The sequence below is a fragment of the Pristis pectinata genome, chromosome 19 (assembly GCF_009764475.1).
Source record: "Pristis pectinata isolate sPriPec2 chromosome 19, sPriPec2.1.pri, whole genome shotgun sequence".
Lineage (NCBI taxonomy): Eukaryota > Metazoa > Chordata > Chondrichthyes > Rhinopristiformes > Pristidae > Pristis > Pristis pectinata.
In genome coordinates, this window is record NC_067423.1 from 21,882,511 (window position 1) to 21,954,599 (window position 72,089).

Here is a 72,089-nt window from a genome sequence, read left to right on the forward strand (position 1 = left end):
ATCATCTTGTACACCTCTATCAAGCCATCTCTCATCCTCCTTCTCTCCAAAAAGAAAAGTCCTAGCTCGCTCAACCTATCCTCATAAGACATGCTCTCCAATCCAGGCAACATCCTGGTAAATCTCCTCTGCACCCTCTCTAAAGCTTCCACATCCTTCCTGTAATGAGGTGTCCAGAACTGAACACAATACTCCAAGTATGGTCTGACCAGAATTCTATAGAGCTGCAACATCACCTCGCAGCTCTTGAACTCAATACCCTAATGAAGGCCAACGCTCCATATGCCTTCTTAACAACCCTATCGACCTGCGTGGCAACCTTGAGGGATCTATGGGTGTGGACCCCAAGATCCCTCTGTTCCTCCACACTGCTAAGAGTCCTGCCATTAACCTTGTACTCTGCCTTCAAATTCGATCTCCCGAAGTGTATCACTTCACACTTATCCAGATTGAACTCCATCTGCCACTTCTCAGCCCAGCTCTGCATTCTATCAATATCCTGTTGTAATCTACAGCAACCTTCTACACTATCACAACACCACCAACCTTTGCATCATCAGCAAACTTACTAATCCACCCTTCCACATCCTCATCTAAGTCATTTATAAAAATCACAAAGAGCGGGGTCCCAGAACAGATCGCTGCAGAACACCACTGGTCACCGACCTCGAGGCAGAATACGCTCCATCTACCACCACCCTCTGTCTTCTATGGGTGAGCCAATTCTGAATCCACACAGCCAAGTTTCCCTGGATCCCATGCCTCCTGACTTTCTGAATGAGCCTTCCATGAGGAACCTTATCAAACACCTTGCTAAAATCCATGTACACCACATCCACTGCTCTACCTTCATCAATTTGCTTTGTCACATTCTCAGAATTCAATCAGGCTTGTGAGGCACGACCTGACCCTCACAAAGCTAAGCTGACTGTCCCTAATCAGCCTATGCTTCTCTAAATGCCCATAAATCCTGTCTCTAAGAATCTTCTCCAGTAATTTGCCCACCACTGAAGTAAGACTCACTGGTCTGTAATTCCCAGAGTTATCCCTACTCTGTTTCTTGAACAAAGGAAGAACATTTGCCACCTTCCAATCATCTGGCACTACTCCTATGGCCAGTGAGGATGCAAAGATCGTTGCCGAAGGCGCAGCAATCTCTTCCCTCACTTCCCGTAATAACCTTGGATATATCCCGTCTGGCCCCGGTGACTTATCTATCCTATTGTTTTTTTCAATAGTTCCAGCACGTCCTCTTTCCTCACGTCGACATGCCCCAGCATATCAGCCTGTTGTACGCCATCCTCACAAACATCAAGGTCTCTGGTGAATACTGAAGCAAAATATTCATAAAGGGCCTCCCCTACCTCTTCTGACAAAATTACATAAATTATGTAATTTGTCTCTCTTATTTTATAGTAGCTAACATTATCCTGATCCATCTTATACCTTCATTTAATAGTATATGTTTGTGTTTATTCATTGATAGCTCTGTTCTTTCTCTTTTAAGCTTAGCTGCCCTTGATATGGTTCTTTCATAAAACTAATCTCACATTTTACTAAAAACACCCAGTGATAAGGCCTTTAATTCCCCTGTTTTTCTTCTAACTCTGAGTTCACTTGTTCTGCAGGTTTGATTAACATTCTGTCTCTGCATATTCTCTGCCCTTCAGTTTTCAAGTTGTAAACACATTCCTTTTTCAGTCCTTTTCTGCAGTTAGCCTTGTTTTTTGACTTAATTAACATCATGCTCTGCTTCCTCACCTTACTCCATGTTAATACTGAGTTACTCACTATTGTCATGGTTATATACTCAATTAATACATATTGCAATTATCTTAATGACATTGCTATTTTACTAATACAAGCAAAGTATTATCCTATTAGTTCAGGCTACCTCCTACAGCATCACATCTGTGACACTTTGTAACACTATGAATATAAGAGCTAAGAAGATTGGAATACTTCTTTCAATTAAGATGAGAATGGATATGGTATTGTTATTATAATGCTTCGTTAGTACACTTCCTTTTTTAAGAATTTTGTCTGTTTATTTCCCCCTTGAGGTTGTGTACAGTTCTGAGCGAGGATCTTGAGTGTAGTAAAAAAGAAAGCAACCGTTAATCCTACATTGTGCGGCAATGAGTTTGTCTAATTAATCAGAAATATTACAGGCTTACTGGTTACAGTGCACTGATACTCGTCTTAAATCTGAAACCTGTCAGAAATCTCAGCATTGATACCTAACAGCGCCACACTGACTCACAACCAGATGTGTGATGGAGCAACCATTTCTCAACGAGAGGCACTCCTCAGAATGCATTAGCCAGGGTCTGCGGAATAAATACGGGCTGCTGTGCTCTGTACAACATCAAGACTTGGACTTGCAGAATGAACAAGGATCTCCCTCAAACAGTTCAATTGGGAAGAGGATGATGAAGTTAGTGATATTATATATCCATCTTTGTACACCAGACGCATTCTATAAAAGGTCTATTTATCAGAACTTCACTGGATTTTTTAAAAATGAAGCTACTTTGTTTATTCTAACAATCAGCTAAGGTCATGAAGAGAGAATTTGGCACTCTTAACAGCTGACAGAGAAAGAGAGAGAGAGAAATTAGCTGGGGGGACTGTTGCCAGCAACAAAAGAAAGATGAACTACTTAATAACTGCCTGGGTAAGAGATAAACAAAAACTGAGCCCTTGAACAGTAAACTGGAGGAATGCCAATTGCAATAAAATGGCTTCTGGAGTTACGATTAGGTTAATCTGAGGATGTTGCAAACTGAAGTTAATTATTTTATTTATCTTAAGAGAGTAAAAAGATATTAATATCATTGAGTGAATACATAAAACATTAGATGAAAATATTTTTTACTTACTCCAGCCAATGATTTTTTTTCGTCTAAAATCAATTGATTACTTATTTATTCTGACTGGATAAATAATTAATTGGTAATTATTTAAATTGATTATTCAGTATAATCAGTGAATTAAATTTTACTAAGGTGACTATTTATTACTTGCTGACATTTAATTCATTATGTAATTGAGAGAAATGTTTATTTATTTATAGATTCAATGTATACAGTGACCAAATTATTTATTTATTCATTTAAAATTTGTCAGCCAATAAATTATATTTCTCTGAAATTTGTTGGTTTAGCTATTTATAATGTATTTGATCAATAACTGATTTATGTTTTCAGTCTATCAAGAAAGCTTAAATGAGGAGGGGAGATCTGGTGAGAAATATTGGACCAATCTTGATGGAAAAAGAATGGCATGTGTAGGATTTATGTATTATTGTGCAAATTGGCCAGCAGTTGTTGGGGACTAAAGGAAATATTGCGCAATCAAAATCTCCAGATCTTGCTAATCAATTAACATTTCTTCACTGCCAGTTTCACATAGAAAGCATCCTGCTCTTAGCCTTCCCATTATTTTTAAGAACACTGCTGTTAATGCAATGTTAATCCATCTCCCTGGTCTAGAGAAATTATAATTTAAATTCCAATGTCTTGTTCCTGCATGTAGTAAATTCTTTGCAGTTTTTAAAAACAAAATCAAATTTTTAGCTTTTCTATTTCCTTCTTACTTTTCCTTTCCATCACACTTTTCTTTCCCTTAACCTAATCTCTCTCTTCCTTTCTTTATTTCTTTTTCTGACTAATTTGACTCCAGGCTTTTTCCATTTCTATTGTTCTTCTGTTTCATTCTCAATTCTAAGACCCATCGATTAAGAGATACTTGGATGGTCTTGCAGGCCCGGAAGTCTAGGCTGTACTGAACCATTCTGTGTGGTGTGACTGACTAACAATCTGTACAATTTTTTTTCATCAAGACTAGGCTTTGCATTTAATTTCTCAATTTAGAAACCCAAGTACTTCAGACACTTTCTTGACCTCCTTGTCAATTTTTCTGCCAAGATCTTTGAATATATATCTGCTGGTCTCTCTGCTCTGTATCCATCTCAAAACAGTGCCATTGTCATTATATTGCTTTTTTTGTTTTCCTCTGAAAGTACATCACTTCACACTTAACTCCATTAAATTGTATTTGTCATCTGTCAGTCCATTTCCTCCTACTGATATCTTTCTGATCATTCGTTGCAAGCCAAAGATTTCTTCCATCCACAAGATATAAAATTATACTCAGGGTCCAGGTCACTTATGTTTAATGTGGTCCTAATGTTGATTCTCATGCATGTTTGTCTTCAATCAGAAAGATAACCAGTACATCCAGCTGTATACTTAATTCGGTATGTACAGCCAAATACAATGCTCAATGGTATGTTTTGGCTAAAGAATGTAACAGTTGGTAAACTAAAGTTTGCTGGCAACTTTTCCATATTGAGTTAGATTTGTCATGTAGCATGGGGATACAGAAAAGTCAAGAGACTGTAACTGTGGTGCTTAAAATGTGATCAATAAAGTAAGTGGAAATTTGAAATCTATTGTTGCACCAAGGCTGAAGAGTCCAACAAAATAGTTGAGAGGTGGAGTAGAACTTTCCTCTTAATAATAGAAAAGTTACTTCTTATTTTCATTCATGTTCAAGGATTCAAGATGGCCATATTGATTAAATAAATGGCGCCCTTAAGCAATTGCCTCAGGTTCAACACTTGTGACGGAATCTTCAATAACTCTAGAATCAGAAATTGCATCAATTTTCTCTTCTTTGTAATTGTTTCATTGCCAAATCACAGCTTTCCCTTCTATGGTGAGCTTCCTTCCTCTTAGAGCTACTGTGTTTCTATGCTGGTTGCATACTCAAAATGGGGCAGAACTGATGTCACAAAATAGCCCATGACGATCCCCACACAATAGATACAGATGAGCCACTACTTAGTAGTAGGACAAGCCACTTTCCTGGATAGTGAAAACATACCTTAAGCATCTTCCAAGGAATTCTATCCCCTTGTCCACATGGGTCACCACATGGATCATGGTGTACATCATGACCTCTTCCTCTTTGTTACACTGCTCCAAGCACTTAATTTACTTCTTTAGTTGTGTATTTTTGTTCTTATGAAACTCTGTAGTTAATTTACATCCTTGGTTCTATTTGGAGCTGTTCAGATGGGAAGACAACATTCTATTATCCATTCCTCTATTTGGTATCCCAACATTTAACAGTTCAGAAACAGGTTTTAAACTATAGTACATCATTGTTGGTGTAGGAATTATTATTCTGTTCACATGAAATTCTTTTGTCTGCTAGTGAAAAAAGAAATTAGCTTACTTGTTCACTGCCAATAAAATTCATTATTTAGCCATACAAGCCAGAATGTTTCCCAAATAGTTCATTAATATTTTTATAAATACCTGATGCATATTTGTTCCCTTCATAGAATCTTTTTCTCCATGCAGAAATTGTTCCCTGGGAAATCTGAACAAGGTCCTTGTTGCTCACCTTGCTTTAATATTTTATTTCATTTTACCTCTGTTTTCAGAATAAATATAACCCATATAATCTTGTTACAATGCAAGCTATTCACACAGACATGTGAATGTTTTGTACATTCAGTCCAAGTACAATTTACGGTGAAACATTTACAGAGAAAAAAATATCGAGCAGAGTTTCCACATGAGGCACAGTTGTCCAAATGGTTGTAAATTCTGCTTGAATTCATGCTGTCTTTCTTGAATGCCATGAGGGTTCAAGTTCCTCCCCAAACTTATTTGCAAAATCATAAGTGAGAAACTTGCCATGAAACCATACAGAGCTTAACAGAACATAATCCTTTATTCTTTTTCTTTGCATTAAAGATATTCATTAATGTTCTTAAAGAGTGGAAATCTGGTGCAGTTTCATTGTACAACTGAAAATGGATTTAGCATAAAAAAAGCATTTTTGCAAGAAAAAAGAAACAGAAAGGCTTGCATTTTGGTAGTGACTTTCATGAGAAAAGGCTTATGCCAGGAAGTTTGTTTGCATCGTTGAGCCTTTTTCAAAACTATGCATTTAAAAATTATGTTTCCTGGATGGAACATGGTTGACCTAGTTTCTGCATCAAATCTTGCCACTTCATAATTTCAAGGAAGCACTTCCTGTAGCAAATGTTGTTTCTGCATATCAGCTGTTTTCCACATCACACACATGATGACTTAATTCTTCTGTAGATCATGTTGGGAGAAATTATGCCATGTTATTCTGTCATGTGGCTCTCACAGTACAACTGCATTTTAATAGCACTGATGCTCTGCAACCTAATGCAGGGAACCCAACTCAGCAGGCCCCTTGTAAGTTATCTATTTATTGTCTCCCCTTTGGGTCCCTCCCCCTTTTAGGGTTCTGACCCTCAGCCTTCCAAGCTCAAATCCTTATCCAGTCCAAATACTCCAGCATCGATCACCTGACACATACACCCCAGCCAGCCAGCCACCCATGCACCCCAGTCCCTGGTTGCTGTGTCATGTTCTGTCTAAAGTTCTGATGAAAAAATATAGCCCACAACCTATTTGTACTAGTTCTATCAATACAATTAGATCAACGTCATTCAAACCACTGCAAAAGAGCATTATATTTAAAGACTCACTAATCACCAGCATCTGAGCCCTGAGCCCAGACCTCTCTTTCCCACAACCATAGGACCTGGATCCAGACCTGGCTGAGTACTTATCAATCTTCTTCTGTGTGCTTTGTCCTGGTGCAGGTTGCCAAATAAAACTTTTTCCATATGTGAACTCATTGAGCACTACTTAATTCTCAGCTACCTAACTTCCACAGCAAGCCGATGACCAAAATAAGTGCACCTTGCAGCAACCAATCAATTATTTAAGGCATTCATTTTTCTCTGAAAATATTTGACAATTGTGACAGAATTATTTTGATCTCAAGGCATCAGAAATTGAATGGATGTGGTTTGATTACAATAGTGGGAGGGAAATTGGAAATTATAGACATTACTAAGTCAGCTTCTGTTTCTGCCATAGATCTCTTAATTTTATTGTCAATAATGATTGAAATTGAGAGGCCTTGCCAGTTTGGCAGTCTGAAAGAGGAGTAGCCGTAACAATAAAAGCTGTCATATATGACTTCTTGAAGTATCACAAAATATGTCCTATTGCTGAGAATAAAGTGTGGTATTTAATCACATATCTTCCTAGCTTTCTGGTTATTTGCTTCTGAGTTGTAACCAAAGTTAAAGGCTGAGAGTTAAAGGGCTTACTTATTTAATACATGAAACCCTTGCTTTAATTTATAAGACTGTGTACCACAGAAACTGTAATTAAGCAGGCTATGATCAAACCAAGCTTTTTGATCCTTTTGCAAAGTGACCACTAGTTTAAATTGCTCGAATGTTAGACGACACCAACATGAATCCTATGCCATTATTTTAGATATTCTATGGGTGTAGACTTCCACTTTTTTAATGTTATTAAAGCTAAAGATGAGTTGACACTAATACATAGCAGCCTGACATGAATCTATTTAAAATGTTGTGGTTTTAGTATATTTTAATAATGCTTGTAATGGGTAAATCTGTTGAGTATTCATATTGATATAGTGCTGGGGTTGATCTTATGAAAAGGATAGGGAAAAGGTTCTGAAGGAAGACAGCTAGGTAAGTAATGTGGGATTTATTCCTTACTTGGTAGGTTGGATCATCTTCTTGCATTCTCGCTTTCTTTTAGGGAATTAGAGGGGGAGAAGAAATTCCACAAAAATTACAGAGACTAATAAGCTAGCACTGGAAGTTGCCATCTAACCAAATAATTGGGTCCATAGACCCTGCTAGAGTTAATTACAAAGGCTTTTCCAGTTATGTGCAATCAGGGACATGGCCTAAAAACCTCATCCTGTTGCTCTGTGTAAACCAGAATGCCCTTGTTTAGGTACCTCTGTGTAAATACCAGATGATTTTTTTGCTGTGTCATTGCAGCCCAAAGGGGTACATCAGTGGTATCTTCGGGGCATAATAAACAGATTCAACATTTAAAACAAGTATGTCTTTCAAAGGACATGGCATGTTTTTGTTGTTGTGTTGTATGCTCAATTTCCAAGGCAAAATGTCTGACTGAAAATTAGGGAAAGAAGGGAAAAACAGCAATGACAAGAACAAACTTGGACGTTTCACCATGGTCTTATTTAATTATATTTACTAATTCTGATCCAATGATTTGCAAGGTCAATTCGTTGAGCATACATATGTACACCTTTACATATGTCCTCAATGTGCTGAAAGATCTTGTCCGTTATGGTGAATTTCTCCATAGAATTATATTCCCTGCTTTGTCACCAGATATGATATCAAAAGTTTTCTTTTTAAAGAGTCCAGTACTTCCACCTGATTGAGTGCTTGCTCAGTCTATCATTGTGTGTCAGTAGTCACTCAGCAGATTGTACTGAGTTAGAAGTTGTGGTTTTACATTCAACCAAAGCTGACAAATCTGGGAAGGCATTAAACTGAGGTTCTGCCTGCTTGCTCAGGTGGATGTAGAAGCTCCCATGGCAGTATTTCCTCAGCAATATGAAGTTATCCCCAGTGTCCTAGCCAATATTTATCCATCAACTGACAGCTATAAAAAAGATTATTCCTTCATTATCACATTGTTTTTTGTGAGAGACTGAGCAAAATCGGATGCTGCATTTGCTACGACAGTAATTAAACTTCAAATATACCTCATTGGCTGTAATTCATTTTGAGATGTCCTGAAATCATTAAAAGCACGGTATATTAATGCAAGTTTTTCTTTTGTATTGCAGTGAGTAATTTCTGTATCAAACTTCAAATCACAAAAATATTTTCCTTGAACCTTTAAGATACAATGACAAATTTTCAGATTTGCTGTAAATTTGAATATTCTTCTTTGGTGGCACCACAGTGCACCGTGCTGAATAGTTATTTAAGTTAATGGACCTCACAATTCTCATGAAGTCTGCCACTTGCATTTTTAATGCAAAATGTGCAGGAGCACCTTCTCGAATTTAGTGATGCTGTTCAAAGTACAACAGGAAGATGGACGGTTTCTTCTGTCAATTTATTTCCTAGATTAAGAACATATAATTCTGATTTATTTATTTACTCATAACTCAACCAATTATGGTGGTGCATCTACATTTTTATCAAAGTTCCATGCAGCATTTTACTCAACAACTGCTCTCAAAAATCTTCCAACTGTGCCAAGGACTAATGGATGTGAATCTATCCAAAATTCATAGTGCTCTCTGGATATTTCCGTGTGAAAGACCAGGCAATTCTCACCAAGGAGAGTGAAAAACCAGCAGAACTGCTGATTATAACAAATGTGCGAATTAGTCTCAGCTAGATACGATATATGGGTTAGCGCATTAGCTACAGTGTCAGAGGAAAGGATGGCAATGCTGCAAGGTTACTTGAAATAATTACTAATACTAGGCTATGGTACTTACAAGTGGGGAGGACCAGGAAAGTTGTTGGACATCATCCGGACTGCAAGGTTTGTTCAGCTGAAATACTTTTGATGCTGTGGAAGAGCTCTGACTACAAGTAATTGTTAGCCCTGTGCCTTTCTTTCTTATCAGTGTCCTAACCCTCTTCAAGATGAAGACTGCCACCCATTGGTGGCTCCAACAGTTGGTCCTAATGCAGAGCAAAGCTTAACAGTAAACAGAAAAAAACATTCAATGCTTTCTGGGACTGGATTATGAAAGTTTCTGAATTAATCCAGATAGTGGAATAGTTGCTTCAGAATTCTAAAAATCTGCTTGTTGAGAATCCTAGATAAATCATGGAGATGTTTATGGTACAGTTCAGCTGCTGAGCAAGATTTCCTGAGAAGTGTCATGAAACAAATGTGTGGGGGAGAACCACTAGCCAGACCATTCCAAGGCAAAGAATTGGGGTCTGGAGGATTGGCGTGATTAAAAGAGGTAGCTTAAATAAATTGTAAAATATTTAAAATGTATAAGCTATTTTATAGCGTTCCCTATGTGTCTAAGTGTTTTAATGTTGTTGTTGGAAAGGAACAATATTTTAAAGATAGTCAAAGCAAATGCATCTTCTATTAACTCTGATTAAAATGGTGCAACGTCAAGAAGCAAAGTATGATGGTCAATTACGTCAAAAATAATGCAAATGGTGAAGAATGAGTTGAAACAGAATTATGTTTAACACTTGCAGGAAGTAAAAGCCAGAGCACTAATTTAAATTGTGGGACTGGAGTTGTGTTGGAAGCAGACCGATCACTTTGGACAGAACAACTGCATTAAATCTACCAGGAACTTGCTAATGAAGTATGGTACCTGAAACAAGTATGAGTTGACTAAGTGATAAAGAAAACAAAGGGAGACTGAAAAATCCAAAGGACCATGTGGCTGAATCAAGCAACATTTGTCACAAAATTCAAGGCAATTAGCATAAAGGTACCATTCAAAGAGTAAGTTACCCTACAAGAGAGAAAACAACGATGATAAAGAATAGCTCAATTAGCAGTAGAGGAGAAAAGGCAAGTAATAAATGAAATATAAAATGTATTTTTGAAAAGAATTGGGGTAAGATAACAAATGAAAATCAAAAGCAGATGCTGAAAATCTGAAATAAAAACAGAAAGTGTTTGAAAACACTTGGCATGTCAGACAGTAGGAGGAAACAAAAATTCAGGGAATTGGTAGTTAATTGATAAACTTAAAGAGTAAAATGGTATAAAGGATAGGGTGAGAGACAGCAAGGGAGAAAGCACAACCAGAAAGAAGTGAATCTGCAGTCAACAGGACATGCAGGAGGAACAGAGACCTGTGCCACGGTCACAGAAGGGGCAGGATCTGAGATTTTGAGGAACAGACTGTGACCATTATCTTTGTTATGTATTACTTATTGTACTGGATTTAGCTCAATAGGTCTATTGGTTCTACTTATAACCAATGTACCTGTACCCCATAGTATTTGTAGTCACAACAGAATACTACGGACCATCTCTAGCACTACGATGGACTTTGTCTCTGATTATGTTTTTTTCTGCACTAACGTCTTGTTTTGAAGAGTCTTTTCTTCTCTTCCCTGTCTTGTATAATTTATGTTTTGTGTGTTGTCTGAACCTATGTGTCTGTGACGCTGCTGCAAGCAAGTTTTCATTGTACCTGTACTTGTGCATGTGCCAATAAACTCGACTTGACTTGTAACAAGTCTCTTGAGTTAAGTTGGCAAATCTTACACAATATAGAAGGAGAAGAAGACATATTCATTACAATTTACACAAGCCCTAGGTGCCAATGATATTGTGTAAGGATGTCCATACAAAAACTGATGGAAATATTTGCTTTTGGAAAGATAGAATTAGTCTCTAGTTAATGCAAGGATTAAATTGTCCCCTCATCACCAAGGGAAAGTCAGGTAAAAGCCAACTCTATTGCAACAAATAACCCACAGTGTCATTACAGACATTTGCTATCTGTGAAGCCTCAGGCCAAATTTTGTGAGTTGGGTACAGTTATTTGCTTTTGATCAACTAACTAGATAGAAGGAAATTACATGGATTCAGACACAAGAGATAAGTTAAGTTCTTGATTGTATTACAATTGCTCCAGCACATCCCATAATTATGTAAATACAAATGCAATTTGGTAGCTTAGCGCAAAGGTTGGGAAATCCATCAGGGTTGCTAATAACCAAATTGCTTAAGACCAAACAATTTTGATGAGCATTTTGCTTGCCCTATCATTTCTGCAAAAAAATTAATCCAGCAATGATGACGGGAGTATGCCCTAGTAGTCAGTTCACTGATGAAACAATAAACTTTCTTGAGATTAATGCCATAAAAATATTTATGAGACTGTTAGCATGTAATAGAAATGAACAGAAGGTGACCCTGAATCTGGAAAAATCAGGACAGTGAATTGTTATGTTGGTGTCATTGGTAAGGCCAGCATTTATTGTTGTTTTCTAATTGCCCTAGAACTGAGGAGAGAGGTTTGAGAAGTGGAGAGGTTTTGGTTGAGAGGTTCAGAGCTTAGGTCCTTGGCAGCTGAGGCTAAGTGACCAATAGTGGGGCAATTAAATCTAACAATGTTCAAGAGTTCAGAATTGGAGAAGCTCAGATATTACAGAGATTCATAGAGCCAGATGATATTACAGGGGTAAAGTGGGACAAAGCCAAAGAAGGATTTGAAAACAATGATGAGAATGTTAAAATCATGGCATTGCTTAACCAAGATCCAGAGTAAGTTGGCAAGCTCAGGGATGATGGGTGCACATGAAAGTTTGGACATGGTGGCAGAGTTTTGAATGACCTCAAATTTATGAAGAAGGCCTGCTAGAAGTCTGTTGGAATAGTTCAGTTTAAAGGTAATAGAGGTAAGGCTGAGAGTTTTAGCAGCAGATGAACTAAAACAAGGTCAGATAGATGTAAGATGTTCAATGGGACCTGTGAACCATTAACCAATCTGAGTTTTCGGAATGGAATATCAAATAAATACTAAAATCATCCTTCTTATACATTTTTGAACAACTTCAGATGGCTTACTCCAAACCTATCAATTTTGAGCTTATTGTCACATGATCATTACATGTAGACAAAAGAGACTGCAGATGCTGGAATCTAGAACATAAACAGATTGCTGGAAGAATTCAGTGGGTCAAGCTGCATCTGTGGAGGCAAAAGGTGCAAGTTCATGTTTCCAATCAAGACCCTGCATCAGGACTGAGAGCGAACAGCAAAGGTAGCCAGTATATAGTAGTATGTAGGGGTGGGATAGAGGTTGGTAAGTGATAGGTGAAGCCTGATGGGAAGGGTATGATGGGTAGATGGAACCAGGTGGGGGAGGGTGTGTGTGTTATAGAGGCTGGTATCCCCTCCCCCATCTGTCCTTAATCCCCTACCCATTTAGCTTCACCTATCACCTACCAGCCTCTGTCACACCCTCGCCCCTTCCCCCCCCCCCCCACCCACTACCTAGTTCCATCTACCCATCATACCCTCCCCATCTGGCTCCACCTATCACTAACCAACCTCTGTCCCACCCCTGTACATACTGCTGTACACTGGCTATCTTTGCTGTAGCCTCTCAGTCCCAATGTAGGGTCTTGACCAGAAATGTCGACTTAACGCCTTTTGCCTCCACAGATGCTGCTTCACCTGCTGAGTTCTACAGGCATTCTGTTTTTGATTGCTGCATGTGCCATATTGCTACTCCTGTAGATGGCAATATTGCAGCATGTAAACTTACTCCTTACTAGAACATGTAACACATTATACCATCAAATTTTAATCAGCTGGTACCCATCTCGCTTGGTGACATAATGTTTTTGAGAGAATATACATTCACTGAGGAGATAATAGAATTTCCTGATTTTTTTTTAACCAGTATTTCCAATTTGATTAAAGTGGGAGGATTACAGTGAATACTTTCCTCTTGCAACAGCAGATTTCTTTCATGGCTCGGCAGGGGAGACAGGTTTGTGGAGGAATGCAAATTATTTGCAGTTTGTCCTCATTAACTGGTTCTCCAATCAGTGAGCAGAGGAAGAGGCCCCATTTTATTTGATGGATATGAAGGGTAAAATAGAACTTTTAATGGTATGTACTAACTGAATAGTGTAGTCCTAACATATACTGTATATATTTCCATGTCACCCAACTCCATTCACGCCTCAGCTTAAACTTCACCTCACCATCTCTTTCCTATTTATGGTGTTACTTCAATACTTTGACCAAGTTGCTCCTATTAACTCACCTTGTAACTCATGGTTAAATTTGTTTGATTGTACTCAGGTGACATTTTGCTGCACAAGATGCTCAAGTGCAAATTTCAGCTATTGTAACACTAGTGTGTTAATGAAATGAAGTGTCAATTTGGATTGTTTTAACATCTATTCCCCACAATTTGCGTTTTAACATTTGTCAAAGCAAGTAGGGAAAAAAGGGTAGAAGCTTGGATTTTGCCTAGTTGTCCTCCAATGTTATTTTCTGCTGCATTTTTTGCTAAGTGCAGCAAGTACTATCTGCTTGCAGGCATGTCCTTGTATGCAAGCAAGTTAGATATAAATAACATAATGAGGTAGTGCATTCCTTTTCAGCTTCACTTGTCCAGAACTGATGATTCAGAGTTGTGAGCTCAAATCCCACCACAGCAACAGAGCAATTTCAATTTAGTTATTAAATAAATCATGGAATAAAAACTATCATCAAGAATGGCAGCTAAGAAACCACTGGATTATTATAAAATCCCAACTGGTTCACTAATGTCCTTTAGGGAGAGAAATCTACCATCCTTATCTGATCTTGATTTTAGACTCCAGACCCACAGCATTTTTGTTAACTCTTAATTGCCCTCTGAAATAGATAGGCAAGCATTCAAGGCCAGTTAGGGATAATCATTAAAATATTGAGATTGTCAGCCTTGTCTACATGCTGTGAATGAATATAAATAAACAAGATGGTTTAATATTCACAAATATAAAAAATATGCATCCAGTTGGGTGTTCAGCTGAAGACAGAACTCTGTTTAAAATGCTTACGAGAAGAAAATGGTTACAAGAGATAAAATGTTCTTGTGCAGAGTTTCTCTGGACGGTGAATGATTTTAGCTTTAGGCTGTAGCAGAAAACAGATGGCAGAAATTTGGCTATTTATTAATCATTGCTTCATTTTCCTTCTTATTGAATCCATCCATAAGGTTTTGAACTGGAGTGGGATGGAGTATTCTTGAGGGGGGAATCTAAAATGTTAAAGAGGAGAAGACAAGGTGCAGGGTAGGGAAATAGGCAATGACATGTTTGTATACTCAGGAAGGGATAAAGTGTAGAAACGTAGGCCTGTACCTCCAATTAGAATTTAAAAATGGAAAGCTCTTTATTTGAATGAACACAGTGCTCATGACGACATGGATGAATGAATGGTAAAAATTAAATAAATAGATACGATCTATTAACCATTGCAGAGACGAGGGTACCCTATTCCAGAGTAATTAACATCTAAAAGAAAAGGAAAGCAAAATGAAAAAGGAGGACAGCTAATCCTGATAATAAAGGATAGGATAAAGGCAGCAGAGAGAAAAGATCAAAGTAGAATTTGTTTAGGTGGAACTAAGAAACATAAAGAGACACAAAACATTGGTCATAATTGTCTATTGACCCCCAAACTGTAGTGGTAAGGTCGAGCATAGTGGAAATCAGGAAGTTAGAGGCATACTTAACAGCAGCAATACAATGATCGTTGTGTGTGTGTGTGTGTGTGTGTGTGTGTGTGTGTAGGGGGGGAGGGGGGATGAGGGAGGACAGGAGGCTCTCATCTATACTTAGACCGGGTAAACTAAATTAGCAATAGTTTTGAGGATGAACTGGTGGCATAAGTTGGATTTCGAGATGAGTACATTGAAGAACAGCCAAAGGAATGGCTATTTTAGATATGGTATTGTGCAATGAAAAGGGCTAATAACCTTGCTGTTAAAGGCCTATTAATGAAGGGTGATCATAAAAGAAGAATTTTGTATAAAGACTGAAATTGACTTTGTCCAATCCAAAACCAGGATCTCTAACCTAAAGGCAACCTTAGAAGATATGAGGTAGATTGGGAACCAAATTAAAAGGTATTCCTGTAAACAAGAAATGGCTAACAATTAAAAAATTAATATACAATGTACAACAGATATAGTGGCATGCAAAAGTTTGGGCACCCCTGGTCAAAATTTCTGTTACTGTGAATACCATGTGCTCTGATTTTGTTTAATAAACCATTGATTTAAGCATGGATTAATGAACAAAAAGAGTAGGAAATGGATCATTTCCAGTTAGGAGGCTATGTCCAGTGAGTGCTGCAGGATCTGTGCCGAGGCCCCATTTATGCAGCAACTATATCACTGATTTGGATGAGGGGATGAGTCTAATCTGTCCAAGTTTTCTGATGATATAAAGCTGGGTGGCAGTGTGGCTCATGAGGATGCAGCAGATGGGTTTCAAGGAGATCTAGACAGGCAGAGTATCCATGTAGACAAATCACTGAAAGTTAACATGTGAGTGCAACAAGCAATTGGGAAAGCAAAATGTATGTTAGCCTATAATGCAAGAGAATATGAATACAAGAACAAAAATGTCTTACTGAGGTTACATTGGTTCCTGGAATATTGTGTACAGATCCGATCTTCCTATCTAAGAAGGATAGATGGAGTGCAACATACATTCATCAGAGTAATTCCAGGGATGGCGGTATTGATTTATAAAGAGAGATTAAACAGATTGAGCCTATAATCTCTTGAGTTTAGAACAATGAGGGGTAATCTTATTGAAACATACAAAATTCTTACAGGGCTGACAAAGGCTGGAAAATGTTTTCCTCTAGCTAGGTCTCTAGAACTTGGGGTCTCAGTCTCAAAATGAGCTTTGGGCTTTCAGGACATATTTGAGAAGAAATTTCTTCACCCAGGATCTTTGGAATTCTCAGTATACTCAAGACAGAGACTAATAGAGTTTGAAATATTAAGGGAATCAAGAGATATGAGGTTAATACAGAAAAGAAGTGCTGAATTAAAATATCAGCCATAATTTATTTAATGTTGGAGCATGCAGGAGGGGCTGAATGACCTGCTCCTACTTCTACTTGTTATGTTCTCATTGGAAAGGGTATCCAATCCAAAACTACCTCTTTACCAGCATCATTAAAAATAACCTTCTTCCCCTTGGTTTTACATCTGTGTTTGAGCTTTTTGCTGTGGCTGCCTTTGTTTCCCTCTAATTTCAAGGTTGTGGTAGAGGTAGGGAAACAGAGAGATGACAGGATTTATAAGGCAACATGTTCAGTGTTCTCTATTCAATCACATCTACAGATAAATGTGCCCCTGATTGCTTTGACAAAGGGCTAGCATTTCTCTTCTCATATGAAGCTGAGTATTTTGACCATACCAGATGGCTAGTTCATGAAGTGTGAACAGCTGAATAACAATAATGCTGGATGATTGAAAGAATTGTCAAAATTACACCATGCCATAATTTGATATGAAGGAAGGCATCTCAGGGTGCTAACTGTATAAGCAGGCATGGTTTTGCACCTGTGTGGCAGCTTCATGAAAGAAGAGTCTTAAATGTTTGAGCTATCAACAGATGAATGACGGGATGGTCATGTTGTCTGCATGGGGTAGTACTCAGTTCAAAAGAACAAAAGAAGTAGAAGCTGAGCTTGGCAACTCAGTCCCTGAGCTTTCTACCTTGGCTAGCTCAGAATAGTAGCAGTCTCACAACACCAATTCCACATTCTTTGCACATCCCAAACCAGATTTTCCCATTGTCACCAACCATCAGAGCATTCACCAGGTTGCAAAGAAAAAATAAAAACCACTACAAAATAAACATTTAAACTAATCCCCCCTTTTCAGCCCTTTTCTGTCTATCTTTCATGTACCTTTGTCTTTCCCAGTGTCCCTATAGAGTGCAAGCCTAATGGCTGCAGCATGGCGAGTGAAAGGCTGTAAAGATTCAGTGAGGCAGACTATATAAAGGCTTGGAAGATAACCTTGAACACCCTTGGGCCTAGAACACTGGCTGGCTTTTGACCATCTCAGCTTGACCAGAAAGAGTCTAGGTTGGCTGGCTGATAGGTATTAACCAGGGTACTGTTAGAACAGCCAGAGAAGGAAGGCAGATTCTGTCTTCCCATAAGTAACCATCCAAAGAATAAACTTACATTTCCCAAGTCTCCTTGTAATCCATTGTGCCAACAATCCTTGAATCCTTTTAATCTGCAAACTTCTGTTTTCACTTTACAAATCCCTGATGAGCCACGGATCTGCTATTGAAGTTGCCCATCACTTCCATGCTGGAAAGAATGGAATCCAAGATCTGCACAAAGCAGAGGGCCACGTAGAGCCTGGATTCCTTCAGTGTCTTGATTATGGATGCAAGTTTTCTGGTAAACGTCTCAATTGAGGATAATGGGGGAACTGGCACAAAAGAGAGATTGAGTCTAGCATAGTTCAGCCATGATCACAATGAATGGCGGGGTAGGCTTGAGGGGCATGGTGGCCCATTCCTTCTCCTATTTTCTTGTGTTTAATGTACCAAGCATTTCATTATGCACAACCATCAGCCTTCCTATGCAGATGGACTAATCGAATTTATCACCTGATTCCTTTGCAGCACCAAACTTCTGGTAAACTAACATCTGCCCTGTCCTTCCTCATAGCCTAGCACCAGGCAACTCGGCCCAGTGACATGCTACACTTAAGTCTCATTTATTTATGTTAACCATTCATTTACACAGTGTCACTAGTTGAGCCGATGGCTGCAGTTTCAAATCAAGTATGAGGATGTCTTCATAATCACTGTCTTGCTGTTCTTTTACTTCCTCAAATGGTTGTAGTCTTAAGGATTGAAAGGAGAAAGGTTGCCCTATGTGGGAAGGGTAAGAGGTGTGCACTGATGATGTCTGCAGCCTGTAAATCAGAAAATATTATGAGGTGAGGGGGAGAAGAGAAATGAAAAGGAGGACTAGATACAAGGATCTTTGGCTTTTTCGACCCACTTCTATCCATGACTTCAACAATGAATGTTCTAATAATGATCAGCATCATGGGCCAAAGGGCCTGTACTGTGCTGTAATGTTCAATGTTCTATGTTTCGTTCTTGGAGCAAGTTAGATATGCAGGCAGACCCATCTGTCCTTTGATTCTTCTTGCTTTTGCATGTTCGTCACATTGTCACACAAGAGAGGGGGAAGTGAGTCAATGAGTGTTGTGCAAGCTTTTTGTGTGATGTGGTGGAGAAGCTGGCAATGTATGCAAGCTGTCAGATGTGAGCATTGGGCCTTATAGCAGTGCTAAGTATATGGAGGTGAGGTGAAAGAGAACATTGAGTATGACAGAAATTGTAAGTAAGTGAGGTGGGTGTGCTGCACTGAGTAACGTTTGAGGTTAGTGGTGTAGTTATTATAATAGGGCATTTCAAAATGCAATCACTGATTTTGATCACTCATTTAAAGCCACTGTATGCATGTTCTTGGGCTTGCATTATGCACTGATACCCACAGCTAGTTGTTTGCAGTGCCTACTAGATACAGGACAGCTCACTTACTTTTAACTCTTCCATCTAAGTCACCAGTGCAGAGCTCAAAAACATTGGCGTCTACTCCCTCCTAAGGAAATTTAAAAAAAGTAGCAGCAATTACCTACTAAGGCCAATCTGTATCTGCCTTTTAAGTAGTGCAGGCTACCTTTATGCTGAAATCCATTTTGTTGAATTGTCAGCATAAAGTTGACGTGCAGCCTGCATTGAGATCAATGCATATGGTATAATCTTGTATCTTGACCTCCACACCCCTTTTTGGGGCTTCTTTTTAATTAGTCATTCACCCTGGCTCATTGTACCCATTGCCATGTGAGTGTTTCTCCTTTAAATATCTCTACATTATAGCAACGATGGCACACTAAAAACACTTCATTGTCTGCAAGTCACATTGACATCTATGAGCTGTGAAAATAAAGTTTTTTTTCCTTCGTATTCATCCAAATGGGCACCCAAGCCTCCATCATGGCCAGCAGGAAGCACGGACTCTTGTCAAGATGGAAGTCCATCTCCAATCATTTCCGTGTGGTCAAAAATTACTGTTACAGCCTGAAAGGAATAAGGTAAGTGATTAAAATGCATGCACTTGAAAATGATACTGGGAGCATCTGGTCATGACCTTGATGACCCTCTCCTGTTCACCCATCCTCCTTCTTGCTGTCAGCTGTTCTCTTCTCTGGGAAAGCTCTAATGTGATTGCAACTTGCTGGCTCTAGGATAATGAAGCCTGATGCTCATTGCAGTCTGCCCCTAGGCTTACCAATGGAGGACAGAGATCATTTCTTGTCTCCTAAGCTTATTTTTGAGCATTTTGAACATCTTACATTCTTTGCTTGCATCCCAATTTTATTTTGTTTAGAAAACGGGACCAATAATCCATTCTTCTTTGAGATGTGCTTTCTTGCCAATTAATGGATTGCTGACATTGTTGCTGCCGACAGCCATTTTATTGCTCTGTTTAGGTCCAGGCAATAATAAAGACCTCACCTGAAACATGCTTATGTTTTGCATGATATAGTTATATTACTTCTCTAATTCAAAATTTTGACTTGACAATGTATACGTTCTTAAAACTTCATCTAGTTTCATGCTTTGTGATCTTAGTATTCAAGAAACAAGCAGTTTATGATATCCCTTCTACTTCAAGAGAAGATTAAAACAGTGGGCAATAAAATTTTATAAGAACACAAATGCATAAATGTTTAATTACTAAAAGTATATAATGTGGTTTCACCCCAATATAGTATCCAGACTAGGATACTATGTTTGTCATTTCTGTATCAAACTATCTTTGAAATCACTAAAGTTGCTCATTGTTTAAGAAGTTCAGGCAAAACGTTTTGCAGATTCACCAAACATCTTACATTCATTGGTTGCATCCCAATTTTTTTGCTTAGATAAAGGACTGATAAATCATTCTAACTTAACTCCTACTCCCTACCCAACAACTTTCAGATTCTCTGTCCTTGACAAGTCCTTTCCTGTTTATTTTCTTAGTTGGAAGAGAAAAAGAAAATTCTAGGGACTCTATTTTTCCTTGGATTGGCACTCCATAACCTAAGAATCTCAAGGTTTGTTTTCATTTAGATTTATGAAAAGTCCATCACAAATTCATTTTCATTCCAAAGCAACGTGATAACCACTTGTTGTTCAGTGTTTCTTCAGATTAAAGCGACATGTAGCTGGATTATCTTTTCTTTTGTGCCATTCCTATAGAGTTGCCAACTAGGATAAATGCAAGAATCTTGTTTGGTATGATGCAGCCCTGGTACAACTAAAGTGTGTTTATCCATCTACTATAACTGAAAAATTCATCTCTGTTACATAGAACCTATCAGTAACCATTTATTTCAGAGCTCAAATCGGTCTTTCTCAGCTTGTATTTGTGTAAACAGATGAATTTATGCCAAAGGTTATGGCATCATTTGTTTGGATAAACTATCGATATTAAACCAGTTGAATTAATGCTCAAAATGTAATCATTTCCTGCTTATTGAAGTAGCACATGTTTATAGTGTTTAAGCTTGGGAAGGGCTTATATATTTCAAATCCATAGTTAGAACCAATATTGATTGGAAATATAACTGGATAGTGTTGACAGCAATGAGATAAACTTATAAGTATGTTATGAGTCATTTGAAATTAGGTTTATATTTATACTGCAAATTAATGTCAGCTACTGTTGTTTATTTCAACACCTTTCAAATTACCCATTTTCTTTTAAGACATTAAGTAATGAAAATGAAACTACAAACTGATATTGACTTTAAAAGAGATTAGAAACAATCATCTTTCATTGGTTTATAATTGCTGCAATTCATGTTAGAAACTGGGCCGAGGAGGCCCAGAGTTCTTCTAGACTGTTGTGTAAGCCCAGTTGCAGCCTTCCATCATCCATCCTTCAGCAACAATGGAGACAGTGAATTGGAACACCAGGGCAGGCAAAGGTGCAGTGAAAAATAGTCACGAAGGTAATAAACAAGGGAGATTAGTTAGCAGTCGTAAGGATTGTTGTACAACATTATTTCAGTTTAGAAATTGTATTTTGTGTTTTTTTTACTATCCTCAACCAGACTCTGTAAATAACAGAGGAGGTCAGTCATGGGAAGATCAATGAGAGAGAAATTCATGTGCTTATTAGTGGTTCAGTAGGATTAGTTGATCTTGGAGAGCCTGTCCAAAGAGATGAAGACTATGTAGCCTCGTGCCTTCCTTTTCTTTCACTATGAACTTATTGAATGATGCAGTAGGCTTGAGGCTCCAATTTCCTCTGTTTTTATTAAGTAATAGGTCCACAATGCTAAAAGCAGCGGTAGTGTAGTGGTTAGCATAATGCTTTACAGCACTAGCGATCTGGGTTCAAATCCGGCCACTGTCTGTAAGGAGTTTGTACGTTCTCCCCGTGACTGCGTGGGTTTCCTCTGGGTGCTCCGGTTTCCTCCCACATTCCAAAGGCGTACAGGTTAGGAAGTTGTGGGCATGCTATGTTGGCACCAGAAGCGTGGTGACACTTGCGTGGCAACACTATGCAAAAAGATGTATCTCACTGTGTGTTTCGATGTACATGTGACTAATGAAGATATCTTATCTTAGAAAAGCACAACAACCCAGATACAGATAACCACTAAATAGTGCATTAGTCAGAGCTGCTTGAATCATGTCTGAGCTTCCAAACTTTTTTTTAAATCTTCTTTTCCCCTTCAATATTGGCTTGTATGACTTCTGATCCCTCCCATTTCTTATAATAAGAAGGACATTTGATATCAATCACCATATTCACCTAATCATATCCAGCCATATACATGATCTTATTATTGAGTGTATCTCCTTCTCACTTTCTGGAAGGATAGTTTCCTCTAAAGCAGCTCTTTTCATCCCCCCTCCCCCACTTCTCCACCCTGTCCCCCTACCCTAGTCCCCAATCCAGCATTTTCTTTGGTAGTCAAAGTAGTGACAACACATGTTCATTGGCTTCCAGTTATACTACCACTCTGAACTCAAACCATCTGTCGATATAAGAAACATCAATCAGTGTTTTGTTGCTACAGTTTCTACTGACTAATTGTGACTGTGTTTTGCTTCCAGTGTTGCAGAGTGGCTTTATTCCCCCTCCCCACCCCCCCCCCCCCCAAGTTTTTCTGGAAAATGTGATGTGTTGCAAGAAAAAGAATACATATCAGGCTGAGGAATATCTTAGAGTTGCCGTGATGCTTCTGTTAGTTGCTAAACTCATTTATAAAATGACCACATTTATAACTCCTCAATTTAGAATTTGGCCAGCTGAAAGAAGACATAAGCCAATTAAACTCCAATGGATTTAAGTCATTGCCAAGACCCTGTAACAATCAGCCTGCCAAAATTCTATCAGTCGCTTAGCTGTAGAAAACTCATTCAAACAACGTATCGACTGAGCATAATACAAGATACCAAACCCAAGTCATTGTTTTACAGTTGACTATTTCAACTGTATAGATGTCTGTAAATGATGATGTCAGTTAATAAACTGTTAATAAAGCAGAACAACTATATGTCAGCACCTAAATCGAGAAGCAGAAACTAAATGTAGACAGGTAGCATGTATAAATGGGTGTGATGTCACTGCATGATGTAATTAATCAGCTATGTATCATTGTGCACATGTGCACAGTATGAGAAGAACCTCAAATAAACCAGTCCATTTCAAAATCTCTGTATTTCCCCTGTATTTCTCTGCATACTCTGATGTTACTTCACAATAGATTAGTGACCTATGGAGATATATACATTACACTGGTAAACAAGGCGATTGCAAAGAATTGAAACTGTCTGAGGTGACAAAACCATTGAATCCATCAAACAACTGGTGTTAGGGATGAGAATGAAATTCATGATTAGATAGTAATTTCAACATACAGACTTCAAGCAATGGACTTGAGGACAGAAGAAACAAAGTGTGATGCATGCTGATGGTCATATATGAGCCTTTTGTTTTTCTAAGTGTAAACTGTGTAACTGTTAAAACAGGAATGGTACAAGATGGCAGCTCAGACCCAATCAAACTATATTAAAAATCTTCGCATATATGATAATGTGCATGAACCTTTCCATTGTTAAATAGAATAAATAAAGATCTTCAGGGCAAACAGTATTGTTTAAATTGAGGGTAAGGTTGAAAGTATGCCTATTCAAACTAAGGCTTTATAAGAGTGTAAAAAGGCAATCTTACTAACAGGCTCAAATATGTATGCCATTTTGGTGGCCTCCACACAAATAAGTCCATGAGGTGATGGAGAGATTGCAGAACCATTTTAGTTTGGCTTTGGAGACTGTAGAATGCTACAAATTTAGAACCAGAAACCAAAGATAAGACAAGACCATTTGTAATTGTATAGGTATGTTGAAGAATCTGTCTGGACACAATAATTTTGACACCTTCCTACACAGAGAAGCAATTTAACATAGGAGCAAATTCAATCTAAATTATAAAGCACATAACATTTGTATGTGCATGGAGAATTGCCACCAGAAATGCTATAAGAACTTTGGCTGGTATAAAATGCTGTATATAGGCAAGTGTTAGTAGCAGATATTAAGCTTGTGCCATGTGAGTGAGTTTGGCAGGAAACGCAAGATTGGAGAATCTGCTCTGGATATAATGGAGATAATCCATTACAAGAGTTGCAGTTTCGAGCAGTAAAATACTTCAAATGGAAAAGGAGCATATTGTAAGGCTAAACCAGAATAAAGTAGATTTTCAGGATAAAGGCAATATTATAACAGCAAGCTATAAAGGAGAGGCTTGTGCGATATTGAAACAGGTAACCAGAATGAACAGTGAAGTTGAACCAGCATACATGCCATATGTGGCAACAATGAAAAATGCAGCAATTTTAAAATTAAAGTTAAAGATCAATGTTTCATTGTTTAGCTGCTGACTGCTTGATTATGGTGGAGATATGTACATCAACAAGTTGAGCAAAGTGCCATAAACAAAAAGCATGCCCAATCTGAGTATTTTGGCAAAAAGTTTGATAATACTCAAAAGATGAAGCTACCAATCAGGGTTGCTTAACGCACAACAGAGCAACTTCATTGTAAGAAGATTGGCTCAAAGAATTAAATGTAGACTTTAAGATATTTAATGTGAGGACTTCACAACCACAACTAAATAAGATTGTAGAACAATATGCAGATATGTTCACAGGTATGTATACCAACACTAAGGACCATAGAGTTCAAATATACGTAATACCAAATGCCGAGCCAATTCACTGCCAGCCTAGACCTGTACCATGTGTGCTGAAGGTTCAAGTAGAGGAGGAGTTGAATAAATGTTAATATGGTGTGATGGTCAAAACATGGATTGGACAACACCTGTTCTTGTGATGCCTTAAGAAGACTGTATGGCTCTACAGGGACAGAAGGTAACTTTCAGAGAGCCTTGCATGCTGAACTATAGCTGTTGTCCATGTCATGGCAACTATATGCTAAAAAATGGGAACCAAGGTCCTTCATGTTAGACCTATCATTGCTATATGGTCAATTAAATGTGAGTAAAAAAAGTCAACACTATGTAATAGTTAACAGCCATAAAAAGTTTAATTCATATATCAAGCGGCCTTATGGTATAAAATTATCTTCCAAAATATTTTAGACCACAAATGACAAAGGAAGCCCACTGCAATCAATGCAACCAAAATGATGCTTTATTCACAACTACCAGCAAGCAGGAAAAGCTCCAAATGGTTGGTATTCCCAAGGTTTCATGACATTGTTCTAGAAGAATAAATGCACCTTTGTACAGAAACAAGTGATTTATTTGGGTGGACACAAACTGGTCATAGAAAAAGCTGACTATACTTTGTAAAGGCTAGGAAACCCAAGAATCTCTTCAAACTTCAGTTTTTCCTCGGTAGATGCAACATTTAGCCAGTTTTCTGCTGATACTTGCAAGAGTACCAACATCACTGTGACAACTACTGAAGTAGGATGGACTGTTGTGGTGGGGAAAGAAAGAATATGAAGCATATGACTTCTAAAACATCCTCTGATGGTGCACTATTCACATGCTAAGGTACACTTGTGAGGACTCCATTTATGAAGTTAGGATAGTTATAGGCCATACCACCAACAATAGTCAGGAATAGTCCCATTGCCTTTGTATTGTGCACATTAACAAGGAGTGAGAAGAGCTATATCAGATAAAAATAAAGTTGGGAATCATATTTGGGATCAAAAGGTACCATTTGTACTTGCTAGGCAGACCACTTATGATGTCACTGACCACAAATGTTAGTTGGCTATTTTTGGACTCAGATTCACAACTCCCACAAGAAAGTAGTAGAGGTGACCTCCCCAAAACCAACAGAATTATTAGACTGATTATTGAGGATCCAAACAGAATGCCACAGTGGCTACCTTATACAGATTGCCTTACAGAAATGATACAGACAAAGTGAATGGAATATTCACCCCATGGATAAAGGATGACTGCCCTGTAACTGCTGTCATGTACCAGCAACAAAAGAAACACACCGAGTCATGTATAAGTGTTAAAAACTATTTTATTAATAACTACTTATGATAATAAGAAAAATAAAAGTAAAAATGTTAGAATGTTAGAAGTAAAAATGTTAGGTCTTAAACATTAACCCCAAAAACTAAACTCGAAGTGTGTGTGTGGCAAATTCCCAACCTTCAAGTCCAGGAATAGTTCTCAAAGTTCAGTTCAGCAAGCCGTAAGGTGAAACATGAGCAAAGGCTTCTGCAAAACCACCGTTGACTGAAGAGGAAATGTAGAGAGAAAATAGAGAGTAATTACAAAATGCAAATGTTCCACGATGGAACTCATACGACACCTCAATCACTGATGATCTCCATTCCTTTGTTCCGAAGTATCTGCCACCCCGAAAGGCATTTGAGACGTGGCCGTCCACACAAATACCTGTTTCCCTCTACAGGTTAACGACAAAGTGGACTCCACTGGATTATTCCCAAACTCCATACGTGGATTGCAGTGACAGACACAGTTATTGTTTTTCATCCATCGATACAGAGACTAGCAGGCAGGTGTCTCTCTCTCTCTCTCTCTTCTCTGACTGACTGCTCCAACAACATCATCACGTCCTTATCTCCTGTTGTTGTCGTAATCACGCCACACACACACACACACACACACACACTCTCTGTGCTATGTCTTAAAGGGACATTCACCAATAGTAACTCAATCTGTAACACTACAGTGGAGATAGCAAAATTTACATAGGATTCAGTATGAAAAAATATTCACACACAACTGAATGAGAATATTAAGCCTTTCCATTGCAGATGTTATGAGATTGTTAACAAAGCAGGGCAGCATCAAATGAGACCACAGAGCAGCTATAACAAATGAATTATGAAGCAGAATAATGGAAGAACTTCCCTTAGAGCATGTGGCATTGTTAAAATGAAAGCAATAACTCATAGATTTGTCATTTGGCCTGATATAGAGAAGGATCCAGAAAAGCTAGCCAGCAAGTGTACAATCTACCAAGACCGCAGATCACAGTCACCAAGAACTCCATTCCAAATGTGAAAGTTGTCCCACACTGCACAATTTTGGTTCCCTTACCTAAAAAAGATATTGTAGCATTGGATGCAATCCAAAGGAGATTTACCAGGCTAATTCTTGTGTTATGAAGCTTGTTCTATCAAGAGAGGCTAGGCAGTTTGGTCTGTATTCCTTGGAGTTTATAAGAATGAGGGGTCACCTTATCCAAATGTATACGATCCTAAGAAGGCTTGATAGGGTAGATGTTGAGATCTTTTCACCAGTGGGACATCACAAACAAGGGGACATAGTTATGAAATAAGAGACCAGTTATTTAAAACTGAGGTGTGTAGAAGTTTCTTCTCTCAGAGGATAGTGAATGACTGCAGTTTTCTGCCTCTGAGGTCTAATAATAAATCAAAAAAGCTGAATTTCAGGGGTGAGCTAAGAGTGACTGCCCTTGACATCAAAGCAGCATTTGTCCAGTGTGCAATCAAAAAATCCTAGTAAAAGCGAAGGCAAATGGCATCAAAGAGAAAACACTTTCAGGGTTAAAGTCTTATCTTGCACAAAGGAAGATGTGTTAGATGGAGGTCATTCACCCCAGCCACAGGAAATCACTATTATAGTTCCTCAGGGCAGTTCCCTAGGCCCAATTATCTTCTGTTGCTTCATCAATGACCTTCCTTCTTTTGTAAGCTTAAAAGTGGGGATGTTTGTTGGCGATTGTGCAATGTTCAATTCCATAACTCCTCAGTAAATGAAGCAGCCCATATCTGTATGCAGCAAGACCCAGATAATAATCAGGCATGGGTTGATAAGTGGCAAGTAACACTCCTGCACAAAATTGCCAGATAGTGATCAACTCTAAAAAGGGAGAGCCTAACAACCTATCCTTTAATATTCATTGCCATTACTACTGCTAAGACAACCACTATCAACATCCACTGATGGGTACTCAACTAGGCCAGCAACATAAAGTTGCTAAAGCTGTGGGTCAGAGGCTAGGGATATTGCAGTGAATGACTCACCTCCTGATACTCCATAGCCCTTTCATGATCTACAAGGCACGAGCGAGGAGCCTGGTGAAATGCACTCCACCTGCCTCCATGAGTATAGTTCCATCAACTCTCAAGAAGCTCAACACCATATAGGATAAAGCACCCCACTTCAATGGCAGTCCTCCCACCATCTTAAACATTCATTCCCTCCACTACTCATGACCAAGGCCGCAGGAGTCTTCAACCTAGAAAATGCACTGAAGCTACAGAATATAGGCTATCGTGGCAGCATCTCCTAAACCTCAAACTGTACCACCAAGAAGTACCACTGTACCACCTACAGACTCATCACTTGCAAATTACCTTCCTATTTCACACACTGTCCTGTCTTGGAAATATATCGCTATCCTTCAGTGTTGTTGGGTCTAAATTCTAGAGTTTCCTACCAAATAACATAGCGGGAATAGCTTTATTAGAAGAATTGAAGCAGTTCTCAAGTGCAATTAATTCGGTACGGGCAAAATATGGTCTTACCAGCAACACCTACAGTCCAGAAAATGAATACAAGGAACGAAAGTTCATGTACTGATAGCTCCACGCAGGTCAGAGACGGGATTATGAGACAGTTGGAACATTACAGAGATCAAGAATTATCTTGCATAATAATTAAGATCATACAACACAGAAACAGGTCTTTCAGCCCACTGAGTCCATGTCAATCACAAGCACCAGCAACAATAATTTCATTTTTATTTTTCCCACATTCCCGTCAACTCCCCCTAGATTCTACAACTTACCAAGACGGGCAATTTCCTGTAGCCAATTAACCTACCATCCCACACAATCTTTGGGATGTGAGAGGAAACTGGAGCAACTGAGGGAACTCATGCAGTCACAGGAGAACGTGCAAACTCCACACAGACGGTACTAGCGGTCGGGGTTGAACCCGGGTCGCCGCAGTTGTGAGGCAGCTTTATCACTGAGATGCCCAGGAGTACATCGAGGGGGGTTCACACATACCACTTAATTTCAGCACAAGATACTGGAGAGGTCATCAAGGAAAATTGTGAGTTCGAATAGACTCCTCAAGTGACGACTGTTGAATAGTTAATGCAGAATATTGCTGAGGAGACTAAGACAAAGGGGGTGAATACAACATCAGTATCAACTGTTGAGCCACGAAAATTGAAGCGACTTTCAAACCCAGCTACTCGGTAATTTATAAATGTCATTACACTAGTTTTACTCTTTAAAAGGGGGAGCCACGTAGCCTGTGTAAATGTGTGTGACATCAGTAGTGACAATAATAAACCAATACCGGTGACTTAATCAATGGTTTAACCGTCGTGCCCAGTTGGAGAGTTTCAGTTAAATCAGACCAACTTTCCTGCGCCCTCCGCACGTTACTTTACCACAGAGGAGGTGCTCAGACGCCCTGCCCAATACACAAGCGGGGAGTGTGGGGGGAGGGGGGGGTGGGGTGCTGTGGGAGACATCTTCCTGGATCGGAAGACGGTCTTTCGGGCCGTTGCCATGGGTTACCGCCCGCTTCCTGTTGACGCAAGCGCAGAGGGAAGATTTTAAGACCGGGGAACGAGGCATCCGGGTCCCGGAATTGGCGAGGCGCGTCCGCCCGGGCAGGTAGTGCGCATGCGCCGGGAGTCGCCGAGCGGTTGGCGATCGCGGCGGAGGTGTGAATGGGATCTTGCTCCAGAGAAAATCGATTAACGAACTAGAGTCGGCGGCGTCCACCTTTCAAGCTGCGGCCAGGAGCCGCCGGATTTGGGTGTCGGCGTTTTCCGTCGAGTTCGGCTTGATTTTTGAAAGTGGTGGTTAGTTTCTGGGGAAACGGAAGCGTGTTCGCCTCGGTGGCAGGGCGGTGCGGAGAAGCTGCTGCGGCTCAGAGGGAGGAGAGAGGGGGGCGACTGAAGCCTGGAGAATGGGGTGTACGCTCAGCACCGAGGACAAAGATGCGGTGGAGAGGTCCAAGATGATCGACAGAAACCTGCGGGAGGACGGGGAGAAGGCGGCGAGGGAAGTCAAACTGCTGCTTTTGGGTGAGTGTGGGAGTTGGAATGGATCTCACTGTCCGAGGGGCAAAATGGCTCTCTGACCATCGCTGCTGGCATCGATCCCTGCGCTGCCAGTCCTTCCACTGAGGTTACTGGGCGAGTAACGTCTCTTAGCTTTTTATTTGCTGGGCAGTTGTGCTCTTAGGGTCCATGCAGCCTAAACGCATTTTCTTTTTTGACATTTTAAAGCTTTAAATCTTTCTCCTCTCCCCTCCCCCCATTAATACCAAGATAGATTTTCCGACGTTGAGAAATTGTCTTTGGTATGAACTACAGATGAACCTAGTTGCTCCTCACTACTTGTATTGCTGTCGTTTGTTATAACTGTGTGCTTTTAATAATGTTGACTAAAGCGATCTGGAGGCGGCTACTAATTGAGGCTATTTTGGATGGTTAATTGGGCAGGGTTTGTGTTTTTAACCGCTAACCTACTGCCTTGCTCAGCTACAGGTATGTATTGATAGACTGATACAAAAAGCAGATTGTACAAACTCTTAACAGCTTTACTTTCGTTAAAGCTTCGCATCCTTGGATGCGTTTAGATTAAATTACTGCAATGTTGTGGTTTGGATCTTTTAGTTAAAAAAAATACACTGAGACTTCAAATAGATCATGATAGATTGTTTTGTTTTAAAAGAAGGTCGGTAGATGTGGTAGTTTAGTTCTTTAATGAAGAAGGTCATTTGTGGAAACCTGTTTAGAAAAACACTTTCTGCAAATAATCGTCACGTGGAGTATCTCACAGGAGCCGAAACCTATACAACTGGTAATCATTTCATTCCTGCCTCAAAGTAACTGTGTTGGAGCATGCACATCACAATGGAGAAATAATATTTGTATTCACTCAATTTTTCAAAATTCAAATTAATGTGTAATTCTCTGAAGTATACCAACCTTGCAAAAAGTATAAATTGATGCAAGTTCTGAGCATGCTTTTTCGTTTTATAATTTTAACCAAAATTGCCAGTTGATTTTATGATAAACTCTTGAGCATGCTGAGACTTTTTAGTTGGTGGTGAAATGATCACAGACTGATCCAGGTGATGGCTTAGTGCCCAACGTGTATTTGTGGCTAAAACCCATTCTCATTGCGATTTTCTGTTAGGAATACATACTCTCCATATGAATTGATGCTGAAAATATAATTTTGTAAATTATCAACATTGAAATGAAAAATCACCCCTGTGCTTACTCCTTGTTAAGTAATATTTTAATTTTAATGTCTCATCTTTGTTTCTAAATTACTATGGTCTCTTCCCTTCTGTGCAATAATTTCCAGCCCCACATTCTCTAATATATGCACTCTGCTAATTCTGGGCACTTATTCCTCCTTTTATAACTTCATTTCCTATTTTTGATTGTCATTTTATCTTCACAACCTATCATCTGGCCTACCATCCCTGGGTGGTTTTGTCAGTTTCTTGTTTTGAAATACTTTAGCATTTTTGCCATTTTGAAGGGTATTTAAATGGAAGTAGATGTTACTAAATTAGCCTTAAGATAATGCTGTTGTTGAACTTCTTGACCAAGATCTGCAAAAAATTATAAATCTACAAATACTTTTGATTGGAAATCATACTGCAAGAGTTATAAACTGGTTTGTTCCTTGTAGGTAGACAATTGTGGTAGCAGCTAACTGGATTAGTTAATCCAATTAGTCTAATAATATTAGATTAGAACAGTATTCTCTGTCAGATGCACAAATCCAATTGGATTCCTTGGCATTTATTCCTCAGTATTTTCACTATCATGTCACAGGTGACCAGTGTGGCATGTGCGCACAGCTTTTTGTGGGTTTGTTGATTAAAATTGTAAGATGAAAGCAATGTGTGAATGTTATTTGGCCATTTCTAAAGACTGCTTGCCTGCATTGGGTTTCAGGGGCACTAAATTGGTGCATCTGATATCACCATGAACAGTAGTTAGACGATAGTCTTTAGAACATGCTGAACTGGAATATCCATAAAGTTGTCCACACCACAGGTAATAGAGGATTTGGTTCTTTAAATGGAGTAGCATGCGGTGTGTTGCACTTCTTTCCATAAAACATATGAAGTGGTTGTGTTATTGAGTGTGCTTATGGCATCATACAATGACATATACTGTGTAAGTTAACAGTTTTGCAACTTTTATCTGCGGTGGGTTAGTGTTATTAATTCTACATGTCACTGTTTACTTGTAATTTTGCTGTTTGGCTTCTGGGTCTGCATTCTCATTCAGTATCTAATACTTTTGTAGCAATAATGTGTAATATCTCAAAAAGACCAAGCATAACCTCTAAGTTCATCACCTCAATGTTTCCCACCAACATTTCATCCTTTTTGAAATGTTTTGCAAGAATATTCTAAATTTAAAATCATGAAATTTGTAACCTGGTGCTGTTTAGCAGTTTACATATACTACAATAGCATTGGATTTTATTTGTATGTATTATCCATAGTTAAATTGTCTTGCAATCTAATTCTGCATTTAAATATTCTGAAGTGTAGTTGGGAAATGAGGAATTGTTTGGCTTCCTTTTGCTCTCCCCAAATGCAAACCCCATTGCTCCTTTTAGAGTGATATTTCTTAAAATATTGCACAAGAATTTTAAAAAAAATTGGATAGCCTGAAGGTTATAGATGTAAACTAAAATATCAATTTAATTGTCTTCATTTGGTCGATTCTCAGAACATACTGGGTTAAAGTGATTGACATTTAAAACCTTATCTATATTTTCTGTAAATGTTACTGTAGCAAACTATGAATGTAGCTAATTACAGAAGAATCAAATGCATGTTTGTTCATTAGTTTTGAACTGAACCATCTATATAGAAACACTTTTTGGTTTACTCCATTAATATTTGAAACTCCACTGGGTAACTGGGGTGTTAATTGGATGTTTTAGTGATCATTCATTTGAATTGTATTGGGCAAAAAAAAAATGAAATGACATCATAATGGTTGTAATCTTTGGCTAATAATCATGCTTAAAAACAAATTGTGCACATATTTAATAGGATTTTAAAATTGGAGAATCTTATTGAACAGGATGAAGCCATTTGACTCTCGTGCCAAAAATTGAAAGAGATGCCCAAATTGCCCCATTCTGTTTTTCTTTTGGCTCGTAAATATTTCCTCTTCAAATATATATCCAATTGGAGATGGACAATAAATGTCACTATTAATAGCAATATCCACACCATGTGAACAAATATTTTAAAAAAACTTCAGCTACTGGCTTGCATAGCAGTGTTAACAGTTTATCCTTATTCACTGCCTAGGCCATTCATAATTCTGAATATCTTTATTCAATTTGACCTTGACCACTTCACTTTCAGGCAAAACGGTCTTAATTTTTCATTCTGTCGTCCCTGTACTTGTACCCCTTAATCACTATAACTACTGCAGTTGCAGAAACTGCACTTGGGAATCACCAAGCTTACATCATCACTTGCGTTACTTTCTAACTCTTAACAGTCTCATTGACCAGTGAACATGTACAAAATAAGTGGCAACCTGAAATATCTGTCTGTTTCATTCTTAACTGTTTGCTACTGTTCACCAGGAAAAACATTTAATCAAAGAACAGCTATTAAGCATATCTACAAACATTTGCATTTATCTGTTTGAAATTGAAGAATGATAGCTGCAAGAGTACACTTTAAAATATTGATTATAAATGCTGATTGTTTACACCTTAGGTATTGGAAGTGGTGCATCTTTTGTATTGCTGTAAATTTTTGCCAAGTTTACAAGCTATCTGCCAGTTGGCATAGTGCCTGGAAAGTTTCAATGTGACTATTGTTTTGATCCTTCAATGCACATCCAGTTCTTGAAGGCCAGTGTTGAGCTTGGAACTTTGTAACTTCAGTCCTGTGTCAAAGTAAAAACTTAGCAAGTGTGGAGCAATCTTTAATAAAGGAGATCATACTTAAAGCTTTAGTTTGGTAATTCTTGAATGGTATGTCTTTTTGATCCCTTGTAAACAGTGTTTCTTTAGTTTGTGTTAAAAGGGTGCAAATTTTCATAATTATTCTTTGTTGCAGAGTAGTAGGCTGGTTGATACCAGCATGCTGCTGAGGTTATCGCTCATGGCCCATTTCCTGCCCTCTCCAACCCACCTCTTTGTCAACCTGCTGGTGAGTAAGGTCAGGATCCAAAATGGTGAACTTTGCTTGATAGAATGCTTTCATGTTAGCTGACTAGTAAAGTGCACCCACTGAACATCTGAAAAACCTAGCATCCAACAAAATCCATTAAGGGCAATGAATGGAAAACAATTTGAAAATCAATTTTTATTACTAATTAAAAATCAATGTTTATAGAGAATCACTAAATATTGGGAAAATAAATAATTAAGAGCATTAAACCAAATGCAGTTGAATAACAAAAATCATTCTACATTTGCCCTTCTTTCTTAAAGCGCTTCTGCTTTTCAAATAGTTCGACAAGCCACTACTTCAGTGAATGGGTTCCTTGGTGTAAGTGCAGGGAAATTCAGCAAATTATTGCTCTACTAGATTCGTATGAGTAACCCAGTGGCAGAGTGCAGCCAGCAAATTCAGGAATACCATGGTTACACAGGAGTTCCGAATTTGTTGATGTTTTATGAAGATAAAGGCTGGCAGCTCACTGTGGAACTGCTGACATCTCCTGACATGTATCAGCCAATAATTTGCAGTGAAGTAGAAAGTATATACCATGTTTTGTTGTGAATATGGTGCCTCTTCATCTTAAACATCCCATGTAATTTGTTCACCCTGACATCATGGAGTCTCTAATCCAGAAACCTAATCCCAAAAACAAAGTGAGTGTAATGAAATATTTGCCAGGTGAGACTGCATCGGTTGTGTTTACTGTGAGTAAAATGTGATTTCTGTTGAAGGAATAAAGAAATTACTTTATTTGCTGAGTATTTCAAGTAATTGTTTTGGATTTTCAGCCTCCTGTAGTTTACTGCATTTGACTTGTCACAGAACTGTTTATCAATGATAACATTTGTTGGTAATTTCCTTACCATTGACTCTAGGTGTGGATTCAAATCCCACTTAGGAGACTTGAGTACAACAATACGATCAGGCAGTACTGAAAATGCACTGTCGAATGCCTCCTTTCAAACAAGGGTCTCTTGATATCTACCCTATTTATCATCAGAAAGACCAATGGAAACAAAAGCATTGCAACATCACCACCAAGTCCCCCTCCAACTTGTACATCTCTCTGACTTGGAAAATATATTACAGTTCCTTTGCTGGGTCTAAATCCTGGGAATCTTTCCCCAGAAGCACTATATAACCCTTTGTGTTAAGGAGCTGTGGTTTGAAGTAGCTCACTACCACTTTCAAGTCAAGGGTATGCAATAAATGCTGGTTTTCATAGTGATGTAACTATCCCAATAAATTTCTTTCTTTTAAAAAAAAGCTTGAGTAAAAAAAATCCATTGAATTATTTCAACAAAATCCAAGGCATTATCCTTAATGTCTTGGCTATTTATCTCTTAGACACACTTGGAAGAATTACTGATTGTAGGTGCCTAGTGTGTGTAAATTTGCTGCTGTGTTTATGTAGCTACAATGGTGAGTGAACTTGGTACTTGGTATAAATCAATTTATAATGTATTGAGGTTGTGAAAAGCATTAGATAAACATTCTTATTTAAGTTAAACCTTTTCCTCTGTGCAACAAGAATTTGATCTAGTTTTATTTTGTAATCTTTGATATTTTTGAATACTGTTATTATTTTAAGTAATTTTGGTGTACAAGAGGCAAATGTGGTCAATTTACATGCAAGAATTCTGCGAACAAAGATTATTCGTGTTGTGGTTGAGGTAGAAGCAGTAAATAGGCACATGATCACATCCCTGACTAAGCAATCCCAAGTTTTAAATGTCTGTCTAAAGTTTTGTGCTCGAGTTCGTACTGAGGCATATGTGATGTTTGTCTACCTTTGTTAACCCGTAATTTATTTCTTCTTTTCATATTAATCTCCTAGTGATATAAAGTTTGATTATTAAGTGATTGATGTCTTTGTCACTTGCTCACCAATTAACAAGGATCATTGCTGTTTGTAACCTAGCACCATATCTTTGCCTTTGCACCATATCCTGTAGTAGTCTTTTTTGTTAACCAAAAATGTAGTGGTCTTGGATTTAAAATTATTAAAGTTTTTAGCTAGAAATTTTTCCTAACTGGCTATAATTTATTTTTAATGGTAACTTGTAGTATGAGATTCAGCTAGTAAAATAACTTCTGATTGCCCCACCAATTTCCCTTTATCATTAACTTTGACCAAATCATGCCTTGACCTTTTGGGGTACGTAAAGGCAAATTGTATTTAGTAATAGTATTTTGGTGATGCAGTGGAAGGGGATGCACTCATCTCCAGTGATATGGGTTCAATCTTGACTTCTGCTGTCTGTGTGTTTACTCCTTCGCTCTGTGAATGCATGGGTTTCTTGTGGATGCTCTGGTTTCCTCCCACATCCCCCAAAGAAACATAGATTGGTAGGTTAACTGGCCATTTGTAAATTGTCCCTAGTGTGTAGATAAGCAGTAAAATCTCGGTGGGGGTGGAGTTGATGGAATGTGAGGAGAATAAAATGGCTTGGTGTAGGATTAGCTCAAGGCTGAGTGCTTGATTGTCAGCTGAAGGGCCTGTTACTGTGCTGTCTCTGACTCCAGTTACAAGGATAGACTGAAGAAGCTGGAGTTGTTCTTGGAACAGGAGGTAGAGAGGGTATTTAAGAATCATGAAGGATCGAGAGAGTCATGGAGTAATACAGCAAGGAAGCGGACCCTTGGGACCAGCTGGTACATGCTGACCGAGATGCCCACCTAAGCCAGTCCCATTTACCTATGTTTGGCCCATATCCCTCTAAACCTTTCCTATCCATGTACCTGCCTAATTATTTTTTAAGTTATTGTACCTGCCTCAACCACTTCCTCTGGCAGCTCATTCCACATACACACCACCCTCTGTGCAAAGAAGTTACCCCTCATGTCCCATTTAAATCTTTCCCCTCTCACCTTAAACCTGTACCCTCTAGCTTTTGATTCCCTTTCCCTGGGGAAAAAGACTGTACATCCATCCCGTCCGGGTCCATCATGATTCTATACACCTTATCCTGTAAGGTCACCCTTCAGTCTCCTAGGTTCCAAGGAATAAAATCCTAGCCTGCCAAACCTCTCCCTATAACTCAGGTCCTGGAGAACTGGCAGTATTCTCGTAAATCTTCTTTATACTCTTTCCAGCTAAGTGTCTTTTCTATAAGAGGGTAACCAAAACTTTACATGATACCCCAGGTGTGGCCTCACTAACATCTTGTAAAACTGCAGCATAACTTCCCAACTCCTGTACTTGATGCCCTGACGGAGGAAGGCCAGCATGCCACGTGCTGCCTTCACCACCCTGTCTACCTGTGACGCCACTTCCAGGGAACTATGTACTTGTATGCCTAGGTTCCTCTGTTCTACAACACTCCCCAGGGCTCTCCTGTTCACTGAAAGTGCTGCCCTGTTTTGACTTCTGAAAATGCAACACCTTGTACTTATTTGGATTGAATGTCATTTTGCATTTGTCAACCCACTTATCTAGCTGATCAAGATCCTCCTGTAATTTTTGGTAACCTTCACTGTCTACAACACCACCTATTTTTGTGTCATCTGCAAACTTGCTAACCATGCTTTGTTCCTATTGGCAGAATGGTGAGAAACATAGAACAATAATGATTGCAAAGAGGACATGAAAATCTGTTATGCAGTGAGTGGTTAGGGCTGAGAATGCATTGCCAGCAGTGATGAATCAGAATCCAATTTATTTTATGATGTGAAATTTGTTTTGTGGCAACAGTATAGTGCAAGGACAAAATTACTATAAATTACAAAATAAATAGTGCAAAATAAAGAATAATGAGGTAGTGTTTATGGGTTCATGGACCATTCAGAAATCTGATGATGAGGGGATTGTTGAGTGTGGGTCTTCAGGCTTCTGTGCCACCTCTGTGATGATAGTAATGAGAAGAGGGCATGTCCTGGATGGTGAGGGTCCTTAATGATGGATGCTACTTTCTTGAGGCACTGCCTCTTGAAGATATCCTGGATGGTGGGGAGGGTTGTGCCCATGATGGAGCTGGCTGAGTCGACAACCCTCTGCAGCCTCTTGTGATCCTGTGCATTGGAACTTCCATACCAGGTTGAGATGCAACCAGTCAGAATTTTCTCCACTGTACACCTGTAGATATTTGCAAGAGTTTTTGGTGACACACCAAATCTCCTCAAGCTCTTAATGAAGTAGAGCTGCTGGCTTGCTGCCTTCGTGATTGCATCAATGTGTTGGGCCAAGGACAGATCCTCTGGGATGTTGACATGCAGGAACTTAAAGCTGCTCACCCTGGTGCATGTTCTCCCAACTTCAATCCACAGGAACTTAGTCCATTGGTTTACTGGAACCTCACATTAACTTGATGGCACCTGGCTGATGAGGAATATTTCATTTCTGATGTTCATTTGATCAATGCAGACCAGAAATTCTTAGGCTCATTTATGTGTCCAGATAATGTAATCATTAGATTGAATCCATTAGTTTAGATTAGACTTTAATGAAGACAATCATGTGGATGTGGAAGTCAGCCTCGGAATAATAGGCTTAAGGAAGACGAAAAAGTGGCAGATGGGGTCTTTTGGCATGTTGCTGGTGGCCCCTGTGGTAAATACATTGAAAAAAGCATTTTGCCTGAGGGCAGTGAAAGCCACGGAAGGCTCAATTGACTAAACTATTGGTTGACTCTCAGTTATACCAGAATGAAGCCTGACTATTGATGAATGCCTTGATGAAACACGTTTTTGTCCCAAAAATTTATTTGGTAATATTACAAGTCAATGGTAAAGTTTGTAAATATTATTGAATAATCCAGTATTCACTTCTAGTCAAAGGCTTGGCATCTATATCTTGTCTAGTGCTGAGTTATAGAATAGGAACATAGTTATTACTGGGTTTAATTCTCAATGGTGAGGGGGGAAAAGTCCTAATTGGGTTTTGGCAATTGTGGATATAAGATTCGGTTTTCCACCCAATGATGACTCGTTATTTTATGGTAGTTTAGTGTTCAAATTTTTGTTTGCCTTTGTGGACCAAAATAATAAAAGCAAATTGGTGCTGTAGGTTTGTAATGAAGTTATTATCCTGGATATCTTGAAGCCACACCTTTTTGTTGTTAGAGGAATTTGAGCCAAGAAGGGGAAAGGGAAAACTGCATGTTAAGTAGTACAATTCATGGAGATGACTAAACAAATGCTGCTGCTTGGAGATGTTACAATCTTGGATGAAGTACAAACTTTGGAAAGATGAAAGTTTTGCTCCTTGAGGTATTGCTGAGTATGCACTGCTGATGGTGAATTCCATAGATTATGAATACAGCCCAAGGGGTGGCAAATATTTTCGAATTTAATTGAGCAAATTAAAATGCTATAGGATTGTGGAGAGGTGGAAATAGATTTGTGTTCCCACTTTCCATGATGGATTTTTGGTGATTTTTTTTTTCTAACTTGCTGATTTTCTGATACTTGGTGTTAACTGCTTCATTAATATTGCTATCATAATGGTTAATTAAGTAACTAAGGTGTTTCCTTTGGGAACATTTATATAGCAGATCATGGGTAACCTAAATGTGACCAACAGAAGACTGTAAAGGAAGTGATTGTTCTTGCAATAATCTCAAATACCAGATGTTTGCTTCTGTGATTTACTGCCACTGCACCACAGATTGTTGTAGCTGAGTAAATTTGGCGCTCAAACTTTTTAGTCTTGTTCAGTAGAAATCTTTAAGTTGAATTATGTTAAAAGGTGAAAGAACCCACTGAATTTAAATTGCAAGAAAAGAAAACAGGCCAATAGAATAATAAGCCGTCAAATTTATCAGATGCTGGCTTTCAGGGGTTCACCTTGTTTCAGAGGATTTCTGCAGCTGTGATGCAAGATGACCAATAAAATGTATGGTTGAAACTTGAATAATAAAAGCAGTTATCTTGGTCTAAGTAATGTAAGCAAGGTCAGATCCATCAGGAGACTAATTACCACATGGACAATAACCATCGACCAAAATGAGTTGTTCTGCTGTGCTGATTTGTTATGCTCATAACCAAACAGCTTAATATTGGATTCAGTCTATCTCTAATGCTGTAGAGACTAGACTTTGGGCCAATGGTTCTGCCAGTACAAACAAGCAGATTTACACTTTGAGGTCAGGACAACCCAGAGCACATGGCCCGTCAACTACTTGCTGTTGTGGTTTTAGTGCAACAAGTACAGCAGTCTGTTTGAACAGAGTTGGGGTGTTATGTCCTGGGTGTTGGAGTAGCCAGGCAACTTTGGGATGAGAATCGTAATGCTTTCAGTGATTCAATAAATACAACGGTTGTTGGAGGAGAGTGGGGTGGGGGGGGGGGGGGAAGGGGCAGGGGCTGGTGGGTAGAAAGGAAAGAAGTAAAGACTTAAGTAGTTTATTCTCAGATACAGAAGAATAAAACTGAAAGCAACAGCACAAATTGAAACAAAAACAAACATTGAAATTACTATTGGGTTCAAGTAGCATCTGTGGAAAGAAACAAATTAATGTTCCAAGTCGATGACGTGTTGAATATACTTCTCTCTCCACAAATACTGCCTAGCTGCTTAGTTGGTGTTTACATTATTATGTATGTTTTCTCTTTACAATATTTTTATTAATTCCAAAAAATGGAGTATATGCATCAAAAAGAGGATAAAAATACTAAATACATTGTGTTAAATCATACTTGAAATCACAATACTCTGTCACATGTGATTATTAATTTAATAAAGAAAAAATTGGAATAATTTTATTATTAAAAAAAAATCTACATCCACTAACAAAAACCGGAGCTGTTTGGTTTTAAAAAAAAGGCAAGGAAAGACCCTTGAGACATAACAGTATCAGCCAATATCTGTACTTTAGTCACAAAACCAAAGGTTTTGAAAATAATTCAAAAAAAGGTCCCCACAGGATTTGAAAGTCTAAGTTAGATTCAAGAATTGAACAACAGATCTTCTCTAGATTCAGGTATGACTTAACATCCTGTAACCATTGAGCATGAGGAAGCAGAGTAACTTCCTTCCATTTAAGCAACACAGTCCTTCTGGCTATAAGAGAAATAAAAGCCAGAATATGCAGATCAGAAGCCTCAAGTTATCTTTTTCTCCGACAATCCCAAATAATGCAGTCAAAGGATTAAGTTTAAAATTTATTTTAAAAAGCACAGAAAAAGTTTGAAATACCTCTGTCCAATATTTTAAAGACTCTGACACGTCCAAAACGTGAATTAAAGAAGCCTCTCTGTTATTGCATTTGTCACAGTAAGGAGATATATCTGAATTAAAAATGGGATAGTTTGTCTTTAGACAAGTAAGCTCTATGGACCATGCATGTTTTCTATCAGATATAGTATCTGCAGTTTTTCACTTATTGCATGAGTTGTAATCAGGTCTAAAATATGGATCTTTTATTATCCCTTAAGTTTGAGATAAGGTTGAGTTTGAAACCATTTTGTCTCTTTGCAAGTAATCTTCTTGCAAAGAATTTTACATCTTCCACTTTTAAATATTGGCAGGATTATAAATTTTGTGGAAAGTGGTATTTAGAGAAGTAATCTACCTTGAGCCTCTAAATGGAACAGAACAGCTTTTTTTTTCTGGGGCAGTTCAGTATATCATGATTGTTATGTCATGAGCATAAATACTTATTCTTGAAATTGTATTTGTCTTGTTATTTGATCTGTTCTAAGAAATAACAAAGCATTATGATTACAATCAATTGAAGTCATGAAATAACATACTGTAGCTGTCATTTATGAAATAAAAATTTCCATCTTTTACATTTTAAATATTGGCAGAAACGAATGTATATTTTAAAGGGGTGATTTTTCCCATAAGTGTCTAGAACAGTATTTTGACACGACTGCAACAGGAGAAATGCTTGAATGATATTATTTTAATTGAATTTCCAGGATTAAATTTATACCAAATCTTATAGGATTTGAGTTTACTTAATTTTAAGATGTCTTGCCTATCCAGAATTCCCTTCGTATTTGAAAGAGTTAATTATTCTGTAATATGTATTGCTGCAGATCTATTGTTTCAGCTTGTGCAGTACACCCAGAATACAGCCAAGGTATTGAATGTGTGCCTGCAATTTGAGCAAGTCCCCAAAGAACATTTTTTTCCATCCAGAATTGTTTGTTAATGGAGTAAGTTTTATATATATAAAAATAATTTTTATATGTAAAAAAAATTATTTATTCCCTCTAGATCATCTTTCCAGATGGATGTGTGTGTGTGTGTGTATATATATAATATACACACAATTTTATTTCAAAAACTAGGATTATGGCATTAAGTGGCAGACCTGGAACTCATACAGTTAAACTTTGACACTATAATATAATATAGCTATGCTCTCTATCAGCAAACATATTTTGTACAAAATGCAGTGACATTTTAAGTAAATGTTTCATTTATCTTCCAATGTTTCTAGCTCTTTTTTTAAATTATTATATCATTTTGATCTGAATGTTCAGAATTGTTGATTTGTACTTGGGCAGTAATCTACAGATACTTGAAATATTCAGTGACCAACTGAAAATAGGATTTTCAAAACATCGTTAACTTTGAGTTATTAGAGCTATTCAATAGGCATTGAAGCAGTATAGTACTTTAGAAAGATGAATTTGTGTGAATATTTTAGTGAATATTTAATGCTGAAGACAGCTTTTTCATTTATGTCCTTTTCTTTCCTGTTAAGAGCACAATTAAATGTTTCTTCCCCCACCCACCTCAGCATTTTATTTATTTTGGTTGAAGTCCTGGGCCATGGTTACACATTTAATGAGCTTTCTATAAATCTCTTTGTAATGGCTGTTCAGGGGGTTGTTATTTGGCAGTAAGATCACACCACTGTTGTGTCTAATCCATCCTTGTTTGTGCGTGCAGACTTCAGTGAAGAAACTTGCAGAAGCAAATGGTATCTCAAATGGTATTATCTTATTGGCTGAAAGGATTCACGGAATTAGTCACTGGTTTATGAGTTAACTGAAAAGTAATTTGACAACTCTCCCTTTCCTCTCATCTGGAGGGTGTTTTGTGTTTAAAATTATCCACACAGATACATTGAAGCATTCCAGAGATACGGCAGAATTGTGCTGTTGTGCTCTGCTTTTACTCGTGATTTTATTTATCTTTGCTCAGCTACACTTTGGATATAATCACTTGACTTTTAGAAGAGTCTTAACACAATTAACTAATGCGATTGAAACCTATTATACCCTAATACTTGATTAGTTTAAGCACATAACTAAGATTAGGTGGGATGTTATTGGATCATTGTTTAGCTTGCCTTTAATGGGGTGCATTGTTTATGGAACTGTTTGAAATAATTACCAGTTGTGCTAAATTTAGAATTTGAATTTTTAGCATTTAGCTGTTCAGAATCTTGAGTCAGATTACTCTTTGAAACTACGTTGCAATTGTCAAGGACCTGAAGTAATTTTGATATGATTAACAGACATGGCTGGGTAACGTTTAGGAGAAATCGCAAGGAAAATACCAAATATAGGCAAGGTGTTTTAGCCAATGGTTTTCAAGGGTTTTTGTGTTGTGAAATATTCAAAAACTATGACATTTATTATTGTCAAGCAGTTCAAAGATTTTGCTTGACAAATTGAATAATCCAGCAGGTATAACGTTATAGGGCACAAAGTATCATAAATACTTGCAAAAATGGAAACTATTCCAAGCAGTAATTTCGTCTCATTATTTTGTTCTGTATTAATGTAAGAATTATATTTTCCAGATTACCAGAGTCTTATTTGTGCCTCCTTTTATTTAAAGGCCTCCTTGCCCTCCCCCACTACCACCATACTACTTTTAGTTTGAAGCTTCTTGTCATATTTGGCAGTAAAACCACACAATTATATCCAATCCATCCTTGTGTGGAAACCTTGCTAGAAAAACAATGCAAAAATGGATGAGTGATTAGTTCCATTGTTCCTTCATTAATGAGGTGGGACATTGTTTCCTGTGTTGTCTATCTTATTGATGTGTTGCACAAAAATGGGGAACTTGAATCTTGTTTGTGAGGGGTGGGGGCAGGAGAAAGTGCTTTGAGAAGTGTTGGCTAGAAAATTGTTAATGTTTCACTGATGTTATGGTGACGTGATTAGAAAATGTCATCTATACTCACAGCAGGAAATGTTTCAGCTTGATAGTGGAAACTGACTAAATGCTTGGCTCAATGGATGGCAGTCTGGGTTTGGAAGACAAGTTGCAGTTATGAACGTGTCCTGTACTGAATTAGGGCTGCATGTTTGGGTTGTGGTTCAGCATCAAACTAGAAATTCATATGCACTTATAAATCCTATGGTATATTTGCCCTGTCGAGATTTTTTTGAATGATGAAAGATGATTGGTTGTTCATACTTTTTTTCTCAGGCTATTGCTGTTGGCTGGACTCAAAACAAAAACACCTTCTGCAGTGCTTTGTGAATTAATACTTATGAGAACACAGAAATTAAGCCCATGAATGTAAATAAATGAAGTGTTTTTCATGCAAGGGAATAGTTCATGTTTGCTGCCAAACATTTGTTTCCAGTCATTGTTAAATTTATTTTTGAACTGATGTTAACACAATGAATGTTCCTGAAGTGATTGGGCATAGTGCCACCTCTGAGTCAATGTATTCCACTTTGAAACTCACAGCACTCATTTGGAGTAGCAAGCCACAGATACTATGCACAAGATTTTAGCCAGTTTAAATTTTTCTATTCAGGTGGTTTGTTATCCTCAAAGATCTAGCTGGCACATATTCAGGACTTAAATAAATTACATTGCATTTTATTTTTTACTTTTTATTTTTACTTTTATCTTTTACTTTTTTAAACTGCATCTTGCATATGAATTTTAGTAGAAACATCAGCTCCCTCTACTTAATTTTTCAGCCTTTAATTTTCATTTTGCTATATTTAACCAAAGAGTAATAAGACCAAAATGTTGCATACACTAGCAATCTGAATAAAAGTGTAAAATGCTGGCAATACCGAGAGGGGAATTTCAGTGGTGAGAGGAGCATAATTGATTATTTATGTCAGTGATTAGATGATACTTGCAGGCTGTGAATATAGTGGGCAGAAGCAGTATGCTTTTTCAATCTTTTTGAGTCAAGGGACATGTGATATTCAGCTCACTAACTGGCAATAACTGCAGTACAGTGTCATGCAACCTCAAAGGTTTAAAAACATTTCTGTTCAATCATAAGCTATCAGGTATAGAGAATCTGATGTTTTCTTGATTTAATGTTCGAAGTTCCCTCTAGTCTAAATGTACCAGGTGAGAGACTGGTGCAGACTGGATGTGGGAAGTTTTTAAAGAATTGAAACTGAGGGAAAAGTCAAAATTTGTGTCAAAGTGCAAAGATAAAAGGTACCACCAGGATCCTTTGTGCAGAGTTCTGCTCGAAGGTTAATTTAAGGCATCATCCCTGATATAAAGTGCCTGGCTGAAACAGCACTGCTATGCATAGTAATAATAATCTTTAGTTCAGACTAAGGAATGGTTTCAGCAATGCAACCAATCCCATCTTGACTGTCTGTGGGTTACTTTTAATATGCATCAGTATGATTGGGTATGACATTTGTCCCCAACATGCTTTGCTCTTTCCCCTCCTTGTTATGACAGGAGAAGGAATATATTTATAATTCTAATTGGATTCGGGTCTGAACATGTGGAATTTATTATGGTTTGTCACACCTGACTCTGGTAAGTGGAGGAAATGTCATTTTGTGTTGCAGCAAGTCTCTAGTTGAGTGATGCTTATTCAGAGTCCTCCTCTTTTATAAAGATTTCCACAGCTGCTTCAGTTAAGCTGTTTGCCAGCTTGTGTTAATGTAGGACTCTATCTCTCAAGGTATACAGTGCACAGGCTTCATATAACTTCATAATTATCAATATCTGATTAGAATGGCAAAGCATTAGAATTTTTAAAGGGACTTATGAAGTTGTGGTTCTGTTGAATTTAGTTTCTGCAACCTAATTTAACATTTTCTTTGTTTTCTGCCAACCTTCTTCGCTACCCACCCCCAGCACATTTCCCTTTTCTGCTCTTGGTCAATTTTCCCTGTGTATTTCTACACTTCCTTAATATCCTTTGTCTTTATTTTCTTAAAATCTATGCACTACTGTGTTAAGGCCTTTTGGCACACATTTATAAATAACAGCCAAGCCTTTTCCTTTTGAAGTGTAAAAAGTTTAAGAATATTAGATTGCTCAGAATAAAGCCATTTAAAATCTTAATTCCTCAAGGAGAATTGATAAATAAGACCCTGATTGAAGGTGCTTTGAAATAGCCAGTATTTAGTCATGATATAGATGTTCATGTATAAAGCAAGCAAGAGGAGGAAGATTATAAGGAAGTAGTTGAGGGAAAAATTACATAGATATTTGAGGGAGGAAGCAGTTTGATGTACTAGTTTTTGTGACTGGCCTGGTGGTTAGCAAAATTTTCTTTTGCTAATTTTCTATAAAATGGAGTTTGGGGAAGATTGGAAGATTCTGATCATATGAAACAATTGCATTATTGAGGCTATTTGCTTAATGAACCATCTGAACCTAATGCTTCCTGGGTATGTCAAATTGTTATGTCTCAAGTTAGGAATAAGTGCAGTAAAAGACTGTTGCACGTTTTGTTCCATTGTCCCTTATTAGTTTCTATTCTTGCTGTAAACATAATTTACAAAAAGGAATCAATTGGGTACAATAATTAATCTGGTATTGTTATTTCTTCAATCTTTTCAAGTCAAGGGACATGTGATATTCAGCTTCTACCTTCCTGACTTCAAGAGCATTTCAAATTGAATTTTCCCTATACAAGCTGGGGAATATCTCAAAGGATTTTAAAGCCATTTAAATACTCTGAAGTACCAAGATTCTTGTAATACAGGAACCATGATGGTCAATTCATGGGATTAGAACAGTGAAACAGAAATAAGATTATTACCAAATTTGATGCTGATGATCATTCAAGAATAAAAATTAACTAGGGTGACCTTGCACTGAAAAATACTTCCTATTGAAATGTTGTATTTCCCTCAATGCAGTTGAATGAAATCTTGTGCAGCATCCCTTCACTATTGCTTAGAATGCAATAATATAGGCGACCCCTGTGCTACGGTAGTTTGGGTAATGGAAATTTGTCCTTGCAGAATTCATGAATCGTTACCAAAAATCTGGGATATAGAACATAAATTTGCTCTTATGAAATTTTAAGTGGGGGAGAAAAGTAGATGCATTTTTTCAACTCATTTCTTGATACATACAGACAATGAGGCTTTACATTACAGAAATTTGAGAAGCGGATAGTTTTCTAGGAATGCATCCTTCCCACCTCCCATGATGCGGAGGTCAGCTGTGTGATCAATTTAAGACGTGATCATATAAAATTCTGACTGACAAAAATTATACCTGGAACTGCTATACAGTCTATCATCACCAGGATATATTAGAAATGAACTATAGTGTTGCCTATGTCTAGAATGTTTGTAGTTTATGGGTGTATTCATTGTTGAAGTAATTTCATAAATGTTGGATTCTACGTGTCTTTGTGTGACCTAAGTACTTCAATGTATTTTTGCTGGTGATATAATAAATTAATTTTATAATGGAAATTGATTATATTTTGAGCACCCTCTCTCATGCTAGCCATCTGATAATTTTTGCGACCTGGCAAGTAGCTTGGTTGCACTGGATCAGTGATTTTTGTTGGGGGGGGGGGGGTGTGGACAGAAATAGTGTTTGTACATAAACTACATTTGAAGTTTTTCCATTTGTTCACAGGTGCTGGTGAATCTGGCAAAAGCACCATTGTTAAACAGATGAAGTAAGTATGCTGTTGTTTTTGCTGGGCACTTGGGTGTCTGTGGGGAGGGGTAGGAGGATGATGTTGTTTAGTGTATTAGAAAGTGTTGAATTTTCTTTGCATCGAGAAATTAAATTTATAGTATACTTTTCTTTGTAGGATTATACATGAGGCAGGTTATTCAGAAGAAGAATGTAAACAATATAAAGCTGTTGTCTACAGCAATACCATTCAGTCCATTATTGCCATTATTCGAGCAATGGGAAGATTGAAGATAGACTTTGGTGATTCTGCAAGAGCAGTAAGTATTATAGAGAAATTTTAACATTCTAATTTCATTGCTGGACTCAAGTCTGATCTTGTAAATGTTTTGTGACTAGCAGATGAAAGTTAAAACCATGGGCCAAACTTGAGTAATTTGAACTTGATAGTTCATTGAAACCTTCAAGGTGGTAGGAAGAATAAATAAGATCCATTATTTATTTGTCTGTATAAGAAGTGTTCTGTGCTTGTGGTCTTTTGAGGACCAACTTGAATTACAATCATGATTTTTTTTAAAATAAATTTTGCAGGTATTATCCATGCTATGGGTACATGTAAACCTATATGCAATGAACAGCAATTATTCTGCCAAAGACTATTATTTCACTCTAGTTCTAGTTCACTCTAGTAGCAAGCACTGTAGTGCAGCAGTTAGTGTAATGCTATTACAGCACCAACGACCCGGGTTCAATTCCGGAGTTTGTACATTCTCCCCGTGTCTGCGTGGGTTTCCTCCAGGTGCTCCGGTTTCCTCCCACATTCCAAAGACATATGGGTTAGGAAGTTGTGGGCATGCTATGTTGGTGCCGGAAGCATGGTGACACTTGCGGGCTGCCCCCAGAATACTCTCTGCAAAAGATGTATTTCACTGTGTGTTTCAATGTACATGTGACTAATAAGGATATCTTATCTAAAAACAAAGTTGCAGAACTGCATGTTTTTAATACAAAATCATTCAGTAAGACAATGGCTGATCCTCTATCTGAATAGCACAATACTGCTCTTCATGTCCTTTGATGCTTTTTGTGTCAAAGTCTATCAAATTCCTCCTCAAAAATATTCAGCACTTGGTCTCTACAACCTCCTGTGATAGAGAATGTGACAGATTCACCAGCTACTGAGTGAAGAATTTTTTTCTTATTCAGTCCTCCTTTTTGATTTGATTGCAAACTTGTAATGACTGAATGAAGTGAAAGATCCATTTGCATTTCACACCAATGTCAATTTGAGATGTGTCCAACCAAATTTGTGCATGGATTGCATGAAATTTCTCCTTGATTTGTGTTTACATTCCATCTATCACCTTGGATTATCCATTTAATGCAAAGGAACCTAATTGTGTTTTTCATGTTTCCATTTGTCTTCCAATCCTACTCCTTTGGGATCTGTATTTGATTTGTTGTAAAATTTGTCTACCAATTTTACATGGAAAAAATATTCCTGTGACTTGTTGGCTCTTGACACCCATTTTCAAGTTGCTGATGCCAGTATCAGGTAAACCTCTGTTCGCTTAGGTTGATTGATGATCAAATCCTACTTGAAACAATGTGCCTTCTAGTCATTAGCTTTGCTGAAATTAGTACATTTATTTTTGCAGAACCAGTGGAAACACCAATCACTTGAAAAGGTTGCTGCCTTCGGATGTACGTCAACATAAAAGTGCCATTATTTAAAATATCCTGCCACAATTTATAAAATGGTTTCTTATTGGCTCTGGCACTGTCTTTAAATTTGAGTTGTTTTAAAATATTCTTTCAATACAAGTCATATTGTTGTTTTGGCTAGAATAACAATTGTTTGAAGATTTGTCTGATTTCTATGAGCTATGTATTTATGATGTGTCATTAAAAATTTGTACATTAATGTTAATAAAAGTCACCGTTGTCACTCTTGAACAAAGCATGGTCTGATGCAGGAGAAAGCACCAAGTCAGCATCCTCTGAGCAAATGTTAGTTGTTTCTGGATTTATGTAAGTGTAACTGGCTGTTATTTTTTCCAGGATTGAATTTGGAGTGGTTCCTCATTTTTCATTGAATGGAATTACTTAGAACATCTAAAGGTGGCCAGTCTATTGACAAGTTGGCTTGCCACCTTAGAATTCTGTTTATCTTCTGCTTAGATTTATTATGCAAGGTGTGCAAATGTTCTTTTAAAAGGTGTTCTCCCTGGTAGGCAATTAATGTATGTTCAAGGTTTCAAAAAAAATTAAAAGAAAGGAAACTAGTAAATTCATTAAGGAACATATTTGAAATCCTGTTTCACTCAAAACATTGAAATTTTCCCTTAGGATGATGCTCGCCAGTTGTTTGTCTTGGCTGGTGCTGCAGAAGAAGGTTTTATGACGGTGGAACTTGCAGGAGTAATCAAAAGACTCTGGAAGGATAGTGGTGTTCAGGCATGCTTTAGTAGGTCCAGAGAATATCAACTGAATGACTCTGCTGCATAGTAAGTATTGTATGTTATGGCAATCTCAGGAAATGGGGAAGCAAAACTGCTTCAGCATTCTGAAGCTATTTAAACTGTGAAATGTATGAGAACTTAAAAAAAAATTGATGTTCCAGATCCTTCATTGGAGGTAATGTGGTGCCCCCAAACATAGTAAGTTTATGTGGTTTATTTTTGCTAGCTGCTTGCAGTATTTGGTCTGGGCAATGTCATTTGGACTAGTCAAAGCCAATCTGAAAAGACTGATTTCAGCAGAAGTGAAGCAGAGCTGTTAAATAAATCTTGCCAGATGTGCTAAGATTTCTTATTTCTGAATGACTTTCAGCAATAGGTGTGGAGGTCTTGGTAGCTACTGGCTCAGATTTGATGCGAGACCAACTAATTGAATAGTTGGTCAGTGCTCACTGGCAAGATAAGCATTTCAATAATGGCAGAGTACTTTGACTAACATGGGGAACAGTACAATAGCAAGGTGTTGGTTCTTTAGGGTGTGAAAAGAGGAAATGATTCAAACATCTACATCAACTGAGGACTAAGAGTTTAACTAAAAATTTTAAAAGGACCATGGAAACTTGAACATTGAAAACGATTTGAGAATAACTGCAGCTTTTGATCACTTTTTTTGCTATCAGTTATCTGAATGACTTGGATAGGGTTGCACAAGCAAGTTACATTCCAACTCAGCAAGATGTTCTGAGGACCAGAGTTAAAACAACAGGCATTGTGGAGACCCATTTTACATTTAAGGACCTGCACTTTAAGTAAGTATTGTAATTCTTCCAATGATTTTAGTTGTAACTAATTTAACCACTTCACTGACCAGGACAGTTGTTTTGAAACTTCAAAATGAGCAGAGAAAAGTAAGTCTAATGATTTAATTTGTTATCACACCAAAATGAATTATCCAGTAAAATGAATTGTCAACGTCATCACAGGCACATAGCATTATATAAGCAGCATTCTCAAGAAAAACGTAAATTAAACATAAATTATAAACAATTTTTACAAAAACAAAACCAAAATCCATTTTAGTGCAAAGTGATCAGTTTTGAACAGTATATAATGTGGTATATAATGTAGTCTAGTATGATGTTGGTGCATTTGTGTGTAGATTTAACATACTTTTAAATTCTGTAAGATGTATAGCATGGAGGTGTTTTCGAGTATACCAAATGCAGCTCTGATTTAAAAGGCATTTTTTCTGTTGTTCTAAGTTTGCAGCAATCATCATCGCTTAAGCCATGTGTAGACCATAATTCAACGATCTTATTGCAGTATAGCTTGACAGTTTTTATTTTAGCTAGAAGAAACTTGTCTGTAGAAGATTTTGAACCATTTAAATAAGTTGCCAAATGCATTCAAATGATCAGAATACAATTGAAAAGTGGTTTGGAAGGGAATTTGAACAGTATAGTGCGTGTCACGACATTAGTTTATCAATATGCGACAATTATATTCCATTCCTCAGCCACTACTCTGTCCCTACCAGATGTGCACAGAATTGCTGCAAATATAAATGCATTCTTAAAGGTGGGGCCTAATATGTTTAATTTAATCATTCACAAAATATGGGAATTGCTGGCAACACCAATGTTTGTTGTCCATCTCTAATTACTCTTGAGCTCGGAAGAGAGTGAAGAGCCAACCACATTGGAGGGTCTGAGATTGCATTTCACGAGGAAAACGTTTCCTTCCCCAAAGGATCTTAGTAAATCAGAAGTTTTTAATAACAATCCAATAGTTTTACAATTACAGTATCAAGGCTGTTTTCCTTTTTGCTTCATATTTCCTGGTGTTTTCGTTATGAATTTAAATTCTGCAGCTACCTGCAAGGGTTTTGAACTTATCTCTACAGCTCTCTGACTGTGCTGCTAGTCCATTATGCTACACTGTACTGCCACTGGTTAAGCAACAACTGTGTCTTCAGGCAGCTAATCAGCTGCATTCAGGTTGCATTCTTGACTTATTGATTTGATGGCTTGGATAGGAAGTGCTTTGGTCTGAATTTTCAGAATTCTGAAGATCATCTGCCCCAAGTCTTTTGGATTGTTCTTAATGGATGTTGAAGTGAGGACTGTTTGCATTACAGTTAGGCAAGTGATACCACGTGGCTGGATAAATAATTTGCACAGAGTACAACTGTCCATAAGTGCCCATTATGTACTTGTAAAAACATGTCTTTCCCACCTACTTTAGTGGCCTGAGTTGATAGATTTCTGCATCATCTTTAAGTTGACTACTTCAGATGTTTATAAATGTAAAAATTCTGTGATGTTTCCTCTTAGAATGTTTGATGTGGGAGGCCAGAGGTCTGAACGCAAAAAGTGGATCCACTGCTTTGAAGGAGTAACTGCCATTATATTTTGTGTGGCCCTCAGTGATTATGATCTTGTTCTTGCAGAAGATGAGGAGATGGTAAGTGGATGAATCATGGTCTTCTTAAAGCAGCTCCTAAATAAAATATAATCTGCAGCCTTCTTTCCACTTCCTCCTCTTCCCCCCCCCCCCCCCCCAAAAGTTCCTGAAGCTAGAGAGCTGAGGAAAATGTGCATGGGGTAATGCTGCCATTCTCGTGTTAGAGTTCTGAGCATGGATACAATGCTGTTTGTTAGTGCAGCATTGGTGGTGGAGGTGAAGCTGTTTGCTAAACCAAAAACTCCTTGTCATTGGTGGCTGGTATCAGGAGAAGCTGAGTGGGGAAAATTGCAGTCTCTATTGGGATACTGCTATGTACATTCAACTGCTGGGTCAAAATATTTGCAAAAGGCTGGAAGCTGAATGACTAGAATCTGCAAGTGCAGATTACCAGGGAATTATCATAAGTCTTGAATTATTTTGCAACGATATGCTTTGAAGTAGTTCAGTACCATAGATCACTTGTTTTTTTATTTAAATGTGATTAGAACAATTTTAACAAATGACATTTACAGAATATTTAAAAATGAACTATCATTAAAATGTCATTATTATTCAGCTATGTCGAGTATGTCTTTTTTTTTTGTGGACATACTGATCTCTGACCCATCTCTACAAACAGCACTCTGTCTACTGTAAAGCTTTCTCTAAAAGTGACATTTAACAGCTACCTGGTATGTTCATTTCACAAAAGAAACTGATAGCCTTCCTACTTGAAAAAATTGGCATGGATTGGTCTTTTAAATTTTTTTTCCTGCTATTTTACTTCATTGGTTTTTGGCTTTAGAGATCACTTGTTACGTTATGAAAATTGGTATTACATTTGCCTTGAAAACTATTGTGGGGTCAATAGATTTGGAATTGGTTTATTGTCACGTACTGAGGTACAGTGGAAAAACTTGGCTTGCATACTGTTCATACAGATCAGTTCATTACATAGTAAATTGAAGTAATACAAGGTTTTAAAAAAAAAACAATGCAATGCAGAATAAAGTATAACAGCCACAGTGCAATGCAGGTAGACAATAAGGTGGAAAGTCATAAGGTTGATTGAGAGGTTAAGAGACCATCTTATTGTACTAGGGAACCATTCAATAGTCTTATCTCAAGGATAGAAGCTGTCCTTGAAAAAAGAGAATGTTTGGGGTGGTTGGGGTCTTTGCTTATGCTGGCTGCTTTACCAAAGGATCAAAGTATAGACAGAGTCCACATAGGGGAGGCTGGTTTCTGATGTGCTTAGCTGTGTCCACAATTCTCTGCACTTTCTTGGGCAGAGCAGTTGCCATACCAAGCTGTGATGCATCCAGATAGGATGCTTTTGTATGGTGCATTGATTAAGAATTGAGGGTTGATGGGGACATGCCAAATTTCTTTAATCTCCCGAGGAAGTAGAGGTGCTCATGAGCTTTCATGCTGTGGCTTCTATGTGATTGGACCAGGACAGGCTATTGGTGATGTTCACTCCTAGGAACTTGAAGCTCTCAACCCTCTTGACCTCAGCACTGTTGATGTAAAGAGGACATTGAGTGAAAGGTTGTTGTCATGACAACATATTACTAAGTGCTCTATTTCCTTCCTGTACTCTGACTTATTACATTTGAGATACAGTGGTATCATCTGCAAACTTGTAGATGGAGTTAGAGCAGAATCTGGCTACGCAGTCATGACTGTACAAGGAGTAGAGTAGGGGGCTGAGGACTCAGCCTTGGGGGACACCAGTGTTGAGAATAATTGTGGTGTTGCTGCCTATTCTTATTGCAGTCTGTTGGACAGGAAGTCAAGGATCCAGTTGTAAAGGGAGGTGTTGAGTCCTAAGTCTCGGAGTTTGGTGATGAGTTTGCTTGGATTTGATAGTAAAATCCATGCTGAAACTTCATTGTTGTACTTGGGGAGTGGTAGATTGTCAAAATCTTGAGAATTTGGATGTAATGTTAAACCCAAGATGTAAACTGGAGATATTATGATGGAGTAATATTGATTTGAGCACTTTAGAAAAAATTGTTCATTGATAAATGCTATGGGATTTTATATGTCCACTTATAGTGTAGACAACAGGTTTTAAACAACTGATCTAAAAGGCAAAGTTTTTGAAAGTTCATCTGTCCATCTGTGATGGATTGAATTGAACCCAGCTTATTTGTACAGTGAGTTAAATCATAAAGTATTATACTAATTCTAATAATTGTATTTCTACAGAATCGAATGCATGAGAGCATGAAGCTATTTGATAGCATCTGTAACAACAAATGGTTTACAGACACGTCCATCATTCTGTTCTTGAACAAGAAAGATCTATTTGAAGAGAAGATAAAGAGAAGCCCTCTTACAATTTGCTTTCCTGAATATGCAGGTAAAATAGTAATATTTTAATATTTGCATGAAAATGCCAGACTTAAGACATATTTGATGGGTCTTGTATTAACCCTTCAAATGTTAAGAATGGATTCCATGAGCAAGGGGCACAATCTGTGGTCAACAAAAGGATAATGGTAAAAACTGAACAGCAGGTACATAAGGGCTGGTGGTAATCCAGAATACAGTAAAGTCCTTGTGATCCAGCAGCGGAAGACTAAAAAGTTCGCCAGAAGGGAGGAAATTGATTTTGAGAGAGAACTTGTATGTCACAACAAATCCATAAAAACTCCTGCTATTTATGATTAGAAAAGTGACCTAGGTAGGTATGCAAAACAGCCAATGAGGCTTTTTGAAAAAGGGAGGATAGAGGGTGGGGAACTAAGGGCCAGTTAATTTTATATCCATTGTTGGCAGGATGCTAGAATCAATGATCAAAGAGGAAATCATTTAGGAAAGCTGAATATAATCAAACCTAGTCAACATGAATTTAAGAAAGGTAAATTGTTTGACAAGTTTGCTCAAGTCCTTAGAAGATGTGACGGGTGGTGTTGATAGAGGGGAACCTGTAGACAGATTTCCAAAAGGCATTTGACAAGGGGCATAAGAGGCTGATATATGTATGAAGAGCCCAAGGTGCTGGAGGAAGTATATTAGCATGCATTGAAAACTGGCTGTCACAGAAAACAGTTGAAGTAAATGGGTCCTTTTCAATCTAGAAGAATATAACTACTGAAGTACCCCAGAGATTGGTTTTTGATCCTCATTTGTTTACTATTTACATTAATTACCTGGAGTAGGGAATGAAAATAGGTGGAAGGGCATGTTGTGACGCAGATGTTATTCTGCAACAGGATAGATTACAGATGACTGAACTGAAAAATTGAATACCTTTATAAGGTGTTCAGATCTTAGCAAATTCACATCGAACACTGCTTTTATTTCTTGTGTGCATAAGTATTTTTACTTCACTTTGGTCACCAAGGCATGGTTATTTCAGAATGTTGATCAGCCAGGAAGGAGGCCATGGTTTAATGTGGTCTTTGAAACAAATCTGAGAGATTGTAACTATAGGTCCCTAGTGTTGTCTTGCTCTTGTAATTCACGTAAAGTGTGCACTTTCTTAAAGGAATGACGTGTCTCTTGTTCTGCTTGGTTGTTAAATACTATTCTTGTACCAATTAATTTGGATTTGTAGGTTCTATGACGAGGACACTTTAAAAGGCTGGTTATCTGGCTTGTTAGATCAGTTGTAGGCCTTGTAACCATAGAATGGTGCATGCAGTATAGTTGAGAATATACTAAAGGTCCTTTTGACAGGAAATTAATATTTTGTAATAAGCTAAATATTTATTTTTTAAGCTTCTGTTACCCTGTTATACAGGATCAAACACGTATGAAGAGGCTGCAGCTTATATACAATGTCAATTTGAAGATCTGAACAAACGAAAAGACACTAAGGAAATCTACACCCACTTTACATGTGCCACAGACACCAAAAATGTGCAGTTTGTGTTTGATGCAGTCACTGATGTCATTATAAAGAATAACTTAAAGGACTGTGGTCTATTTTAAAGCTGTTGAAGGGATTGGTAAGTTGCCTTTTGTTTTTCCTCTTGACAAGGTAGAATTTTCAGGCAGAATGTGTGGAAAAAGCTATTTGTGAAATGATACATTGGAAAACTGTACAGTTGATTTTCTAGTTTCAATTGGAAACCACCATTCTTACTCAAGAATTTTACTCTTCCCATCCCATCCCCAAAATCTCTTCACTTATGGTTACTAATTCCAGTAGGTTAATCATTTTTTTATGATGCATCCTCTTATTGACGACACATTTTCTGAGTAGTTCTCTAATTTATGAAACTTGATATAGATTCCAATACAATTAACAACTTTTGAATACAAGGCATGATTTTAGATTTTGCATAATGGGGTTATATCCTACATAATCCATCCCTATTCCTTGATAAATATTCTATATATCGCAGTGGCGACTTCTAATTTTTCAACAAATCATTAATTATTGAGTGCATTAGGCTGTTCTGGTTATGTAAATGTAAGTCTTTTTCAGTTTGGGAATGTAATTAAAATTATTGGAATGCATCCTATTTCTCAAACATTTCAGGAAACATGGAGAGTTTTTGTTGTTTTAAATGGAGGATTTTATTTTATTGCAGATTGAAAATAAATATTCAGTTGAACCTGTCTGCTTCTGGATTAAAGTAAGGGAAGATGTGCTGATTGGAGGACCAGTACTGTACAATTTGCCAGTTGTAACAGCTTTATTTATGTTTGTCTTGTATATTTTCTAAGTAATTAGAGTAGTGTACTTTGAACAGTTTGTGTCCAATTTGTTTGTATGCCTGTAACTGTAGCATTGTTAATTGTAAGACATTTTACAAGTTTTTCCTAAGACATCCTAATCTTAGAATTACGTCTCTAAGAGGAGGAACATTTGTACTTTAGCTTACCCAAGAAGATAAGCACATTTCCTTTTCTAGCTTTTGTTAATTCTGCATGCTTTGTTAATTGTGCAAGATACTTTGCTTGGCAGAATGTAGCATGAATACATTAAGCTAACAGGTTTCTTGTGATCATCACCTTTTATTTGCTTTCACATAATGATTGGGAGTGCACTGCTGTGATCCGCTCCATCTAAGAAGGGTTTTTAATCAGTTCACTACTGCTTACAGCAGAATACTAACCATCATTATTCTACATTGCCTTAAAGGTAATGCCAAAATTTTATACACTTTTAACTGAAACAAACTGAAAAGCATTTTTGTATGCGAAACTTAACATTTGTACGTGTATCCTTTGGAAAGATTCATTGAACATTTGGGAGAGTAGAAAGATCAAACACATCACTTAATAAAATTGCAGTGACTCGGGCAGTGTCAATAAAATTTTAAGAGTATATGCTTCACCCAAAAAAGTCTGTTCCACTTAGAGAAAGGGTGACCTTTTACAACATAGAAACTTGTAATAAATCGGGGAATTCTGGTTAATAATACCGGAAGTAAAGGTACTTTTGAGTTTACATTTACAAAAGTACATTTTTTTAAGCTGTTTCTCTGACCATACATTTGAGGTAAAGTTGGAAGTCTGTTTCAAATGCTTTCTGCTGTACAGGGTACCAGCTTCACTATTTGTCTACTGCACTGTAATTTTTCATCAGTGTAATTTTTTTCTTTACCCTTATGCAGATGATGAATTTTTTTTAGTTAAGTGCTTAACTTAAGATTTCTGTCTTGAATCTGTCCTGGGGCTATGTAAAATGTATTCATGAAATCTTGGTAAAAGCTGTCACTTAGAAAATCTTGTAGATACTTTACATTTTTTTAGTTTTTAGATGTTTTTGTTTAAACTAATGCCACCTGTGCATATGTTTGACCAATCTTAGCATTTAATTCTAACTTAAGTTGGGTCAGATACAGTTATGTCAAGCAAAATAAGTATAAAGTGCATGCATTCTTTTACTGTAATGCAGGAATGCAGTCATTATCAATTTAATTTTGTACTGTTAAAACTGTTGCCTACATCCTAAAGAATGTGCAGACTAAAAGCAGGTATCTAAATTTGTCACCTTTTGGAGCTATTTTGTGCATTTGAGTGATGTAGGCTAAGATTGTGGTTAAATGTACTAACTGTACAGATGAATTTATGTAAAATTTATTTTCGGTTTGACCTACAGATCAATGTGAAAGAAAATTTGCTAATGTCACTGATTTTTAAATGTAACAAAAAAGCATTTATAAAGTAACTGAAACATTAATCCTCCTGCTAGGTCAACAAACATATGCTATGTTATCCTTGTTGATTTTCTTTAAAGTATATCCTCTTCATCTGTAAGAGGCAATTAGGACTTGGATAGCTGCAGTCAATAAAGAATTATTTACAATTAGTCCAAATACTTTGTGCCTTGCTGGTGAACAACTTTTCTATCAACCAAATCTTATTCATGAAGCATTTTCTGATAAGTGCAGCTAGATCCACAATCTGTTGATCACACTGAATACAGAAATAAGTGGAATTTAATTGTGGAACCATCTTGCACTGTTCCTGGGAAAAATGTAAGATTTGGCAAGACAAATAGAAACTACTGACTCATATCGGTGATCATTACTACTGCTTTTTTGAACTTGGTCTGTACCATTATGGATGTCAGTAAGTGAGCTTAAATAAAATTTGAGTTCTGGAATTTTACTGTCTAAACTGGTTTGTGGAACATTTGCTTTACCTTTTTTTTTGAGGCTCCATGTGCATGTCTGCTGGTTAAATGTCTTACTTTCAATCACAGGTGGTTGCCTTCGGCTTATCATTGTCTCTCATGTTTGTGGAGATGAATATATGTCATAGCTTTTCCTGAACATGTACATTTCATAGACAACTATGGGGAGTGCATGGGCTACTTCATCACAAAGACGAGAGCTCTTTATTTGGCAGGCATCTTGATGTTGTAAATCTCAAGTCCAATGTGGTATGCTATGTTTGATTAACACTGCTCAATCTGGGTCTTTGCCTAGAAACTGATCATTTCGCTTATGTTGTCATCTGTTCTCCACCTGAGCATAATTAATCAAGTTCCATGTTACCATATTTTTATAACTCCACCTGCATTTCTTTTGATCATCAAGCTAATCCTTTTTAAATATATACTACCTCTGTAAATTAAATGTTTGTTCTGTTAACTTTGGTCATTCGACACTGGAAATTATATTTTTCTTCAGTTGGCCACTTTGTAATTTTAATAATTTAAGTGGGAAAAGTAATCTCCAAAAACATCTTCATGACATTCACATGAATGCTGAAGCCAAGCCTGAAGCATTTGCAGTGTCCTGCCAGAAGGGCTGAGTTGGATGATCCAATTCAAGAATATAGATCCCCAGAATTATGGAAGTCGGTCTGTAATTCACCACATGATATCAAAACAGCTGGGAACGTTGGCTACTGGGAACGTTGCATGACCAGACAACATTGCAGCTGCAGTGCTTGTGCTCAAACTAAGCAAGCTGTTCCAGTCCAGTTACAACACTACCTGACAATGTGGAAAATTGGGTATGTTTGGTCCACAAAATGAGACAAAATTAATCTGGCTAACCCCCTAATACCACCACCAACCTCATTCTCATCTATAAAGCGATGGAAGATGTCATTGAATGTCTCTGGTTGAAGTTGATTTAAATTTGGTATTTTTTAAAAATATAATTGTAAAGTTTTTCTTTTCAACTAGGGTTATCACTCCTATTCAAATGAGGTGCCAGCTGTGGCTGGCAGATGCTTGGGGGCCAGATACAGTGCATTCCAGCCCCTTAATTCAGTAAGTTACAGAACTCCTGTGCATTCAATGGTCAGCCCAGGAGTGGATTGGCAGGTTGGTTGCAGGTTGCATTTGATCTCTGGTGTTCTATACTTCAATGTTGCATTGAGTAGATGTGGTGGTCTAGAGTGGGTCAACCTCTGCACTGCAGAGTTAGCTTGCCATCAGTGCATTGCAGCCCAGTGGCATTCACATTTCTCAGTCCCACATCAATATATTGAGATTATTTTTGTCTAGAAACTCATCTTATGGGCCTGTCAACCATCTTGTGGTTGACTGAGGAGGTCAGACACTGACATCCTGCGGTAAGTGACTCACCTCCTGACATCTCATGGCCTTTCCATCTATAATGCACTTCGGGTATAGGATAGAATAGAGACAGAAGAGACTACAGATGCTGGACTGAGGAGCAGGGGAAAGGAATTGTCGACGTTTCTGGATGAGGTGCTGCATCAGGACCACCCACTCCCACCCAATGATACTTTCTCACGTCTCCAATACTCTCCTTCCCCTTGGACAGGTTCTCCCCTCAACCATTTCCAATTGCCATCACAACATCAACCACCATGACTTCACCCCCTTCACCTGTCTGAACATGCAGCACTCCACTCACTTTGCACTAATCCCACTTAGTCATCAAACCTGTAGACAAAGGCAGTCAGGTCCTGATGCAGGGTCTCAACCCAAAACATCAACAATTCCTTTCTACCCATAGATGTTGCTCAACCCATTGAGTTCCTCCAGCAGTTTGTTTCTTTGCTGTAGGGTGGAATGGTCTCTATTTTGCCTGGGTGAGTAGGGCTCCAGCAACACCTAAGAAGCTATCAGGACACTTTACACATCCAGGACAAAGTAACTTGCTTGATTGCCACATGATCCACCACCCCAAACATTATTCCTTGTGCTTCTGGCTTCGGTATAACTGAAGTTGTAGAGAGTACATAACAGTTCCCAAACTTGTGATCTCCATTGCCAAGAAGGACATTGCAGCAGGCACAAGGGGGCATCCACCTGAGGTTCTTTATCAAGTTGCATCCCTTCCTATCTTAGAAACATATTGCCATTTATCATTGTGGGGTCAAAATCCAGGTCTTTCTACCCAATGAAGTTGTGGAAGTGCCTACAGGAATGGCATTGTTCAAGAACATGGCTCACCACCATCTTCTCAAGGTCAAGTTCAGAGGGGCAATACTGGTAGCCTTGCTCAAAATGGGTTCATTATTCAGTTTGTAGGTAGTAAAAATAAATGAGAAGCCTAAGATTGTACACAGTATGCCAGCTGTGGTTTTGCTAGTTCTATGTAGGTTCAAACTCACACCCTTTCATATTGTGTAACAACCACATACCCAATATTCAATAACATTTTTTGTTTTTTTTGTTTACTTGAATGTACTGTTCTTTAAGGTCTTTTAATTCTGATCAGCTTTACCATCCCAAACCATTTCCTCTGCCCCACTTATAGGCCAGTATTTTTTCTACTTTACAGTGGCATCTGACACTTAATGATTGATTTTGTTTTATTGCTGGGTTGTTTCACCATTTTTTTTCCTATCTAACAGCTTTTATTAGAATTCTTACTTTAGTATTGTTTTAAATTAGGACACCACTTGGTTTTGTATCTATAACACAAACATAAGTACACAAAATTTTAAAATAAAATCACAAGTTAGTTATAACATTGTTCTATTGTGCTTGGGTTTGGATCCCATCCCAGAATTTCATCTTGCAGTAACCTATTTGTGCAAAGCAAGCTCTCTCAAACAGTAATGGGGTAATCTGTTATTGTGATGATTGAGGAATAAATATTGGTTGGAGCACTACCTATAACCCCCTGTTTCTTTTAATCAAATGCATGGGTTAATTTACATCAACCAGAAGAACTCAAGTTATTGGTTTAACATCTCAGAAGAATGATAGTACTTCTGTTTGTGCTGCACTGCCTTTCTAAGTCCACCAAAGTTCCAGGTTTAATTTTTGATCTTCAGTTTTTCTCCCAGTATATGTGTACAAATTAATTTATTAAATTTGTTACTCCGTATCACCTTTAAAATCCTCCTGCCCGCCTTTCCATTTAAAAATACCTTGTTCGTGTTTTTAAAGTTAGACATGTTGGGATTGGCACTTGAGTCTGTTCAGCCTTTGATCCTGCATGTGTTAGAGACTTAGACCTTCAGTGGAAGATGGTTGCAGATGCTTGAAATGAAAATCGTGAAAGTTTTGAAGTTAAGGAAAGCACTCACAATTTATATATATATAACTGTGGTGAAATTATACTTCCAGTTTTCTCATGTGGCTTCTCAGTCACCATTACAAATGGTGACTAAAAAACTCTTTCCAAAGTTATTTTGTGATTTTATATTAGTTCAGGTTCTCAATGTTTTCAATGGTTATCTTTAATTTATTTTTTAAGATAGGATACAGTAGTTTACAGGTTACATTACTGGAATCTATAGGCCTGTGTTATTGATCTGGAGATACCAAAGCAGCTGGTGAATTTAAATCAAAATTAATCTGGAATTTTTTTTAAAAATTAGCATAAGCAATAGTGATCATAAACTTCTGCATTATCAGTAAAAACCCATCTGGTTCACTGATACCTGTAAGGAAAGGAAATCTGATCTATCCTTTGTGACTCCAGACCCAGAATGAATAATTTACTCAACTGTGATTTGCAAGGGCCCAGCAAGCTGTTCAATTCAATTTGCAGAATCAGGTTTATTATCACTGACATATGTTGTGAAATTTGTTGTTTTGCGGCAGCAGTACAGTGCAAGACATAAACCACAGCCTTTGGGGAAGGGGTGGGGGTGGTGGGAAATGTCTCAATTGGTAGGTTTGCAGGAAGAGTCCTTGTTTTGTATATTTCAAATGAGTTCTGAGTTGCTGCTATTATTGGACAGAATTTTGAAGATCTGTGGTGACTTTGGGCACATCTGAGTTAGAAAAATGTATAAAACTTTGATGTGATGGTAACTATGTGGATTCTCACATTTACTGTCCAGGAGATGGCCATTCAGCCTATTTTGACTGCATTGTTCAATATAAAACAAAGCAGCCCAACCCACTTCCCAGCTCTTGGACCATAGGTTGATGGGTAAGCATTTAACACATCACAACCTAAGTAATTTTTAGTCATATCTCATTCCATCAAACAGCAATATCCAGGGTTCTCAAAACCCTGAGCAGAAGAAAAAATGCCTAGCTCCCTTTGTCCTTCCAATTACCTTAAATCTGTGACACCCAGTTAATAACTTCATTGCCGAGGAAAATGTGTCCTTCTAATTGTCTATCATGATCTATCTCTTTAGAATTGTACTACTTCAGTTATGGCGTTGTACAGCACAGAAACAGACCCTTTGGCCCAACTGATCCATTCTGACCATGATGCCTGTCTACACTAATCCTAATCGTCTGCATTAGGCCTGTATCTTATCCTTTCCTGTCCAAGTACGTCCAAATGCCTTTTAAACATTGTCATTGTACCTGCATGTACCACTTCTTCTGACAGCTTGTTCCATATAACAGTCACGCATTGTTTGAAAAACTTGTTGCTCAGATCTCCTTTAAATTTCTCTGCTCTGACCTTAAAAACCTATGCCCTCTAGCTTTAGACTCCCCCACCCTAGGGAAAAGACTAACTGTCTATGCACCTCATAATTTTATAAAACTCTTAAGATCCCCTCTCAGCTTCTGATGTTCCAGTGAAAATAAACCCAGCCTATCCAATCCCTCCTTATAAGTAAAGCCCTCTATTCCAGACAATGTCCTGGAGCATCTCAGCTGCAGACTTTCTAATGCTACCACATCCATCCTGTAGTGTTGCGACTAGACCTGTACATAATACCCCAAGTGCAGCCCGACTGATGTGTATAGCTGCAACATGACATCACAACTCTTATACTCAGTGCCTCGACTTGTGAAGGCAAGCATGCCCAATGCCTTCACTATCCTATCCATCTCTTGCCATTTTTTGGGAGCCAAGAAATTGCACCCCAGGGTCCCTGTGTACATCAACACACCTGAGGTCCCTACAGGCATGGTAGTGTAGTGGTTAGCGCAACACTTTACAGTGCCAGTGACCCAAGTTCAATTCCAGCCACTGTAAGGAGTTTGTATGTTCTCTCCGTGTCTGCGTCAGTTTCCTCCAGGTGCTTCGGTTTCCTCCCACATTCCAAAGATGTACGGGGTTACGGAGTTGTGGGCATGCTACGTTGGCGCCGCAAGTGTGGTGATACTTGCCGGCTGCCCCCAGAACATTATGCAAAAAAAATACATTTCACTCTGTTTCGATGTACATGTGACTAATAAAGATATCCTATTTACTGTATATGTCCTGTTCGCATTTGACATTCCAACATGCATCACCTCACATTTGTCTGGATTAAATTCCATTTGCCACCACTTTACCCAACTTGTTAACTATTCTATGTCACTCTGCATCCTTTCATAATCTTCACTCTCTACTACTCCACCAATCTTTGTGTCATCAGTAAACTTGCAAATCAGTCCACCTGTGTTCTCATCCAAGTCATTTATAAATATGACAAACAATGCTGGTTCCAGCCCCAGTCCCTGTGCCTTCCTTATGAAAGATCATAAATCTGGCTGGAATAATGCAATGTCTCTTCATTCATATTTGAGTGAGATCATAGATTCGGGGACAGCACTGGCCAGTCAAGCCCTTAATATTTTCATACCTATTTACGACAATGAGGGAGGCTATCTAGTCCATTGTGTCCATGCTAACTGTTAGAGCAATCCCATTCCCCACATTTTACCTGTTCTCTCACAAATACCCATTGCCTCGAGCCTCTTTATCCTACCACCTACCTACACTAGGGGTAATTTACACTTGCCATTTAACCTGTCAACAAACACATCTTTGGGAAACCAGAATGCTTGGGAGGAAACCACACGTTCACAGAGAGAGCTTTAAAACTTCACACAAACAGCACTGGGGGTTAAGGTCAAACCCAGGTCACTAGAGCTGCAAGCCATCATCACTTCTGCTGTGCCACTGTGCTGCCCTTGTCAAATATTTTACCATGACACCCTTACTTATAAACTTGCAGTGCAACCACAACTGAGTCATGTCAACTGCAATCCCAGTTCAGGGAGGTGAACCAACAATACAACAAATTTGCTGCAAGGAATGGTAAAGCTAATCTCTTAGTAATATATTATAATCCATGATTTGGTTAAGCTATCAGATGTATAGTGTTTTGAAATCCATAGGCATGTTAACTAGGATTTTTCCTACCTGCTCTACTGTATCCTCTTTCACTTGAATGAGCAGATACTTGCAAACTAATGATTTGAACTGCATCAAGTAAATCATAACAAGATAGCAAAAACAAATCTTTTGCCAACAGCAGTTAATGATATTGGAAGTGCTTTCATTTAGAGCCTTGAAAAGCTTTGAAAAGTGATTGCTGGCATCAAGCTTGTGTGGTTTTGTACACAATATGTGGCCATATAAATCGGTGAGCTCTGTAACATAAAGGATTCTCATTGAGAATCTCATTCTCATTTAAAGATAATTTGCAGTTGGGTGTTAGTTATCTGATACATTTACATAGCTAGCTGTTTCGTTTTGGGCATAGTGTTTGTTTCTGGGCTAGCGTTCAAAGGCCAAGACTAATAGTACAGAGACGTGAATAGGAATCAAACCACAGGAGCAAAGGAATTTAAATTCAGGAAATGAAATAATGTTGGAATAAAAAGCTAGTAACCAAAAAAACTACAGAATAGTTGCAATATTGTTAACCAGTGAATTGTAATATTGGCAATTGTAAAGTTGCTCACCATCGTCATTAAGGAATGATATTTGGTGTCCTTACCTCAGGGCCACCACCTGGCTACCCCTTGTAATGACTTAAGTAGCAATAAATAGTGTCCGAGACAGCACTGCTCACGTCCAATGTAGAAAAAAAAGTGTTTTAATCTCAGCACCCTTATACTGTGTATGAAAAATACTTGCAGATTTATTGCTTATTGCATTTTTTAAAATGGAGTTTTGCAGCATAAGATAAACAGGAAATATAGGAAGGTCACCCACATAAAATGTTAACTCTTCACAGATTCTGTCTGATCTCCTTCCAGCTGTTTCTATTTTATTTCCATTTTCAAACGTGTAGTATTTTACTTAGAAAATACATAGTGAATTATTGTTGTTCCATCTGACGGATTAATAGTTGTATTTCAAATAAGAGGAAATTGGCCTTAGCAATATTATGCAGCCTTCAAAACGTTGCCCAAAATGTTTTCTGAGTTAGTGGACTAGCTTCCCGTGAGTCTTGTTGTAGCTTTGCTCTGCTGGGGATAGTACCTAGCATGCTATGGGACTTCAGAAACTGTGTGCTGTATATTCTAATTATTATTTTCCTCCAGGGTTCTGCTGGATTAGTTCAACATTCTCTTTATTCAATAAAATATGATGGAAAGCATCCCTTACCGACATGAAGGTGTCATAGAATGTATATTGGTTTTAAATTACCCCTTCATAAAGACTCTAATATCCTGCTCCTTGTTGTTGCACTCAGGTTGGAACAGTGATAGCAGCTGCTGCTAGTTTATGAAACCCAGGTGGCTGGGCCCACGGCAAAACTGAGATTCTGTTCAGCCTGTGATGGAATAGAATAGTGGCCGTGCTGAGAAGTTTTCTGTGGACACTGGCAAAGTCTCAGTTACATTAGAGGGAAGAGGCAGTATAAATCCTTCAGCTTGGCAGAAAATACAAAGGGGTGAACCGAATGAATGTGTTAGGTGACAACTGATGTTTATAAATGAGTTGAATCTCAGAGCTGGAGATATGGTTTCAAAGCTGGTATATGATATCCAACCAGAGGTTTAGCTAATAGTGAAGAGGCATGCTCCAAAATACAGGAAGACATAAATAAGATGGCAGCTTGAGTGGATAAATGGGAACTGAAATTCAATGTAGTGAAGTGTCCATTTCCCCGAGTTTATCTCCATTGAAGGTAGCTTCTAGTGGAAACTTCACCCTGAGTCTGGGGCCATCTGAGCTTCCAGACTGCCCTAAATCTGCAGGAATTATATTAACATCAACAACAGGATTTAGAGCTGCAGCCAATTACACTAGAAACTGCAAACAAATTCTTGGAGAGGTAACCAAGGAAGGAGAGGTCCAGATTGATCAAAATGGGAGATGTGAGGGAAGCCCAGGCCAGTAGGGTTTGCTACCTCAGGATACAGAGTACCTTACCAACAAAAGAACAGATTAACATTTACCTGATCCTCTTTTGGCCAGTGCTGTTTCCCAGCAGTTCTGAAGATATTTTAGGTTTCCCCTTTGAGAAGAATAAAGTTGTTTTTTGAATCATCACCTCACTTTCATCTGCATTCTCCTGGTCTCCAGAAGCACCTTAAATAGCACCTCAAATCCATTTATACTTCTCAGCAGTGGTGCCTTTCTGACACTTTCCACAACACTGTTACCCAGATAAAAAATAACTCCTGCCTTGACACAACTTTCTGCTCTTAGTTTTCTTTCTTTTAACTTGTCATGCATTATTCAGACCATTTGCCACAGCGTGTAATTCCTCTATCAATTTTGCCAACTCCAGTAATACTGTTAAGAGTGTGCTATGGGGTGGTTCCTACATTATAATCTCTTCTCCAAAGAAAAGATACTAAGAAAAATTAATGAGCTAACCAACAGTGCACTCTATACTAGTAAAAACGAGAACATTTGTGGGTTAATAAACTACGGTGCTTGTGAATTTGTTTTTCTCAAAGAGACGGTGTAACATGGGTGAAGTCTAAAATGAATACTTGTCTGTATTTACCGAGGAGAAGGACATGGAAGCTAATGAGTTCAAGGAAGGGAACAGTGATATCCTGGAGCATATCAACATTACAGAGAAAGAGGTGTTGGAGGTCTTGAAATACATAAAGGTGGATAAATCCCCTTATCTGACCAGGTGTATCTTAGGATGTTTTTGGAAACAAGGGAAGAGATTGCTGGGGCCCTGGCAGAGATTTTTGTATCTTTGTTAACCACAGGTGAGGTACCAGAAGACTGGAGGATGGCTAATATTGTGCCTTTATTTAAGAAGGGCAGCAGGGATGAGCCAGGGAACTGCCGGCCACTGAACCTTACAGCAGTGGGGAAATTATTGGAAGAGATTCTGAGAAAAATGATTTATTTGCATTTGGAAAGGCAAGGACTGATTAGGGATAGTCAGCATAGCTTAGTGCATGGGAAATCATATCTTAAAATTTCATAGAGTTTTTTGAAGAGATGACTAAGAGATTGACAAGGGCAGGATGGCCAATGTTAACAAGGCCTTTGACAAGGTCCCACATGGTAGTCTGGCCTGGAAGGTTAGAGCACAAAGGATACAGGGCAAGCTAGCCAATCAGAGACAAAATTGCCTTGGTGGTAGGAGGCCGAGGGTGGTAGCAGAGGGTTGTTTATCAGATTGAAGACCTGTGACCAGTGGTGTGCCGCAGGGATTAGTGCTGGATGTCCTGTTGTTTCTCATTTATATTAATGGTTTGGACAAGAATGTAGGTGGCATCATTAGTAAATTTGCAGATGACCCCAAAATATAGTGGACCGTGAAGAAACCCACACAGACACGGGGAGAACGTACAAACTCCTTACAGACAGCGGCCGGAATTGAACCTGGGTAGCTGGCGCCGTAATAGTGTTACGCTAACTGCTACATTACTGTGCCTGCCCACCACACTACCATTCTGACTAGTTCAGGCTCAAGATGAGCACTGGTGAAGCACTGGTAAATGTATTCTCTGATGTTTTTCAGTGGATTTATGCAAATAAATCTCATGTAACAAGCATACAAGTTAGTCAGACAGGTAGCTTCAGCCTGAACCGAAATGGCATGAAAGACTTTGAAAGCCATAGTGGAAGTGCATTGTTGTGTGTGCATAATAAATAAACGTTGCTTTGAATGCACACACATCCTTTTGTTGACAATGCATGGTTATTAGATCTGCGATGACTCCCTTTATAATCGAAAACTCAAGCTTTGTTGATTTAGCCAGTGCATTCTTTTCAACTCAAGTGAGACAAAGAAGCTTTGAACCATGAAACTGTTTTGGCTATTTGAGCATGATGCTCCTTCGCAGCCTTCATTCTCAATAAGGGCTGCAAGATATGAAAAATGTTTCCATCACTTACATTTGATGTTTGCTGTCACTGACTCTGGGATATTCTTTGATGTATTTCTTCTTAAACACTCCTTTTAGGCTGAGGATGACTTTGCTTTCACTCAGGTTCTGTGTGCTTTGAGTTGGCTGAAGATTCCTTTGTGGGATCTGCAGATTCTGGCACAAGTGGGGCAGCAGGTGGTCGATGGTGGTGGGTTGGGTTATTGTGTTCTCCTATCACTGTTTGAACTTCTGCCTTCCTGGTTGCTCCACCATTTTGAATGATCCTCATACGGAAATCCCCCTAAATTAGTGGGGATATTATGTTTTCTCAAGGATGCTTTGAGAACATCCCAGAAACAACTCCTCTGTCTGCCTGGAAGTCTCCTGCTGTGGCAGAGCTTGGAGTAGCATGCTTATTTTGGAAGTCTGGTGATAGGTATGTGGATGATGTGACTCATCCACTGGAGCTGGTTGAGTTGATCAAACCTTGATGTTGACTTGGGAGAGGACACTGACATTTGTTTGCCTATCCTGCCAATGGATTTTTGAGTATTTTGCAAAGGCTATGCTGGTGGTACCTCTCCTTCGAGGTGCCTACTGTATCCAAAACATCCAGAAGGCCAGGGGTTGCTGGTGTTCCAATGACCACAAGTCCGGTGCTGGGTTTGAGGTCTTGATTTCCATCTTCAGACACGTTATGGCTCTGCTGGTGCACCAGAGGTTGTGGTGAATTTCATCATCAATGTTTGCCTTTACTGTGAGCTGGTTCTTGAGATACAGAAATTCATCGTCATTTTCTGAAGTTTCATCAAAATCTTGATTGTTGGGGGTGGCATTTAGTGGCAGAGGCAGGTTAGTTGAGCACTTCATTTACTGGATGCCTTGCACAAGGCTGATTCTCATGTATGCATCAGTGAAGGAATCAACAATAATTTGCAGCTCAGCCTTTGAGTGTGCACTTACTTAACCACTAACGACTGAAGTTGGAATGTTTTTGGATTTGCACTTATAGTGATAAAGATTGAATGGTCTTTCATTTGTCCAGTGAGCTTGTTGGAGCTGAGGTGTGATGCTGCAGTAAGGAAGACTGAGAGAAAGGTTGGACTTGGCCTTAATTAACCCCAATGTGCACTGGGATTGGGCCTGTGGACCTATTTGTTAGGATCATGACAAGAATATGATTGACTAAACCAGGTGTTAATATTTCCTGGACTGCTTCATGCTGTTGATAAATCATTGGATAACTGGAGAAAAATTAAGTAAAGAGGAATGTAGATCATGATTTGATGGAATAATTTCAACAACTTTTTTTTTGCCACCTAAAGTGGAGTTCTAAATGTTGATCCTAGCATTGAAAGATAAATTGCAAACATACTCTGAAAATCAACATTAAGATTGCCTGGTGAGTTAAGCATGCAGGAGATTTAGAAGTCAAACCATGTCTCCCCCAATAATCCATGTACATCTGGGGAAGCTTTCAGATTTTTACACATCATTGCAAGATGTTGGACCTCCCTTTATCCTTAAGGTAACATCTGTGGTGAACGATGTGAGAAAATACTTTGTATCTTTACAAACTGGGTCGTCAGGCTATTAAAGAAGTAAAAGACACTCCATTCTAACCTTCTATATTCTTTAAAGAGATGCATTTCAGTTATGTGTGAATTAATCAGTTTTATAGGGCTTTGGAAGGATTATTGACCAGATAAACATTGAAATATACTAAGTCAGAACTGGTCATTTTTGCCTGCATTCTTTTTTATCTTTGTATGGTGGAACCTGTTGGTGCAGACTAATTTCTAATTTAATTTCTCTCTTTCTCAGTTCTGATGAAAGGTCATGGACATGATATGTAAACAGTTCTTCTTCCTACAAGTGCTGCCTGACCTGCCGAGTGTTTCCAGCACTTCTGTTTTCATTTCTGAACACTAAGGAGGTGCGGTGATGGAAGACAGTGAGGTTCATGCAAGGAGAATATTTGACTAGGAAAATGTCTGCATGTTTTCTGGCAGTCAGGACTATTGATCCTTCTGACACTGACTTGCCTCTACTCCTCCTGTACCACGGCAGTTAGATCCTACTCCTCAAAGGACTGCAGTTCTTAGTCTTTTCTGTGCAGGCCATTCCAAGTTGTGTATTCATGTAGGTAATTCATTGCTACTAGTCAAAAGCTGCTTGAATACTGAACCCCTACCTAAGAAGGAAACTTAATCTGTCAACAGCAGGTGCTCACAAAGCGACATTGCTCTATCTGTTTCTACCTGACTTTTGGGACTTCTAGGAATATGTAGAATTGACTGGCCTTAATTGCTGCTGCTTTGGTGTTACATAAAAGTGAGTGAATCTCCCAAGAGTGACCATAGCTTTGCAGATTCAGGAATTGAAAGCATCCTTTTTGATGTTGTGCATGTTGCCTGTTG

General features: G+C 38.1%; 1 protein-coding gene across 1 annotated transcript; it reads left to right on the top strand.

Annotated features, from left to right (window-relative positions):
• Positions 1 to 29,577: 29,577 nt before the first annotated feature.
• gnai1 (guanine nucleotide binding protein (G protein), alpha inhibiting activity polypeptide 1) lies at positions 29,578 to 59,412 on the top strand. The gene is made up of 9 exons (XM_052033423.1): positions 29,578 to 30,042; positions 47,932 to 47,974; positions 48,113 to 48,254; positions 50,284 to 50,441; positions 51,074 to 51,202; positions 52,727 to 52,856; positions 55,053 to 55,206; positions 56,593 to 56,800; positions 57,389 to 59,412. The coding sequence occupies exons 1-8, from the start codon at positions 29,925 to 29,927 to the stop codon at positions 56,781 to 56,783; spliced, it is 1,065 nt and encodes a 354-aa protein (XP_051889383.1). The 5' UTR covers positions 29,578 to 29,924; the 3' UTR covers positions 56,784 to 56,800; positions 57,389 to 59,412.
• Positions 59,413 to 72,089: the final 12,677 nt, after the last annotated feature.

Coding starts and splice junctions, on each gene's coding strand:
- gnai1 (XM_052033423.1), top strand. CDS start 29,925: ATGGGGTGTACGCTCAGCACCGAGGACAAAGATGCGGTGGAGAGGTCC. Junction 52,857..55,052: donor TTGCAGAAGATGAGGAGATG/GTAAGTGGATGA, acceptor GTATTTCTACAG/AATCGAATGCATGAGAGCAT. Junction 55,207..56,592: donor TTGCTTTCCTGAATATGCAG/GTAAAATAGTAA, acceptor CCTGTTATACAG/GATCAAACACGTATGAAGAG.